Consider the following 72,089-nt stretch of genomic DNA (forward strand, 5'->3'; position numbering starts at 1 on the left):
TTCGGGCCTCAATCTTCAGGGACCCATTCCAGACATGCCATCCACTTTGCAGCAGGAACCAGCATGCACACAATTCCACCTCACTTATAATTTGAATCCTCTAATTTTAGCTGACTTGTGAACTCTGCCTGTTATCTGTTATGGTCCATGTATGGAACTGTTAAACCAATCAAAGCAGGAAGTCAGGTGTCCGTGATCAAGGTTAATCTATTGTGGAGGCTTGTACTCAAATCAATCATGGCTCTGTGCTTTTCACAAATCGTGCTTCATAACACTGAGGAGAAAGAATGCTCTGAAAATCATTTTTTGCAGATGTTCCTTGATGCAAATTGTGCCAGCTGCAGAAACCATTCAGTATTCAAAAGGTTGATGAATTTGCTCTCATCTACCACCAAGGGACACACTTATTCACATCATTACTGGCTTGATTTAGAAAGCAACAAACATGCACAGTATGCATGACAAATATGTACTACACATTAATGTATGTGGACACAAAATTAAATCAGTTCTAATTGAGTATTCAAGATGACTAAACAATTCACATTCAGTTTCAACTGTTACATTCAAACTTCAAGAGATTTGTATAATTCTTAAATAAAATAACCTACTGAAAACTTTATATCAACGGCAATGAAAACCATCAGCAATCAGAGCATTCATGGATGTCATATCCTATTTCTTTCCCAAAAATCTGGGTAAGCAAATATTGACTGCTTTTAAGACTTACTGTTGATTTCAATAAAGAGTCATAGAGTTATACAGTACAGAAACAGGCCCTTCGACCCATCGTGTGTGTGCTGGCCATCAAGCACCTATCTATTCTAATCTCATTTTCCAGCACTTGGCCCAGAGCCACTTATGCGATGGTGTTTCACGTGCTCATCTAAAAGCTTCTTAAATGTTGTGAGGGTTCTTGCCTCAACCACCCCTTCAGGCAGTGTTCCAGATTCCAACCACCCTCTGGGTGAAAAAATACTTCCTCAAATCCTCTCTAAACCTTACCATAAATCTATGCCCCCTGGTTATTGGTTATTAAGGGAAAAAGTTTCTTCCTATCTACCCCATTTATGCCCCCCATAATTTTGTATACCTCAATCAGATTCCCCCCTCAGTCTTCTCTGAATAAAAGTAAATAAAAGCAAATCTAAAAAAAACTTGTGTAAAGCATGCACATTAAATGGGCTGAACTTTACGCCGCCCCGGCGGGCCGGATGGTGGCGTGGGGGCAGCGTAAAGTTGAGCGGGAGGCTGCAGGAGGGCCGCCCGCCCTGGGACAATCGAGGCCCTTAAGTGGCCACTTAATGGCCTTTGCCCGCCTCCACGGTTATTTTATCTGTGGCAAGCGGGCATGCTGGGGATAGCTGCTGGCCCAGTGATAGCATGGAAAGGCCAGCAGCTTCGGTGGGGAGGGGGGGGGGGGTGTGGTGGCATGGCAGTCGGGCACAGGGTGCCCGGTTGAGGGCCACCCCCGCCCCCAACCCATCCCCGGGACCCGACGCACCCCTCCCCCCAAATGACCACCCTTGTCTCGCTGGCACGACCAATCACCCACCCCCGGCAAGGCAACCCCGACTTACCCCCAGTCCTGGTTCCATGGCATCCTCCTTGGTCGGCTGGGCTGCAGTCCCGGTGGCACTGCTGGGACTAAGAGCTGCTGGCCCGATGATTGGCCAGCACCTCACTGAGGTGGGATTTCCTCCCTTAAGCGGGTGGAAGTCCCGCCTCGGGACAATAAAAGCCCGGGGACCCATAAAATGTAGGTCTAAAATGAATCCCTGGACTAGGCAGAAGCGGGTTCACCACTGACTTTTACGTCGGTGGCCAGCTCCCGTCTGCCTAAGTTAAAATTCAGCCCAATGTGTGTATAATACTTTTAAATGTACCTGCAGCATTAAAAAAGTCATACTTTACAATTGTTTCAGATAGTGATGAACTGATTCACCCAAACATATGCAGGTACAAAAAGTTAACAATCAGAAAACAGGAACCCACATAAAACCAAACCACTCCATTTTCTTTTCTCGGCAGTTATCAATCTGCAAGCAGCAACTACCACAATATGAAACAATAACATCTCTCAATTTAATTTTCCCCAGCTGATTTCAGTTGTCTTCTTAATTTCTGATCTAGATGCAGAGCTATATTAATTATAATATAAAAATATATTTCACACTAAAATCATTAAATGTACAATTGGATGTATAATGATTCAGTTTCCAAAAATAAAGTTCCTTTCCAGAGGCCTACCCTTCTCTCAGAAGCCAGGGAATTGGTTTGTATACTCACCACCATCTTCAATATCTCAGTTGATCTTAACTAACTGACAGCTTATTTTCCTTACAAAATGTAGGCACATAATTTGCATGCAGGGTCTTTTTTTCCCCATTTTTTCATATTTTCCTTTTTTGCTTTATTGTCAATTGATTTATCTTTTTTTAGTTTTAAAATGGTTTAATTTAAAATTGGGGCCGAACTTGTAAGCATAGTTCAACCTCATTGCGCTGACCTTCCACAAGTATGCTCCAATTAATTTTAAAAATTTCCCTTTCCATTTTTAGTTTATTGCCACTTTTTACTGTTAATTAACTTTCTCTTGTAAATTATAATAGCAGTGGTGGACCTTTCACTATTTATATGAAATTATGCCCTATCTTTAAGTCTATTGTTCTTCTCCATCCCTCTGTTCTGATGGCAGCCACAAGCTCAAGGACCATGAAATAGTTGAGAAGAACAACTGAAGTTTCCCTTCCTGAATGGCTTCAAATTGTCCCCTGCAAGTCCCTTCTTAAGCTTTGCGCTACTGATGTTGAGTGTGCAATTCAAACACGACAGGATTTCTGAGATGTGAATCATGTGATAACCTTGAAAATCTTCAACAAATGCTCTGTGGTTGATGGTTGATGCTTCTCATCCACATGAATAAAATGATTTATGCCAAGTAACAGTTTCTTCTCCAGGTAAATAAGCTTTCAGAGACCTCCACTCAGTCCCCCAAACTCTTTTATTTATTCTCCCCTACCAATGCTCTCAGGCCGAGCCTCCTTCCCTCCAAATGCTACCAAGCCCCAAATCCCACCACCAGCACTACCAGGTCCCAGACCATCTTCTGCACACCAAATTCTGTCTGAGCTCCAAGACTTCCACTCCTTCCCATTTTTCCAGCCTTAGTTCACCCCATTTATTTGCCAATTCCAAGCCTCACACTGGCTCCCGGCCTTAGCACCCAATGTAACAGTCCAGTTTCTGATCTACATATACTACATCAGCTGCCAGACCTCAGTACTGTCTCTGATTCCGGTACATGTTAATTGCCTTTTTGCCTGCCCAGGCTTTAATAATTTAATGAATCAATAAAGGAACATTTGTGAAAGCCACAGAGAGACATTGGGAAACATACATAAATCAGAGGGGGAGAGGCTTACAGAATAATGACCAGAGAAAGAATGCCAGACACAAATGAGAAAAATTATTGAGAGTCACTGTGAAAGGCAAAATAGTTGGAATAAGCAAAGAAGGACAGAGACAGAGTGGCACAGAAAAAGTTAGAAAGTAGAATAGAAGCATGGAAATACTTAGAGAGAGAGAGAAAGAGGACCAACTTTTATTCATCCATGAATAACACATTAGTGACCAACTGATCAGATAACACCTTGTCATCACAAAACAGTATCCTCTGACTCACTGTGAGCAATGCAACAGGAGCAACCAGTATGATAAACTGGATATTATTATAATAGAACTGGACAATGCAATGTTTGAAAGGCACCTGCACATGAAAAGAGAGTCAAGTTTATATAATGATGTCTAAAAATGCAAACTGACAAAGGTCTTGAACATTTAAATTGCTCCTTACATTGCTTTGAGACCCTGTGAGAAGGTGTTTTTCACTTTTTCAGAATTTTGATCTTGGTTTTTGCTTCACAGAAAATATTTTGTATTTTGTTTAAGTGTTTGTGTTTTAAATTTGCACAGGTTTAAGAATATTGACCACAGACAGCGATTTTTTTTTATTCTTTCACAGGATACGAGCATCACTGGCTAGGCCAGCATTTATTGCCCATCCCTAATTGCCCTTAAGAAGGTGGTGATGAGCCACCTGCTTGAACCACTGCCGTCCGTATGGTGTAGGTGCTGTTAGGAAGGGAGTTCCAGGATTTTGACCCAGCAACAGTGAAGGAATGGTGATATAGTTCCAAGACAGGATGGTGTGTGGCTTGGAGGAGAACTTGCACGTGGTGGTATTCCCATGCATCTGCTGCCCTTGTTCCTCTAGGTGGTAGAGGTCGCAGGTTTGGAAGGTGCTGTCGAAGGAGCCTTGGTGAGTTGCTGCCGTGCATCAATGGTGAAAGGAGTGAATGTTGAAGGTGGTGGATGGGGGACTAATCAAGTGGGCTGCTTTGTCCTGGATGGTGTCAAAGTTGAGTGTTGTTGGAGCTGCAATCATCCAGGCAAGTGGAGAGTATTCCAGCACACTCCTGACTTGTGCTTTGAAGATGGTGAGCAAGCTTTGGGAAGGCCTCTGACCTGCTCTTGTAGCCACAGTATATTGCTAGTCCAGTTCAATAGTAACCCGCTCGATGTTGATAGTGGGGGTTTCAGCGCTGGTAATGCCATTGAATATCATGGGGAGGTGGTTAGATTCTCTCTTTTTTAAAAATTATTTATTTAGAGATACAGCACTGAAACAGGCCCTTTGGCCCACTGAGTCTATGCCGACCATCAACCACCCATTTATACTAATCCTACATTAATCCCATATTCCTACCACATCCCCTCAATTCCCCGACCTACACTAGGGGCAATTTACAATGACCAATTTACCTATCAACCTGCAAGTCTTCGGCTGTGGGAGGAAACCAGAGCACCCAGCGGAAACCCACGCAGTCATAGAGAGAACTTGCAAACTCCACACAGGCAATACCCAGAATCGAACCCGGGTTGCTGGGGCTATGAGGCTGCGGTGCTAACCACCACGCCAATGTGCCACACTTGTTGGAAATGGACATTGCCTGGCACTTGTGTGGCGCGAATGTTACTTGCCACTTATCAGACCAAGCCTGGATGTTGTCCTGGTCTTGCTACATCCGGTCACAGGCTGCTTCAGTATCTGAGGAGTCGCGAATAGTGCTGAACATTGTGCAATCATCAGCGAACATCCCCACTTCTGACCTATGATGGAGGAAGGTCGTTGATGAAGCAGCTGAAGATGGCTGGGCCAAGGACACTACCCTGAGGAAGTCCTGCAGTGATGTCCTGGGACTGAGATGATTGACCTCCAACACGCACAACCATCTTCCTTTATGCTCAGTATGACTCCAACCACCAGAGAGCTTTTCCCCCTGATTCCCATTGACTCTAGTTTTGCTAGGGCTCTTTGATCCACACTCGGTCAAGTGCTGCCTTGATGTCAAGGGCAGTCACTCTCACCTCATCTCTTGAGTTCAGCTCTTTTGTCCATGATTAGACCAAGGCTGTAATGAAAGAATAAACTTGCATTTATATAGCACCTTACATGACTTCAGGATGTTCCAAACCATGTTACACCCTATTAAGTACTTTTTGAAAATATGCTCACAGGTTCTGACCACACTGCAGATATCTCCTCAGAAGCACACCAAAGTCTCATTAGAATGCATTGGCATGGAGAGCTCAGAGTAATAAAGATACATCAATAAATCTAATACAGGATGAAATCACATTTGGATTTTCACATCCGTTATATCAGCTATTTAATAGTTGGGCATGCAGTTAATTGGGATATCAATCAGAAATATTTCAGAATATGGCTAGCAAAAATACTCTGAGAAAGATAACATTTTCTCACCTAACATAAAATGACCCTGTTAAAGTTCCGGTTAGTACCAAAAATTATTGACTGGAATTTAAAGCACAGAAAAATATGTCTCAGATGGCGCTACGGGTGGAATCTTATTCAGGGCTGCAGTGTTCCCGACAGCAGGCCAGAAGTTGTGGTAACTTCCACTTCTGCTGCAAATCCCGTTTCCCATGCGAATTTCTATTTAAATTAGCCATGCGGCCATGGGCACGGGGAATATGTGCGGCCATGCGGCAGGGGCGGCCTTTCATTGGTGGAAGCTGCCGTCACTGCCCCAAGTACCATGATCACCACAGATATAGAACATTCTGTGCTTGCAATTTCAAGAATCAGCAGTCTGCCTTTCATGTAAGTATCTAGCTTAAATTGAAGCTTTTACTTAAATCAAAATGTTTTTGCCTCCCTTATCTTGTGAAAGTTACCACCAACTTCATATCATTTATTTTCCCGACAGCCAAAGTGAATCAACTGGCAGCCAGCAGGCAGTGTCCTGCCCCACGGTTCAGTGATGCCTCCCTGCAGGTTCTCCTCCAGGCCGTCAGGGAAAGGCGGGAGGTCCTCTTCCCTGCAGATGGAGTCAGAAGACACTCCTGCCTCACCATGGCGGCCTGGATGGAGTTGGAGGAGGCGATCTCAAACCGTGGGGTCACTCGTGGAACATGAGTGCAGTGCCGCAAGGGAATCAATGACTTGCTCAGATCAGTGAGGGTTAGTGGTCTTGGCAAGGCTGCTCCATTGTTTTCCTCCATGGCTCTGTGTCTTCAAGGTAGAAGGTATGTAAGGAATACTATGGAATGCAAGAGCATCCTTGGTGCCATTCATTAAATGATACATACGAACATACGAATTAGGAGAAGGGGTAGGCCATTCGGCCCTTCGAGCCTGCTCCACCATTCAGTAAGTTCATGGCTGAACTGATTACTCCACATTTCCACCTACCTCCGATAACCTTTCACCTCCTTGCTTATCAAGAATCTATCCACCTCTACCTTAAAAATATTCAAAGACTCTGCTTCCACTGCCATTTGAGGAAGAGAATTCCAAAGACTCACGACCCTCTGAGAGAAAGCATTTCTCATCTCGGACTTAAATAGGTGACCCCTTATTTTTAAACAGTGACGCCTAGTTCTAGATTCTCCCACAAGGGGAAACATACTTTCCACATCCACCCTGTCAAGACCCCTCAGGATCTCATATGTTTCAATCAAGTCGCCTCTTACTCTTCAAAATTCCACCAGTTACAAGCCTAGCCTGTCCAATCTTTCCTTGAAAGACAGCCCGCCCATTCCAGTATTAGTCTAGTAAACCTTCTCTGTACTGCCTCCAACGCATTTACATCCTTTCTTAAATAAGGAGACCAGTACTGTACACAGTCCTCCTGAGGTGGTCTCTCCAATGCCCTGTATAACTGAAACTGTATAACCTCCCTACTTTTGTATTCAATTCCCCTCGCAATAAACGATAACGTTCTATTAGCTTTCCTAATTACATGCTGTACCTGCATACTAACCTTTTGTGATGCATACACTAGGACACCCAGATCCCTCTGCATCTCAGAGCTCTGCAATCTATCACTATTTAGATAATATGCTGCTTTTTTATTCTTCCTGCGAAAGTGGACAATTTCACATTTTCGCACATTATACTCCATTTGCCAGGTCTTTGCCCACTCACTTAACCTATCTATATCCCTTTGTAGCCCCCTTATGTCCTCTTCACAACTTACTTTCCTACCTATCTTTGTGTCATCAGCAAATTTAGCAACCATACCTTCGGTCCCTTCATCTAAGTCATTTATATAAATTGTAAAAAGTTGAGGTCCCAGCACAGATCCCTATGGCACACCACTCGTTACATCTTGCCAACCAGAAAATGACCCATTTATGCTGACTCTCTGTTTCCTGTCATCTAGCCAATCTTCTATCCATGCCAATATGTTACCCCCAACACCATGAGCTTTTATTTTCTGCAATAACCTTTGATGTGACACCTTATCAAATGCTTCTGGAAATCTAAGTACAATACATCCACCCCTTTATCCACAGCACATGTAACTCTCTCAAAGAACTCCAATAAATTGGTTAAACATGATTTCCCTTTCACAAAACCATGTTGACTCTGCCTGATTACCTTTAATTTTTCTAAATGCCCTGCTATAATGTCTTTAATAATAGCTCTGACATCTTCCCTAAGACAGATGTTACGCTAACTGGCCTATAGTTTCCTGCTTTCGGTCTCCCTTTTTGGATAAAGGAGTTACATTCGCCATTTTCCAATCTAAAGGAACCCGAATCTAGGGAATTTGGGAAAATTAAAACCAACGCATCAACTATCTCACTAGCCACTTGTTTTAACACCCGAGGATGAAGTCCATCAGGACCCGGGGACTTGTCAGCCCGCAGCTCCAACAATTTGTTCAGTACCATTTCCCTGGTGATTGTAATTTTCTTGAGTTCCTCTCTCCCTTCCATTTCCTGACTTACAACTAACACTGGGATGTTATTTGTATCCTCAATAGTGAAGACCGATGCAAAGTATCTGTTCAGTTCATCTGCCATCTCCTTATTATCCATTATTAATTTCCCAGACTCACTTTCTATAGAAACAACATTCACTTTGTTAACTCTTCTTTTTTAAATATCTATAGAAACTCTTACTATCTGTCTTTATATTTCTAGCTAGCTTTCTCTCGTACTCTAATTTTACCTTCCTTATCTATCTTTTAGTCATTCTTTGCTGTTTTTTATATTCTGTCAAATCTTCTGACCTGCCTCCAATCTTTGCGGAATTATCGGCTTTTTCTTTAAGTTTGATACTATCTTTAACTGTCTTAGTTAACCACGGATGGCGGGTCCCACCTTCGGAATTTTTCTTTCTCGTTGAAATGTATCTGTTCTGTGTGTTCTGAAATATCCCCTTAAATGTCTGCCACTGCATCTCTAGTGACCTATCCCTTAACCTAATTTGCCAGTTCACTTTAGCTTGCTCTGCTTTCATGCCCTCAAAATTGCCCTTATTTAAGTTTGAAGTGCTAGTCTTGGACCCACTCTTTTCTCGCTCAAACTGAAAGATTGGCATTGTTTATGTGATTGAATGTGTCGTATGAAAGCCAATGCAGAATTATTGATGTTGATGCATGTATAAAATGGTGGTGATGCATCATTTGCCATGTCATTAAATCTCCACTGTCTGTTGCAGGATAAATAAAAGGGAGGAAGTATTAGCTGTTTTAGCAGGCTTAAAAGTGGATAAATCCCTAGGCACAGATGAGATGTATCCCAGGCTGTTTTGTGAGGCAAGGGAGGAGATAACAGGGGCTCTGACACAAATTTTCAAATTCTCTCTGGCCACAGGAGGACTGGAGGACAGCGAATGTGGTACCATTATTCAAGAAGGGTAGTAGGGATAAACCAGGTAATTACAGGCCAGTGAGTCTAACATCAGTGGTAGGGAAACTATTGGAAAAAGTTCTGAGGGACAGGATTAATCTCCACTCGCAGAGGCAGGGATTAATCAAGGATAGTCAGCATGGCTTTGTCAGGGGGAGCTCGTGTGCAACAAATTTGATTGAATGTTTCAAGGAGGTGACTAGATGTGTAGATGAGGGTAAAGCAGTTGATGTAGTCTACATGGACTTCAGTAAGGCTTTTGATAAGGTCCCACATGGGAGATTGTACAAGAAGGTAAGAGCCAATGGGATCCAGGGCAATTTGGCAAATTGGATCCAAAATTGGCTGAGTGGAAGGAGGTAGAGGGTGAGGGTCAAGGGTTGTTTTTGCGATTGGAAGCCTGTGACCATTGGTGTACCGCAAGGATTAGTGCTGGGACCCTTGCTGTTTGTCGTGTACATTAATGATTTAGACGTGAGTATAGGAGGTATGATCAGTAAGTTCGCAGATAACGAAAATTGGTGGTGTCATAAATGGTGCGGAAGAAAGCCTTAGATTACTGGACGATATAGATGGGCTGGTATTATGGGCAGAGTAAGTGGCAAATGGAATTTAATCCTGAGAAGTGTGTAGGTGATGCATTTTGGGAGGACGAACAAGGCAAGGGAATATACAAGGAATGGTAGGACCTTGGGAAGTATGGAGGGTCAGAGGGACCTTGGTGTACAGGTAGATAAGGTGGTTAGGAAGGCATATGGGATACTAGCCTTTATTAGCCGAGGCATAGAATATAAGAGTAGGGAGGTTATGATGGAGCCGTATAAAATGCTCGTTAGGCCACAGCTGGAGTACTGTGTACAGTTCTGGTCGCCGCACTACAGGAAGGATGTGATTACACTGGAGAGGGTGCAGAGGAAATTCACCAGGATGTTGCCTGGGCTGGAGCATTTCAGCTATGAAGAGAGATTGGATAGGCTAGGATTGTTTTCCTTAGAGCAGAGAAGGCTGAGCGGGGGCCTGATTGAGGTATACAAAATTATGAGGTGCATAGATAGAGTAGATAGGAAGAAACTTTTTCCCTTAGCGGAGGCGTCAATAACCAGGGGGCATAGATTTAGGTTAAGGGGCAGGATGTTTAGAGGGGATTTGAAGAAATATTTTTTCACCCAGAGTGTGGTTGGAATCTGGAACACACTGCCTGAAGGGGTGGTAGAGGCAGGTACCCTCATAACATTTAAGAAGTATTTAGATGAGCACTTGAAATGCCATAGCATACAAGGCTATGGGCCAAGTGCTGGAAAATAGGATTAGAATAGATAGGTTCCTGATGGCCGTCACGGACATGATGGGCCGTAAGGCCTGTTTCTATGCTGTATAACTCTATGACTTTATAAAGCCACAATCAGCGCAAGCATGCTAAGATGGGAGGAGGGATCCCTGACATCAGGCTGCTGACCACAGCTGAGGAGGAGACTTTGGAGATTGTGAGAGAGGAGGGTGGCAGGGTGAGTGCGGATGGCGAAGCAGGAGCCACAAGGCATAAGGATGAAGTGCCATCTCTGCTTTTGTGGCCATAAATGGAAACTGAAGGAAATTATTTGAACTCTTGTGAAGCACATGCTTAAAGTGCCTCTGTTTGTTTCCACTGCAGGTGCCCGCACTCGAGTAGCCGAACGCCGCATGGCCCAAGAATCCTCCTCTGGGGAGGAAGACGCCAATGCCCAGAGGGTGCACCGTCACCTGTCTCTTCTTCCACCTCTGCTAGCGCAGATACATCCACATGGCGATGAGGGGTTTAAGATTAGAATCTGGGTCACAAGTTGATGGTCATGACACAGACATGTCCCAGGAGCTGAGGGAGCATATGCCAGCCTGATAATTGGAGGACTGCTGGGGACCAGGCCCCTGCTCAGCCCAACGCTCCTGATGATCCTCTGTTTGTCGCTACGAGAAGTCTGCTGGATGTGTAGCAACACCACGTGGAAAATATGTCGGAGATGCCTGCAGTCATGCATGGCCTTGCGTGCGCCTTGGAGGAGTCCATGCAAACCATGACATCTGCCATGTCCCAGGCATTTGAGTATATGGCTTCGAGAGTCTGGTGAGTTCCATGGCGAGTTAGGTTGAACACTCAAGCCACATGCAATCTGACCTGCACTCCATCACTGTAGATGCTATCGTGCACACAGATGGAGGAGGAGTGCATACCAGCTGCCCTGAGGCGGTCCTCTCAGGACACCCCCAGTATCTCGTGCTCCCCCCCGAAATTGATCCCATTACCTCCAGCAGGCGAAAATACGGGAGATACTCAAACAGTATTGCTGCAGACCTCCAGTAGGATGGAGCCATCAAGGTCCCGTTCCTCCAGAGGATGCCTGTCACAGTCATCCACAGCAACGGAGCAGCGCACTGAGCAAACTGCTTCAACCTCAGCTGCTAATGTTAGGATAGCAACTAGATGTAGTGGGAGAAAAAATAAATTGAAAGAGTTTGGATCATGAAGTTGGCATGGATGCTGTACAATTGTGATGATTGAAAAGATATATTTAAAATTGTTAATTCATGCAAACTTTGATCCACTCTCGGTAATGTTTTGCTTGGTTACAGATGGATACAAAGAGGTTTTTTTTGAGACCTTTTGCAGGAATGCAATGATGTTTGCAAAGCATCTCAGGAAATGTCCAGCGTCCATATCTCATTGGAATTTGAACCTTCACTCTTCAATGATGGCTGTTTTCCTATTGATGATTAATAACGTTTTCCAATACTGTTATGCCTTACTCTTGTTTTCTATGGTCATAACTTAACGCTGCTTGCGGTGGTGTGTAGTCATATTCAGTGTAGCCCACAGATAATTTCAAATGCCAATCACATGAAAGTGCAGCAATGCTTCCTTAAGATTGCAGAGATGAATAAGACCTCATGTAAAAGGGAATTTCTGTGGGGAATTGTTATGCTTCTCCTCCCAACGTTTCTTGATGATGTGACTTATTATTGGCTGAAACGTACATAAATGAGGTTCTCCCTGATGTCCCTTGCATGTCTCTCCATGGCCCTCATATTGATGATGGCAACATTGTCATTCTTGTCCTCCTTCTCACCCTTTTCATAGTCATCCTCATCTGAGGAGGTCTGGTATTCCTCTGCCTGTAGAACATTGCCGCGTCTAATTGCAAGGTTGTGCAAAACACAGTGGTCAGCAATTACTCTTGACACCCTCTGTGGCGCATACTGAAAAGTCCCTCCAGACCGGTCAAGGCAACAGAATCGCATTTTCAGCATGCCAATGGTGTGTTCAGCGATGGCTCTGGTGGATGCGTGTGCAGCATTCTACCTCTCTTCGGTAGCGCGCTGGGGATGACGTACTGGTGTCATCAACCATGTACAAAGGGGGTAACCCTTGTTACTCAGGATCCATCCATCCACTTCGGCTGGTTCCTCAAAAAGCTCTGGCAGCTGGGAGTTCCTCAAAATGTAGGAGTCATGACAGCTCCCTGCAAAACATGCGCAAACATGCATGATTCTTCTCCTGCGGTCGTAAACCAGTTGCACATTTAAAGAGTGGAAGCCTTTGCGATTGACAAAGACAGCAGGCTGGTCCCAGGGAGCTCTAATGGCCACTTGAGTACAGTGCATCACCCCTTGCACTCTAGGGAAGGCAGCAATGGTGCAGTAGGCTGCAGACCTTGCTGATTGGTTGTCTTCATCTCCAGGTAAGTAGATGAAATTATTGGCATGTTGAAAAAGGGCATTGGTCACCACTTTGATGCACCTGTGGGTCACAGACTGTGAAGTGTCACATATGTTGCCCATGGATACCTGGAAGGAGCTGCTGGAGAAAAAATTGAGCGCAGCAGTCATCTTGAGGGCAACTGGCATGGGATTCCCACTGAAGCTGAGCGGCTGAGGTCATAGGATCCAACAAATTTCAGTGACCATTTCACGTGATATCCTTTGGCATCTCTGGCATTGCCTCTCTGACATTTGAAGGTAATTTGTCCTTGCCTGAAGTTGTGATGACGTGCCAGTGCCCGTCTTCGATAATGCCATTCCTGGATGTTATCATTCGGAGCATCCTCAACTTACTGTTACTTAACTTACATGTTGTTGGTGCTCAGGCATCATGAGTTGAGGGAAAAGATCTTAGTCTCTCTCTTTCTTCTTCTTTTCATGGTACTAGACAAATTGGGTGTATGATCCATGTTGCTGTGTCTTTTCTGAACAATAAATAAGATAAGCATGGTGATTCAGCCCTCTGTTGCTAGTGAATTGAAACATCGAGGTAATGAACAGCTCCCTTATATCTGCCTTCAAATTACAGCTGGGTAGAAGACACACCCACTGTCATTTGCCACTCTTCATGCAATCCTTGAGTGTCCATGTGGTTTCCATTGTCTTTGGTGAAAATGGTGCGCGTGGAATTCAGGGCAAGTCTTCCCACCTTCCAACCTCCTCCTGCAACCTTCCAGCTTGAACCCATCACCTTTGACCCACCCAATGTTACCATTACCCTTCCCTCCATTACCATTGAACCTCCCCCCGTTACTGTGCACAGTACATAAATGTATTCATGCCATCCCTCTCCACTGTTCCTACTACAATTACTATCGACATGCTGACTCTTATCCTTGAACATCAAACTGACCGTTGTTGCCGAGTCCTGTTCCCCACCTTATGAAGCTGTCGAATACCCACCCATTAGTCTTGACCTTCCCCGCTACAGAATCCATTTGTTTCCATTGACTGTGATTGGCCCCTCTGCTAGCCTGTTTCCTCAATTTGCCCCAGAGCTCCGTGATGTTGACAGCACTCATCCCTCCCTTTAGGCCCTTGCCAAATATCTTCATACAGTATTGATCTAATCCACCCACCATCCCTGCAGCCGACAAAATGCACCTTCACCATCAACATCAATCATTTAACAACCTGGATGCTCCACTCCACCCTCCCCTGCTCCTCCATGCACCTGATCAACCCCATACTTCCCTCCCCGACTACCCTCCCCTGCTCCTCCATGTTGCCGATCACCCCAGCCATCCCTCCCCGACTACCCTCCCCTGATCCTCCATGTAGCCCCTGCCCATGCCAACACCGCCATGCCCTGAGATGATTTACCCTTGCTGGTGCCGAGCCTGGAGGCAAACATCCATTGCAATGCTGGCATGTATGTAAACATCCATTGCAATGCTGGCTTGGAGGCAAACATCTATTCCAATGCTGGTGTCTGTTTAGCATTTGAGTTAAGGAGAGAAGAGCACAGACCCGAGGCTCAACTGCACAAATTCGACTGTTGCACGCCACGTTGAAGCATCCGTGAACGGGGTGGCATGGGAATATTGCTTGCTGTTCACTTCATCTAGCAGATAGGACTAAATTGTAACTATGCTTAGGGTAATGAGTATTCATGTGATTTTAATGAATGCAAAGATGCAATCCGCCAGCCTGCTGAGGGATCCCTGGAATGCCACAAACCCGCGGCCGACTTAATTGCTGTAAAGTATCCTGTCATCGGGAATCTGATAAAACACCTCCCGCCTAATTATATCACTCCGCACACCACCAAATCTGCCGTGGAGGGCTGCATAAAATTTTCATGTTTCTTGTGTAGTCAACTTTATGAATTAATTTAAAAATTAATTTGTGCCTGCACATTTAGGGAAGACAAGTGTTTAAGGTTTCCCTGCACTGCCTTCAAAAAATACTGACACTGTAAAGAAATAGTATTTATTTTTATTTCCATTCCCACCCTAGAAAGGTTGCCGGACTCATCAATGCCTCTCACCTAATTACAACTTCAGATAGAAATGTTTCAAGCCAAGTATATTTCTGTTATTACCACTACTGCCCCTCCAGCTTTTCCCTACACTCATTATTACAACTATTGCCCAAACCATAAACTGGCAAAACTTACTTCATCGGGGTAGATGATCTTTAGTTCTGAGAGTGGAACTAATTACTATCTAATCAAGAAGAGCTAACAGAGTTTACTGGGACCACCTTTTAACAAGGCAATATCTTTGCAAAAATTGCTTCGCAAAGCTTTTTTAGTTTTGTTTGCAGGCATGTCGCATAGTGAACTTAACTGCATTTATGTGTGATGTCACTATCAACAATAATACATGGTTGTTCTCCCTCCCTAAACATGAAAAGTTTTTGCAAGTAGTTTTTCATGAAGGTGACGCTTCTCTAAACAAGCTATTATGGAGGACTTCTGAAACCAAACTGACAGATAAAGTACTCAAGCCATTGTAAGAGGTGTATATAATTTCATACTGTTTCACAAACTTGTAAGTAAGGTCAGCAGGCATCATAGTAAAAGACTCTTTGGGGAAGAATTTGTTCACGTAGTGCTGCTTCTTGCAGTGCTACGCAGACTTACACCAATTCACTGGGTAGGCAGCACCTTGGGGCATTACCTACGCAGCCCACGCAGTGTTTGTCATTGATATCATTGGGCCCACAGTACTGCCTGCCCCAGTGAATTGACATGAGTCTGCTTAGCACCACTTGCAAAAAAAATTCTCCCCTTAAAGTACAAGCAACTGTCATCCCTGTAGTGTAATAAGTCTGTAAGAGGATGATATGAGGAAACACAAAACTGGAACAAGGTTACAGTCATGCCTGTGGAAGGACTTCTTTTTCTTCTCTTGGTCCCTCAGGTCCTTTATTCCTGGCTTCTCCCCTTCCCGTCACCCAGTCACCTTTCATTTCTCCCTTCTCAGGTACTTTGCCCCCATCAATATCTAACCTTGCCTATCACTACTCTTCTGCATTCCTACTCTCAGGCTGTCATCCCAGGCTTTATTCCCCTTGGGATAAGCTGACATCAACCTTCAGTGCCTCTCTCAGCATTCTTCAAAGGGTCCATCAGGGCACGAGTCACTGCATCCTTACAAGCAGCAACCCCAAATGCGCCATCCTCTTCTCTCGCCAACCTTCCTACCCAGTACACCCACTATGGGCTAATCTCCCCCACTGTCCTTCCTATCCCACTCACCCCATCTACTAAGGCCCTCTTGGACACTGTGGCAGATCAACAATCACCATCCCTCTCCGCATTTACCTTTAAAATTTCCATGCACGCATGGATAAGGTCCTTTCCAAAAATTAAATTTATTGTGGAGGATTGCATTCATATCATGGCTTTAACAGAAACTTGACTCACAGGTGGTATCATCTATTAACATCCTGGGGGTTACCATTGACCAGAAACTGAATTAGACCAGCCGCATAAATACTGTGGCTACAAGAGCAGGTCAGAGGCTGGGAATTCTGCAGTGAGCAACTCACCTGACTCTCCAAAGCCTGTCCACCAACTACAAGTCACAAGTCAGGAGTGTGATGGAATACGCTCCACTTGCCTGAACGGGTGCAGCTCCAACAACACTCAAGAAGCTTGACACCATCCAGGAAAAAGCAGCCCACTTGATTGGCACCCCATCCACCATCTTCAACATTCACTCCCTTCACCACCGATGCACAGTGGCAGCAGTGTGTACCAACTACAAGATGCACTGCAGCAACTCACCAAGGCTTCTTTGACAGCACCTTTCAAACACGCGCCCTCTACTACCTAGAAGGACAAGGGTCGCAGATGCATGGGAGCATCACCACCTGCAAGTTACCCTCCAAGCCACACATCACCTTGACTTGGAACTATATCGCCATTCCTTCACTGTCGCTCGGTCAAAATCCTGGAACTCCCTTCCTAATAGTACTGTTGGTGTACCTACACCCCAAGGACTGCAGTGGTTCAAAAAGGCAGCTCACCACCACCTTCTCAAGGGCAATGAGGGATGGGCAATAAATGTTGGCCTAGCCAGCGATGTCCACATCCCATGAACGAAGAAAAAAAATCACTCTACCTCACTATATTTTTAATCATCTGCCATGCCCAACTTAGCATGGTGTCAATGTGGCCTTAAATACCAAATCATATCTTACTTGCTCCCCCTACCCCTCTGGTACAAATTCTCTTTTGAGTGTGTCAACTTATTCCATCCTTTTTGCCACTTCTTTAAAATCTTTGTTCTCTACCATCCCCCAAGTCCAGCCTGAATTCCTGGATAAGCCAGAATTTCCTCTAGTTAAATATTGGGAAGACTGAAGCCATCAACTTTGGCCCCAGATTAAACCAGAGTATCTGTGTCCTATTTGACACCCATCTGAGCTTCACAACTCATATCCTCTCCATTACAAAGAACGTCCACTTCCACTTTCATAACAGCTCTCCCAATGGCTCACTGGTCATTGCACTAATAGTTATGGTGATTGGTCACAGGAATTAAGATGATCTCAACTTTGATTCTCAGTCTGTGCTGAATAACTAATTTCTGGAAAAGCATAGGTCAGTGTGCAGCAATTAATTAGCTCCAGCTCGCCTGGGTCAGGGACGGTGGAAAAAAATCAGATGTAGTTCCTATTTCTGAGCACTATACAATGACCCATACTGGAAAGTATGGATGTCCATAGGGATCAAACAATAAAGTTTAAGTATGCCAAATAGCCTGTCATTACTGTCTATCTAAGTTCACACATGGCCACTTGGTAAGCAGTCTTAGAATTATTCCAAGCATGAGCGAGCACCTTCCAGAAAGAAGAAAATTGGGGAGTGGGATCTGGATACCTGGACTCCAAGAATTAAATTATGAGGAGAGATTACACAAACTAGGGTTGTATTCCCTGGAATTTAGAAAGTTAAGGGGTGATTTGATTGAAATTTTCCAGATATTAAGGGGAACAGATAGGTTAGATAAACTCATTTCCACTGTTGGGGAGTCTAGGACTAGGCAGCATTGTCTAAAAATTAGAATCAGACCTATCAGGTGTGAAATCAGGAAACACTTCTGCGCTCAAAGGGCAGTAGAAGTTTGGAACTCTCCTTCACAAATGGCAATTGATGCTAGATAAATTGAAAATTTTAAATTTGAGATTGATAGACTTTTGTCAACCAAAGGTCTTAAAGCATATCATCAAAGGCAGGTATATGGAGTTGGGTCAGTCATGATCTCATTGAATGGGACTAAATGGCCTCCTCCTGTTCCTATATTCCTATAGAGGGGTGAGAAGTGGGAGATTCTTCTGTATCCTAATGTGATTAGATCCAGAAGTAAGCTGTATTCCCCCCACCAGAACAATCAATTGTTTCTTAAATGATTCAAGAGTTTTCCCTCCTACTGAAAGATGTGAAGCTATATGCAGCAAAGGCAGGTACAAGGAGTTGGGACACAGATCAACCATGGTCTCACTGAATAGCAGAAAAGGCACGAGGGGCTAAATGGCCCACACCTGTTCCTATGTTCCTACTACCCAACCCAGAAGTCTATTCCACATTCATCATCCTTCACCTACCTAACATCTGTCCAAAATTGCTCTTTCACTAGTTTAAACATGTACCTCCTTTATCTACTGTCACAGTTTAATTTGAAGTAGTGTTTGAGATTTACTGTTTCCAAGCTGCTCATTACTGTATATACCTCTAGAAAGTCAATTGTTAGTCACCTCCTTTCAAGACTGAAAAGCCCAAGTTTCTCTAAGCTTTCCAATAATCCTTTGATGCTGGGGATCAGTCTCATGGCTCTTCTCTGTACTGCCTCCAGGGCTTGAATGTTCCCTTTGTGCCTCCACTAGATATACTGTAGCATTGTTCATCCCAATGTAAAATTCCCTACAATTTTTACTTTTGTGACAAATGCTGATAAATCTATGAGGAAAATGTAAATCTAATTTGTTACAAGTATATACCGAAACATGTTTCAAGCAATCATCTCAAATCTTGTAAGAATTGCTGAATTAATTGTACCTTCATTAACAGTTTTATTTCTCAATAAATATTAATGAAACAGAATACTTTTCACAAGAACAGCTAGACCTGATGACTGTGTTAAACAGTACACATTAAATAAGCATGCATGGGCACCAACATCCCAACACTGGAAAGTAAGTATGCATGAGTAGGTGGGAGATATTCAATTACAGAATGACTTAAAGCATCAATATAAATAAAGATGCACTTATTATCCAGCTTCATTGGTCAAATTATTACAACTAATACAAGGTTAACTTGGAAAGAGCTTAGTTTCTAGCAAATATCACAACATATTTTGTGACCTAAAGTCCAAGAAATAACAATGTGCAGAAAAGCAAGCATAACATAGATTATGCAGAAGATAGAAAATAGAGCAAATTCTGCACAGAAATCACAAATCACATTTGAAACCGGGAAAGCGACTTTAATGTATAGAGAAAAGCACAGCTAAGGACTTATTTTAAAACAATACAAGATTAGCTGTTTCTTTTGCTCGTTAACCGATTGCTTTCCAGTTTTATTTGTTCCCATATGCAGTGAAATTATGGCATTTTAAATATCTGTTACAGTGTTGGTGGAAGTAATTTGGATGCTGCAATGTTCCCAGTGAGATTGCTCTGCATTTTATTCTATACATTTGTCTTATCACACTGTCCTATGTGATCAACATGCTAGTTGTAGAGATAAAATAATGAGATCTGTGGTGATACAAGGGCAGGAAATCATAAATCAGTTTGTGTTAGCTAGCAACCATCCTCATCATCAGGCAAGGAACAATAATAGAAAGGAAAATATAAAAGAGAAAAATGTATAGGAAAGTGGAGTCTGGGATTTCAAGACTAATAAAGAAAAAACTTTTAATGCATTTTACGCTGACTGCCATGCCATGATACATAATAAAGAATGGATTAAAAATGTCAATTTCTGTGAGTGTTCGATAACTTGGTTCTTTGTTGTTCAAGTCAAAGCCTGTCTGAGTGATGGATCAAAATGATAAAGAAAAAATGTAAGATGCACAAGCAAAAAAGAGTGAAACAGAGTCATCGAAAGCCAAGTCCATAATGTAATACTTTACAGTAAAGACCTGTAGGGTAGGAGCCAATACTATTAGGATGTATCCAAGCAGCACTAAAAGCTAATGTCTTGTCCAATCAAAGCTATTTCTATGGCTGCTTGGGCTTCTGCAACACTGTCTTTACACTAGACTGAAAACTCTTTGTACTAATTGCCAGATTGTACCAGGTTTTCTGGTTCAGTTCCATTCTATAATTGGTTGACAAAAATGGTCAAAAAAGGAGAAAAATTCAGGCTCACTACTGCAGGCAGAGGGTCAGATAGTGTTTCACAGAGAGGCCATCATCTTATGGCACTCTGTGCAGGATTAATCAAGCACCATCTGCAGATCTGCTGCTCATCTTGCTCCCTCAGCCAGGGGCCTAAACTTGGGAGGTACATGAAAAGAGCTCCAAATCATTTTAAGTAATTTGTCCATTTTCTTCAACAATGTTCTTATTAAAAGCTTGAGGAATGCTGTTGGCTGTTTTGCCTCAAATGTATTGGCAGGAGCTTGTCATCACTGTCATCCCCGAAAGGGATTCTCCTGTTCTGAAGATTTATGGAAACCCTATTAAATATCTGTATTTTCCAATACCCAAATAAAAGGCTCAAAATAAAATCAACTGTTGCAAGTGTAAAACCAGAAAGAATGAAAAAACTATATCACACGTTACTGATTATAAATTACTTTTGAATTGATAATTATTCAAAAACCCAGTATATTTGAACTAATTTGTTCACACTTGCTTTACAGATGGATGATTTAGCCAAAATAATGGCAAGAACATCATGCATGGTTTAAAGTGTAACATTTTAAGTTACAATGAAGCTCCTGACAGCTTCCATTAAATAAAATCTGGAGAACACTTGCTAGCTAATTTGAAGAAACCAGGAGCCAGTTCAAGTCTATTAAGGCTAGACAGAGCTTTATAGGGAAATTGAAAAGTGGTCTGCATGCCCACAGACTTGCATGTTTAATATTAAAACATATTTATTACTTCAGGTGCAGACACATATGTTGCATGTTACATTGGAAATATGTGATATGAAAGCAACTTAAATAGAATTTTTATAATTGCTTTCAAACATTATAGATACAAAATAATGATAGACCTACAGAAATTTTGTAGTAGCATGTAAAAGAAACTTGTTGAGATTTTAAGTCTGATTTAAGCAAGTTTCCCCCAAGTTTCAATATGTTCCAATTTCAGGTACTGTGCAGCTATTCCTAATATACTCCAATTTGGTTACAAGCAACATGAACTAGAGCCTTCTAGAGTCGCTCCTTATAATGAAATTCTTTACTTCATCCAGATGTATATTGGAATTGGCATTTATGCAATTTGGATCAATAAATCAATCAAGGATATACAATTCTAATTTACAGGGTCCAATATTGCTTTATGCGCAGTTAATCTTTTTATTTATAAGTCTGGTTTTGATTTTGTAGTAAATTTATCATAGCAATTTAATAAGATTATTTTGCAATATTGGACATGACCATTAAAAATATCAAGGAACAAAATAAGATCATCCTTCATCTTCCTTTAATTTCACCATCAATACAAAAACCATTCTTAGGAAAACTGTGCCTTATGTTTGCTGATAAAGTTATCCACCCATTTATTGCTAGTGGAAGCATCCACTCCCCTCCCCCTCAAAATCAAAAGCAGCCCATGGTTAGGAAAACCATCATCTCTAGTACTAGGAACACTCATTGCTTTGCAACAACCAAATCCAAGAAAAATAGTTCAGCTTGAAAATGGAACTTTATAGACAAAAATAAGTTTGGTAAAAATGGCTGCAATATTAGCTTCCCATTTGGGTACAAGTCTATTAATTGTTCAATAAAGTCAAAACATAAGAATTGTGCAAGGTAGTGACCACTGACATTGGTTGGACCTGTAAATAGACATGTTTTGTTCCTGTGCTATTTGGCTTTTGATACTCAACTCCTCAGTAACTTCTATGTAACACAGAACAACGGTGAAATTATGAATTTGTCTAAATATGCAGATAGAGTTTTAGAATTTGGAAGCTTCAGCTGGAGTCAGCAAAACAGTTTATAGGGCTTACCTTCACACAAAACACAGACATCTGTATGAGGCCTAAATCCGCAGATAGATCCAGAGGTTTTCCCCGCACACGCAACTCTAACAGGTGCAACACTACATAGGTAAAAAAACAATACCTAATATTAACAAAATAAAAAAGCTTTGAAACAGAAGAGAGTAAGAGAGTAAAATGTCTTCCCACAGCCACAACCAGCTCTAGTGCAGGGGGAGTTAGGAATGCACTGGCTATAGACTTTTTCCAAAGCTGTAGGTCTTTTTTAGTGAAGCAAGATTAGTTCATACAAAACTCAACAATACAGCACTGAAACCCATTGTTGATATTCAACATTTTTCACATAGCGGAACAGAATAGACAATATGGTAGCTAGGAAACCATGGGCTGGATTATAAGTAGATCATATCTCATTCATGCACTGTTCAGTAATCCTTTTTTCTTAACCAATCCAAATGACTAAGGGGAGAATAAACCAAAATCAATATCAGTCTGCTTAAAATGAAAAACAAAATCAATGGAATAAGATGATCCATAGACAAGAGTTTCTTGATCAAGTAAAGTATTATGATGATATTTAAAAACTGAAATTTTAATGACAAAGAGGTCCAGAGAAAAATAAGGAAATATGTAACTTCAGAATTACAATCTGTACTGCTTTTATTGAGCAGGAAAATGTTACTCCTTGAAACGTACTTTTGAATAGAGCATCTGACTGGATAACCTTCAGCAATGGACAGTTTGAAACATTTAAATGGAAAAAAAAAGCTATGAATGCTGGTTGAAAGAGTTTAACCAAAAGATTAGCCTGTCTTTTCTTCCCACAGATCCAGACCAATCTGCTCTGCATTCCCAGAATTTAAGATTTTTGTTTCAATTTGAAACATTTGCTCAGTTCACTTTTCCTTCATTTTTTTTAACAAAATAATTTTTATCCAAATTTAAAAGCTTAAATCTGCAAAATATTTCTTATCACAACATAGCCTAAAAAGATCAGCGCCAACATGAAACCACACAAATCTAATTAAATCATTGTTACAAAGAGGCACTAATTTCTTTTATCATGTAAAATAATTTAGGTTGTGTTTATGTGCCTTTTTCTTTTCCTGTCCTTTCCTTTTCCCATTTATTCATTTCTAAATTCCATGTTCCTTTTTAAAACAAAAATCCAGTTCCCAGTTTTCCTTCAGACCACTGAATACTCTAGGTAGCCATAGAAGTGATTGTTCCTACCAGCTTCTTTTCATCAGTTCAGCAATTGACCAATTGACAACTGATTGATGGTTATCTTTTCAGTCTTACAATAGGAGAAATTACCATTACTAAAGCTATGTACAGTAAATGCCTCCAGAGTAAATTACATGATTCTAAAATTCTCCTTCACTCACTTAGTACAATAGCAACACAACAAAAAGTTTCCTTTTTTGTTCCTTTTCTTATACTGTAGATTTGGCCTTTCCTGCCAACCAGAGAAAGGAACTTGACAGCTTCTTTAAAAAGAGGAGCATAAAGGAACTTGAATGAGGGATGGCACTGGGCCGGACTTAGGCTCCTATTCAACGCAAGAGCTATTCTTTGCAGAGAAAAATTAGGCATGTGAGTGTAAGATAAGATGTGTCTGTAGAGACCATGGAATACTCAATATGACCTTGAACTTTTTCCACATTTTGTTAACTATTAATGCTCTGTACAGCTTTATACAGTTAATGTGGTACTCAATGGAAAAATACATTTTTATTGGCAAGGAAGCAATCAAATCTTGATTGATGTCTTATGACTAGTATAGAGTTGTTGTGAAGCTGTTTTACTTTGCACCAACACTAAAGTTATATGAAAAATCTCAATCGAGCAAAGTGAATAGAGGCGATACCTTGGAGGATGGCATCTCACTCCAGTTTGTTACAGAGTCAAGTTGGACCCAGATTTTTAAAAAATTAATTCATGGGTTTTGGGTGTGGCTGACTAGGCCAGCATTTAATGCCCATCCCTAATTGCCCTTGAGAAGGTGGTGGTGAGCTGCCTTCTTGAACCGCTGCAATCCATGTGGGGTAGGGACACCCACAGTGCTATTAGGAAGGGAGTTCCAGGATTTTGACCCAGCGACAGTGAAGGAATGGCGATATAGTTCCAAATCAAGATGGTGTGTGGCTTGGAGGGGAACTTGCAGGTGGTGGTGTTCCCATACATTTGCTGCCCTTGTCCTTCTAGGTGGTAGAGGTCGAGGGTTTGGAAGGTGCTGTCTAAGGAACCTTGGTGCATTGCTGAAGTGCATCTTGTAGATGGTACACACTGCTGCCACTGTGCGTCAGTGGTGGAAAGAGTGAATGTTTGTGGATGGGGTGCCAATCAAGCAGGCAAGTTTGTCCTCGATGGTGTCGAGCTTGTTGAGTGTTGTTGGAGCTCCACCCATCCAGGCAAGTGGAGAGTATTCCATCACACTCCTGACTTGTGCCTTGTAGATGATGGAAAGGCTTTGGGGAGTCAGGAGGTGAGTTACCCGCTGTAGGATTCCTAGCCTCTGACCTGCTCTTGTAGCCACGGTATTTATATGGCTACTCCAGTTCAGTTTCTGGTTGTTGGTAACCCCTAGGATGTTGATAGTGGGGGATTCAGCGATCGTAATGCCATTGAATATCAAGGGGAGATAGTTAGATTCTCTCTTGTTGGAAATGCTCATTGCCTGGCACTTGTGTGACGCGAATGTTACTTGCCACTTATCAGCTCAAGCCTGGATATTGTCCAGGTCTTGCTGCATTTCTACACGGACTGCTTCAGCATCTGAGGAGTCACGAATGGTGCTGAACATTGTGCAATCATCAGCGAACATCCCCACTTCTGACCTTATGATTGAAGGAAGGTCATTGATGAAGCAGCTGAAGATGATTGGACCTAGGACACTACCCTGAGGAACTCCTGCAGTGATGTCCTGGAGCTGAGATCATTTACCTCCAACAACCACAGCCATCTTCCTTTGCACTAGGTATGACTCCAAGCAGCGGAGAGTTTTCCCCCTGATTCCCATTGACTTCAGTTTTGCTAGGGCTCCTTGATGACATACTGGGTCAAATCCTGACTTGATGTCAAGGGCAATCACTCTCACCTCACCTCTTGAGTTCAGCTCTTTTGTCCATGTTTGAACCAAGGTTGTAATGAGGTCAGGAGCTGAGTGGCCCTGGCGGAACTCAAACTGAGCATCACCGAGAGCAGGTTATTGCTAAGCAAGTGCCACTTGATAGCAGTGTCGATGACACCTTCCATCATTTTACTGATGATTGAAAGTAGACTGATGGGGCTGTAATTGGCCGGGTTGGACTTATCCTACTTTTTGTATATAGGACATACCTGGGTAACTTTCCACATTGCTGGGTAGATGCCAGTGTTGTAGCTGTACTGGAACAGTTTGTCTAGGGGCGCGGCAAGTTCTGGAGCAGAGATCTTCAGTACTATTGCCGGAATATTGTCAGGGCCCCTAGACTTTGCACTATGCAGTGCTTTCAGTCGTTTCTTGATATCATGCGGAGTGAATCGAATTGGCTGAAGTCTGGCATCTGTGATGCTGGGGACTACAGGAGGAGGCCGAGATGGATCTTCAAGTCGGCACTTTTGGCTGAAGATTGTTGCAAATGCTTCAGCCTTATCTTTTGCACTGATGTGCTGGGCTCCCCCATCATTGAGGATGGGGATATTTGTGGAGTCACCTCCTCCAGTTAGTTGTTTAATTATCCACCACCATACACGGCTGGATGTGGCAGGACTGCAGAGCTTAGATCTGAACCGTTGCTTATGGGATAGCTTAGCTCAATTTACAATACAGCGCCCTTAATATCCATGCAAAGCAAAATGTAAGCCTTCAATGCAGAGTTGTTGCATCAATCAGGCAATTAAAATCTGTGTCAGACTGTTCACTTCCTTCTGTAAATGTATTATCAAAACTACAGTCGTTAATTAGAACGCTGATCAACTTTATTAAGCTCAGTTGAATTACAAAGGTTTTATTTTGCGCCAAGATGCTGTAAATTCATATTAGATAATCACCAAACATTAAATTGTGACAGTTAACCTACATCGAAGACCTACATTGGCTCCTGGTCAAACAATGTCTTGATTTTAAAATTCTCAACCTTGTTTTGAAATCTTTCCACAGCCTTGCCCCTCTCTATCTCTGTAATCTTCTCCAGTCCCACAACCCTCCAAGATATCTGCACTCATCTAATTCTGGATTCTTGAGCATCCCCATTTTTAATTGCTTCACTATTGGTGGCCACACCTCCAGTTGCCTAGGCCTTAAGCTCTGGAATTCCCTCCTCACAGCTCTCCATCTCTCTATCTCACTTTCCTCCTTTAAGAAACCCCTTAAACCTCTTTGACCAAGCTTTTGGGCAGCTCCTGATATCCCCCTATGTGACACACTGTAATATTTTGTTTTATAATGCTTCTGTGAAGTGCCTTGGGATGCTTTATTACATTAAAGGTACTATATAAGTATACGTTGTTGTTGCTGTTGTTCTCTCATGAGTGTGAAAGACATAACACAATTCCTGCATGCCGGAATGAGTTGGGATGGCCTTTTGCATAACTGAAAGAATTCCTGGCCCTCAGAGGCACTGGGTAGAAATGCTACTGTATTTAATAGACAAACTGTCAAAATAAAATTGCATAAAACTAAAAAGCATATTGCTGAAAACCCACTGCTATCCTGAATGGAAAACAAAAATTTGCCAGAGTTTGAAATGTAAAATTAATCAGTTACTGTACCCACAGCAAACCCTTCCTCCATACCAGAAACGACCATTTTGTGAGAATTGCATTAGTTATAAATAGTCCCTCATGGTCCGCCAACTTAGGTCAAGTAAGAGTCTTTACTCACCTATAATAAATAATGGCAATCCAAATCATTCAGTCATTAACCTGTTCAGATTTTGGGGAAATTCAGAAAATTAGCCCGCAGAAGATGGTATATTTTCACTCTAATTTGGTTGATGCTTATGGATACATTTCAATATTTCATCTTTAAACCTAAGAAAACCTGTTTGTGCTGGTTTCTTTGCCTTATAATCGAAAAGCAGTGAACAAGAATTCACCAAGGGGGAGATTTCATGATTTCTCTGGAAACCTCTTTCACAGAACATTGATGGTCCTTTCAAAACTGGCTACCCCGGGGATTTCACATATTTCTAATAGCATTTATTATAAGATAATGCTATGCTCACAATATTTTCTATTGTATTGTCAGAACAAAACAGCAGCAGACAACATAATGTGCAATGTATGCCCATCAGAAAACAGGAAGCTGTGCTTCAAATCACATCAAAGCTACGTAAATACCCCAGCACCATAGTTAACTTTGCTTTCTAGCACCACGCTATCCAACTAGATTGTCCTGTTAGTTGCACAGATGTAATCTTAACTAGACACTGTGCTATTTAGGCACGTGATGCAAACAATAGTCACTGGCTGTGTTTACATAAAGTAGTACCTGAAACAGGGTATTCTTATTTACTATCATTATCATATGTTAGGAAAAAGCCATCAAAATACAGCCCCAGACAGAAACCCGAGTATTTGGAATCAACTTCTGGCATTAACAAATTTGCACAGTTGAGAAGAACACAAGCTTGCAACATTATGTAATGTAAGACCACTTGTGCCAAATAACAGAGAGGGGCTGCTTCAGATCAAGAACAAAATTGTATAGTCAAAAGTAGCAGTAGCAAACAGCTCACTTTCTTCCTGTTATGATCAGGGTCTAGGGGTTCCTCTCAGCCTTCACCTGGTCTTACCGTAACAGGGTTTAATTTTAAACACACCATGTTTTTAGCTCCCCCTTGGTGAATTCTTCTTCACCGCTTTTCAATTACAAGGCAAAGAAACCAGCACAAACAGGTTTTCTTAGGTTTAAAGACAAAATATTGAAATTTATTAAACTTAAACTCTATTTGGTTGATGCTTAAGGATACACGACGCACCCACACTAGCATGCATACGCAATTCACACATGCAAAAAGAGACAGAAAAGAGCAGAAGAAAAAATAAAGTGAAAAGTTTGAGGCAATATCTGAAGAGTTTCTGTTACGGTTCTTCGAGCTCACTGTAGAGTCCTTGATTGTAGGTAGTTCTTGCTTTTCATTGGGGCCCAGTATTCCTTTTAAACCTTGTTCACTGTAGGAGACTTTTCTCTCTTGGGCTTCATTTGTTTTCAGTGGATTAAGAGGCTTGTGAGAAAGAATCGGGAGCAGACAGGAGAGATCTTCTCAGTCCAGGAGCAAACAGACATTCTGAGTCCAAACTCTCTGTGGCTAGTTCAAAAGGCCCTGCAACAGCCAGTTAGTCATGTGATCAGCTGGTCTACCAGTTCTGGATTTTACCTCCTTAGCAGTCTTTGGAATGCCACTCTTACACACAATACCTGGTGATCAAGGTCCATTGTGGGTTCAATGTGTCAGGGATTGGTCCTTTGTCCTTCCAATCACTGTCTGTTAATATGCAAATATCTTTTCCAGATCTGTTTAAATAGTAATTTCCTTGCTTCAGCAACAGTTTAAAATCAATGTTCATGACACAATTAATGTGCCTCATTCTTGGCACATGGAGGCCTAGCAAGACAATCCCCAAATGTATCACCAAAGCCTACTATCTAAGAATGCTGACCAACTTTATTTAGCTCAATTGTTTACTTGTTATCAATACAAAATAACTCCCCGCTTGAATACCTTATTTAGCAATACTATAGTCCTAATCCCATACAACTAGATACAAAGCCACATATTTCTATTGCTGCAGTTAAACCTCAGCCTTAATTGCTCTGTAGTGCTTCTCAGAAGGTTTTTGTCCAATGCAAGCACATTGCTAACAGGGTGAAGATCAGCTTATAAAATAACAGTTATTCTGCCTGCTGTGTTCCACAATAACAAAAGAATTTTCTTTATGCATCCTGGGCACATCCATGGTCTCCTTAGAGGTTGCTGCTGTTGCCTGGTCACCGTATGTTAATGCCTTTGGATTGCTGATTTCACTCAGGTGTTGCATGTGCAAGAGGAAAAAGCCAGAAGAAAAGGAGTTGTCTGCATTGCCCTTTGAAGTAAATCAATACAAGCACCCTGCTGCTTTTTATGGAATATCTCCATTACTAGGCCTACTTCTGGAAGGGAGTCAGGCAGGCACATATGTGACTGCCTTACCACATCTGGCTATTGCTTTAGATAATAATGGGGTGCTGTTGTTCTTATTTTTAAATTAGTGTGCGCTGGAAGAGTCTATTCACTGCAAGACCTCTTAGATCTTTCTGCTGGCATTTCATTCTCTCCTTCCCCCTCAAGTCTTTCCTCAGCTCTCCTCAAGGTGATGACTCACTTGCTACATTTAGAATCAAAGGGCATGGATAGCCCTCCAGTATGTCACCTCGGTGTAAGTCTGCATGATGAATGCCAATAGCCTGTTCAACTAAGGAAGCTATCAATACTGAACTTGATGCTGTCTCACCTAATGTTCACAAATGAACATTACAGCAGAGATCAATGGATGCACCATCAAGAACAGGAACTGTCATCATTCCTTCCCCAGTCTTACATTAGCTCCATGGAGCTCAGCTAACACGGCACAGACCTAACTCAAGACCTTCTGGTCTGTATGACACAGTACTCCTTCAGGCAATGGCTTTATCCACGAGGCAGTAGGGTGCCTCCTTTCAGTATTTCATTGTTTTTAAAGCATAGGCCATTCTGCATACACTGTTCTAATGGATTATGGGATGAAATTTGGAAGGCATGTCCATGCCGCAATCATATTGGAGAGTTTTCTTGATTTTCTCCTCAGCTCTCAAGATGATAACTCTGGATGAAAGTTCATTGCTAGCTAGCCCTCCAGATGGAAGCCTGCCTGATAATTGCTCATTTCATAGACTAGAGTATTTGGAGTTGGGGTCAGGTAGCAGAATGTATTGAAAGATGGCTACAAAACAGAACACAGAGGGTAAGAATTAAGAGAAGTTTCTCGGACTGTCAGAAAGTGGGAAGAGGTTTCCTGCAGTGTTCATATTACTGTTTTCCACTATGTAAATGACTTGGATTCAGAAATTGGAGGTATGGTGTCAAAATCTGTAGATAATACCAAATTGGGGTGTATGACTAATAATATGGAGGGGCTAAAAAACTAGAACTGTGAAGGAATATAGGTATAATAGGCTTGATTAAGTAGAATTTGGAAATAGTTAGTGTAATATGCCTTTAGCGTTAAAAATTGAATAAATGGTTCGTTTTCAGAGCTCACTGAAGTTCCCCTTTAAGATGGTAGAGTTAAACATTTCAAGGTCTCTGTTAGAATAGAATCTCTGTTACCAGGGGTCTCTGTTAGAATAGAATTGCTGTTATCAGGGACTTGGGAGATAAACACAAACATTGAAATATCCTGTGTGACCTCAGTAAGAGGTAGCAATAAAACGTAATTGGTTTATGGGGTTGTTGTTCAGACAGGTCGGCTCCGGAGGTTGCTTTGGGTACCGTGCGAAGGGTAATTAACAATAAATGGAATGTACTTACAGGAACAAGCAAGGTCAGGTAAACACAATTATGAACATTTTGACAAGATAAAAGCTCACAAACTGCAAATTCCAGTAAAACATTAAATTAAATTATAGATTTTAAAAGGGAACACAAAAAGGTCACATCTAATGCAAAAGTCATATGACACCTTAGAAATAGTATAAAAATACAAGGCTAGAAGCAGACACTAGGAGTGTTGGATCCTCAAACAACACTTCTCATCCCATGTCTTATGCGGGGATTTAAGGTACAAGTTTACTTTATATTTTGATGGATATTCTAAGATAATTTTGCTGTTATATTAGCAAGGTTAAACTTTTGGATTCTATGTTAGAAATAAGAATATGTGTTACCTCTCTCAGTAATGTTTGATATTGTTATATTTATCCACTTAAAAAGTTTATTGCATGTTAAATTCTTTAATAAATATATAAAAGTTAATAAATCGTCTCATGTAGTATTCTGTATATAACTACAAGAACCCCCTCTTTATGTCTCTTTAAGTGGAGAGCTACGTATTGAATAGAGTTTCCCAGACCCTTATAATATCTGGGATATTTATGACTTAGCCATAAAAATATTAAACGTTGGCCAACTGAAAGATGGTAAAATTCTCTGTTGCTTTTCTTTCTTTGAGGGAAAGTAGTGCAATTCCTTGGACCCAAATAAGTGTCTGAGAATTTGTCTGGTTTGAACTTGATTGAAGGAAGTTCATGGGGATGTACTCATGATTTGGTTTAGTCCCTACAAGGAGTTAAAGTCATAAATCACTTCACAACAACTTGCCTTCATATAGCGCTGGTAATGCTGGAATACATCCCAAGATACCTCACAGGAGCATAGAAGAAAAAACTGACATCGAGCCAAAGGAGATATTAAGACAGGTGTGATGGAAACCCCACCTGCCAAGAATGAGGCATATTAATTTTATCATATGGAACATTAATTTTTAAATTCTTACTGGACTGAAATATGGCTGTACCTACATTTTAAAAGGACAGTGGCTGGAAACATTTGCATTCTAAGAGACAGTTGTCTGGAGAAGACAATGGAACTGCTCCCTGCTTCAATTAACCCAAATAGATTTTGATCACCAGACACTGAATGTGCAAAAAGCCAGCATTCCATTCCACCCCCACCCCCCCCCCCCCACCGAGGGTGTCTGCTAAGACACACAATCCACAAACCGCAGCAGCGGTTGTTCCAAATAAGGGGTTAGTCACATAATTAACCTGCTGGCCAACTTGGAGTTTTGAATTGTGCTCACAGAACAGTTTGAGTCAGACTGCAACTGAATTTGAAGAAAGAAAGCATCTCCCTGTCTCTCTCTCACTCTCATGCAAAGACAGGGACCCACGGAGGAAACTAAGCCAAGACAGAAAACCATTGAAACAAGTTTGAAAGAGTGCACTGGGCGCCAATGAGATGGCAAGATTTAACTGCAATCAAAGATTTTACATCAAACTCAAAAGATAGTAAATGAACTCCAGCTATTGCTTCAAACCTTTCCCCTTGATTCTTTCTCCTTTTCTGTCTCTACCTGTGTGTGTATTTATCGCGTATGCATGTTAGCATGGCTGCGATGCGTACTTTTAGTAGCTTTAACGAATTAGAGTTTTAAGGTTCATAAACTTAACACCTTTCTTGTTTAAATCTAAGAAAACTTGATTGGTTGATTTCTTTGCCATTACAATTGGGGAGCAGTGAACAAGGATTCACTGAAGGGAAGCTAAAAACACGGTGGTGTTTTAAAAATGAAACCCTGTTACGGTGAAACCAGGAAAAGGCTGAGAGGGAACCCCTAGACCCCTTACTCACCTGGTCATAAACACAGGTGACTAAAAGTTTGGTCAAAGAAGTGCATTTTAAGGAGGTTCTTAAAGTAGGAGGGAGAGATGGAGCAATTTTGGGAGGGAATTCCAGTTCTTGATGGGTTATAGGGTGAAAGGAGCTCATAGAGATAGAGATGTTGGTGGTTATAAGGAGAGTTGAACACAAGGATGTTTTAAAATTGAGGTGGTGGACTGGGAGCAATGTAGGTAAGTGAGCACAAGGATGTTGTATGAGCAAGATTTGGCATGGGATAGTCGATGAGTTGCAGAGATTTGGATGAGCTCATGTTTATGGAGGGGGGAAGGTGGGAGGCCAGGTAGTAGAACACTGGAATAATCGCATCTAGAGGTAAGGGGAGGGGGTGGCGTAGTGGTATTGCCACGAGACTAGTAACCCAGAGACCCTGGGTATTGCCTCTGGGATATGGGTTCGAATACCACCACAGCAGAAAGTGGAATTTGAAATCAATTAATATAACTGGAAGTAAAAGCTAGTCCAATGATGGCCATGAACCCATTGTCAATTGTTGTAAAAACCCATCTAGTTCATTAATGTCCTTTAGCTACAACAGTGGCATCTATTCGGCAATGTGGAAAATTGCCCAGGTATGTCCTGTACACAAAAAGCAGGACAAGTCCAACCCGGCCAATTACTGCCCCATCAGTCTACCCTCAATCATCAGTAAAGTGATGGAAGGTGTCAACAACAGTGCTATCAAGTGGCACTTGCTTAGCAATAACCTGCTCAGTTCGGGTTCCGCCAGGGCCACTCAGCTCCTGACCTCAGTACAGCCTTGGTTGAAACATGGACAAAAGAGCTGAACTCAAGAGGTGAGGTCAGAGTGATTGCCCTTGATATCAAGGCAGCATTTGGTCAAGTATGGCATCCAGGAGCCTTAGCAAAACTGAAGTCAATGGGAATCAGGGGGAAGACTCTCCGCTGCTTGGAGTCATACGTAGCGCAAAGGAAGATGGTTGTGGTTGTTGGAGGTCAACCTTCTCAGCTCCAGGACATCACTGCAGGACTTCCTCAGGGTAGTGTCCTAGGCCCAACCAACTTCAGCTGCTTCATCAATGACCTTCCTTCAATCATAAGGTCAGAAGTGGGGATGTTTGCTGAAGATTGCACAATGTTCAGCACCATTCGCAACTCCTCAGCTGACTGAAGCAGTTCATGTAGAAATGCAGCAAGACCTTGACAATATCCAGGCTTGGGCTGATAAGTGGCAAGTAACATTCGCACTAGGCAATGATCATCTCCAACAAGAGAGAATCTAACCATCTCCCCTTGATATTCAATGGCATTATGATCACTGAATCCCCCACTATCTACATCCTAGGGGTTACCAACGACCAGAAACTGAACTGGAGTAGCCACATAGATGCCATGGCTGCAAGAGTAGGTCAGAGGCTAGGAGTCCTGCGGCGGGTAACTCACCTCCTGACTCCCCAAAGCCTGTCCATCATCTACAAGGTACAAGTCAGGAGTGTGATGGAATACTCTCCACTTGCCTGGATGGGTGGAGCTCCAACAACACTCAAGCAGCTCAACACCATCCAGGACAAAGCAGCTCGCTTAATTGGCACCCCATCTACAAACATTCACTCCCTCCACCACCGACACACAGTGGCAGCAGTGTGTACCATCTACAAGATGCACTGCATCAAGGCTTCTTAGACAGCACCTTCCAAACCCGTGACCTCGACCATCTAGAAGGACAAGGGCTGCAAATGCATGGGAACACCACCACCTGGAAGTTCCCCTCCAAGCCACACACCATCCTGACTTGGAACTATATCGCTGTTCCTTCACTGTCGCTGGGTCATAATCCTGGAACTCCCTTCCTAACAGCACTGTGGGTGTCCCTACCTTACATGGACTGCAGTGGTTCAAGAAGGCAGCTCACCACTACATTCTCGAGGGCAATTAGCTATGGGCAACAAATGCTGGCCTAGCCATAGACGCCAACATCCCATGAATGAATAAGATAAAACAAAGGCATGGATGAAGGTTTCAGCAGGAGATGGGCTACGGCAAGGGAGGCATACAAAGATCTGGAGGTGGAAATAAATGGTCTTTGTGATGGAGAGGATGTAGGATTGGAAGCTCAGCTCAGTGTCAAATGGGATGCTGACGTTGTGAGCAGGCTAGATGAGCCCAAGACAATGGCAGAGAGTGGGATGAATTTGGTGGCTGGGAAATAGAGTTTGTAGCAGGAGCTGAAGACAATGACTTTACTCTTTCCAATGTTCAATTGAAGGAATTTGAGTCTCATCGAGGATTGGATGTTGGACAAGCAATCTGACAACAGAGCGGCAGCAGAGGTATTGAGAAAGGTGGTGGTGAAGTAGAGCTGGGTGTTGTCAGCATAAAAGTAGAAACCAGCTTCATAGGGGGATTTTATGGAGGCGACAGGGATCTCAGCCAGTGGCTGGAGTGCCAGCGAGAGACCTGTATTGCCTCCTTCAGGGAAGGCATGCCATATTAGGCACCAATCAGGCATTTGAGAGGCCACTGGTGGGCCTTTCCCAGGATCAGAACCCCGAGTATGGGAAGACCCGCCCTCTGAGAGCTACTGGCCAATCAGAGGCTGGAAGCTCTTTTGCTCAGCAGCTCCACCGGGGAGGTGGTGGCTGCTGCAGGAATGGCACCCACTGGAGGCCCAGGATCGTGCAACGACCCAGGCTAGAGGTAAGTGATGGTAGGAGAGGTTTTGTGGGGTAGGGGTTGCGGCGGAGGGGTGTTAAGGGGTTCGACAGCAAGGGCAGAGGGGTGGCTCTCAGCAGGCCCTACCCTTCTCAATGCCAGGTATCTCGATCAGGCACTGAGTGCCTTTGAACGAGGGACCCCCGAGGGAGACTGGGGAGGCGGTGGCATAGTGGTGATGTCACTGGACTAGCAATCCAGAGGTCCAGGTTAATGCTTTGGGGACATGGGTTCAAATCCCACCATGGCAGCTGGTGGAATTTACATTCAATGAATAAATCTGGAATTTAAAAAAAGCTCATCTCAGCAATGGTGACCATTGTTGATTGTTGTAAAAATCCATCTGGTTCACTAATGTCCTTTAGGGAAGGAAATCAGCTGTTTTACCTGGTCTGACCTACATGTGACTCCAGACCCACAGCAATGTGGTTGACTCTTAAATGCCCTCTGAAATAGCCTAGCAAGCCACTCAGTTGTCCCAAACTGCTTGAAAAAAGTCTAAAAGGAATGAAACTGGACAGACCACCCAGCATTGACCTAGGCACTGGAAATGACAATGGCACACCCAGCCCGATCAACCCTGCAAAGTCCTCCTTGGTAGCATCTGGGGGCTTGTGCCAAAGTTTGGGAGAGCTGTCCCACAGACTAGTCAAGCAATAGCTTGACATAGTCATACTCACCGAATCATACCTTACAGAAAATGCCCCAGACACTGCCATCACCATCCCACCAGCAGGACAGACCCACCAGAGGTGGGGGCACAGTGGTATACAGTTGGGAGGGAATTGCCCTGGGAGTCCTCAACATTGACTCAGAACCCCATGAAGTCTCATGGCATCAATTCAAACATGGGCAAGGAAACCTCCTGCTGATTACCACCTTTCGCCCTCCCTCAGCTGATGAGTCAGTACTCCTCCATGTTGAACACCACTTGGAGGAAGCACTGAGAGTGGCGAGGGCACAAAATGTACTCTGGGTGGGGGACTTCAATGTCCATCACCAAGAATGGTTCAGTAGCACCAAGCTGGCCGAGTCCTAAAGGACGTAGCCACTAGACTGGGTATGCGGCAGGTATTGAGGGAGCCAACAAGAGGGAAATACCTACTTGACCTCATCCTCACAAATCTACCTGTTGCAGATGCATCTGTCCATGACAGCATTGGTAGGAGCGACCACGCACAGTCCATGTGGAGACGAATCCTGTCTTCACACTGAGGATACCCTCCATCGTGTTGTGTGGCACTACCACCATGCTAAATGGGATAGATTTCGAACAAATTTAGCAATGCAAAGCTGGGCATCCATGAGGTGCTGTCGGCCATCAGCAGCAGCAGAATTGCACTCAACCACAATCTGTAACCTCATAGCCTGGCATATTCCCCACTCTACCGTTAACATCAAGCCAGGAGACCAACCCTGGTTCAATAAAGAGTTCAGGAGGGCATACCAGGAGCAGCATCAGGCACACCTCAAAATGAGGTGTCAACCTGGTGAAGCTACAACCTAGGATTACTTGCATGCCAAACTGCATAAGCAACATGCGATAGACAGAGCTAAGCAATCCCATAAGCAACGGATCAGATCTAAGCTCTGCAGTCCTGTCACATCCAGTTGTGAATGGCGGTGGACAATTAAACAACTAACTGGAGGAGGTGGCTCCACAAATATCCCCATCCTCAATGATGGGGGAGCCCAGCACATCAGTGCGAAAGATAAGCCTGAAGCATTTGCAACAATCTTCAGCCAGAAGTGCTGAGTTGATGATCCATCTCGGCCTCGTCCTGAGGTCCCCAGCATCACAGATGCCAGACTTTAGCCAATTCGATTCACTCCGCGTGATATTAAGAAATGACTGAAGGCACTGGATACTGCAAAGGCTGTGGGCCCTGACAATATTCCAGCAATAGTTCTGAAATCATGTGCTCCAGAACTTGCCATGCCCCTAGCCAAGCTATTCCAGCACAGCTGCAACACTGGCATCTATCCCAGAATGTGGAAAATTGACCGGGTATGTCCTGTCCACAAAAAGTAGGACAAATCCAAACCGGTCAATTACCGTCCCATCTATCTACTCTCAATCATCAGCAAAGTGATGGAAGGTGTCATCAACAGTGCTATCAAGCTGCACTTACTCAGCAATAATCTGCTCACTGACGCTCAGTTTGGGTTCCGCCAGGGCCACTCTGCTCCTGACCTCATTACAGCCTTAGTCCAAACGTGCACAACAGTGCTGAACTCAAGAGGTGAGGTACAAGAACACAAGAAATAGGAGCAGGAGTAGATCATGTGGCCCATTGAGCCTGCTCCGCCATTCAATATGATGATGGTTGATCTTAGGCTTCAACTCCACTTTCCCGCCCGCTCGGCATATCCCTTGATTTCCCCAAGAGACCAAAAATCTGTCTATCTTCGTCTTATAATGTATTCAATGATGGAGCATCCACAACCCTCTGGGGTACAGAATTCTAAAGATTCAGAACCCTTTGAATTAAGTATTTTCTCCTCATCTCAATCCTAAATGATGGGCCCCTTATCCTGAGACTGTATACAAAAAGATGGTACCTCCAACAGTGCAACACTGCCTCAGTACTACACTGGTTTCTGAGCCTAGATTGTGCTCAAGTCCTAGACTGAGACTTGAACCCACAACCTTCTAACTCAAAAGTGTGAGTGCTACCCACTAAGCTGTGGGCCTCATGAGAGTGACTGCCCATGACCTCAAGGCAGCATTTGACCAAGTGTGGGATCAAGGAGCCTGAGCAAAACTGGAGTCAATGGGAATCGGGGAAAACTCTCCACTGGTTGGATCATACCTAGAACAAAGGAAGGTGGTTTTGGTTGTTGGAGGTCAATTATTCAATCTCACGACATCACTGCAGGAGTTCCTCAGCGTCGTATCCACGGTCCAACCATCTTCAGCTGTTTCATCAATGACCTTCCCTCCATCATAAAGTCAGAAGTGGGGATGTTCACTGATGATTGCACAATGTTCAGCACCATTTACGACTCCTCAGATACTGAAGCAGTCCATGTCCATATGCAGCAACACCTGGACAACATTCAGGTTTGGGCTGATAAGTGGCAAGTTACATTCGTGCCACACAAGTGCCAGGCAATGACCATCTCCAACAACAGAGAGAATCCAACCATCTCCCCATGAGATTCAATGGCATTACCATCACTGAATCCCCAATATCAACATCCTGGGGGTTACCATTGACCAGAAACTGAATTGGACCAGACATATAAATACTGTGGCTACAAGAGTAAGTCAGAGGCTGGGAAATCTGTGGCAAGTAACTCATCTCCTGACCGCTCCCCCCAATGCCTGTCCACCATCTACAAGGCACAAGTCTGGAGTATGATGGAATACTCTCCAATTGCGTGAATGTGTGCAGCTCCAACAAAACTAGAAGCTCGACACCATCCAGGACAAAGCAGCCCACTTGATTGGCACTCCATTAACCACCTTCAACATTCACTCCCTCCACCACGTATGCACAGTGGCAACAGTGTGTACCATCTACAAGATGCACCGCAGTAACTCACCAAAGCTCCTTCGACTGCATCTTCCAAACCCGCGACCTCTACCACCAAGAAGGACTAGGGCAGCAGATGCATGGAAACACCACCACCTGCAAGTTCCCCTCCAAGCCACACATCATCTGGACTTGGAACTATATAGCTGTTTCTTCACTGTCGCTGGGTCAAATTCCTGGAACTCCCTAACAGCACTGTGGGTGTACTGCAGTGATTCAAGAAGGCAGCTCACCACCACCTTCTCAAGGGCAATTAGGGATAGGCAATAAATGCTGGCCTAGCCTGTGATGCCCACATACTGTGAAAGAATAAAAAAAAACAAGCAACCCCGCACAGGTTTGCATGTCGTGCTTCTCGTATGGCGACGGGCCCTGGTGCTGCTGGGTTAATACCAGTGATGGTGGTAAGAGGCCCTTAATTGGCGGTGGTGCGGGAAGGCCGTCCATGAGGTGGAGAAGGATGAGGATGTGACCATGGTCACAGACATTTAGGATGTCATTTGTGACTTTGATTCGGGTTATTTCAGTGCTATGGCATGATTTGGAAAGCTAACTGGAAAGGTTCAAACATGGAGTTGCGGGGAAAATGGACATAGATTAGGGAGGAAACAGCATGACAAGAACTTTGGAAATAAAGGAACGTAGCATAGGGAGATGGAGGTTAAGGGAGGACAAGGGGGCCATGAATTCAGAGGAGCAAGGGAAGGTGAGTTGAGATGGAGTAGTGGGTATAGTTAATAATGTGGAGGAATGCACCAAAATCCAAGAAGACATATAGCTTTGTAGAGTAGCCATATTAAATTCACTATAGTGTTACGGTCAACTGAGGAGGGGTCGAAGGGCTTCCCTCTTTTCCCTCTCCTTGTTTGCCCATAACAGATTTAATTCTATTTAAAGTGGATGTACTAGCCAATTCAGTAGGTGTTTGATTACTTACTTGCTATGATCATAACAAGAACCAATCGGACAGGTTTTCTTGAGTTTAACAAAGAGGTTACCGTTATTGTACTTAAACCAAACTAAAAAAAAAAAACCACATGCCAACTTTCAATCACACACACACTAGAGGTTTACACACACACACAAATAGGTTACAGAGTGGGGAAAGTTAGATTGGTTGAGTTAGAGTACATAAAAAAGGGGGTATACAGTCTGTGTGGTTTGGTGATTTGGCTGGCTTCTAGCTGAGTTCAGTGGTCCTGAAGCTTTTAGTTTGAAGATGTAGATGACTGGTTCGGTGGCTCTCTTGACAGCAATGTGGTTGATTTCCACCAACAGTGTTTCTGATTGTAGCCGGAGTATGCAAAGGTGGTCGGTCAACAGGCAGGATTTGAAGCTTGTAATCTGGAATGGAAATAGATAGAGAGCGAGAAACAGAGAGAGGGGGACCCCCACTTAGGGTCTGCACGTGTCAGAGTCCAGATGCTTCTCCTTGCTGCTGCAGAGAAAACACCAGCCTAAAACTGGGGAGGAGCTTGTCACATGACAGTCACTCAGTGATTCAAGCACAGTAGTTAGCAGTATTTTTTCTTGCTAAAAGAAAAAGAACAAGCAGTTCCCTTAAACTTACTGGGTCTTGGTTCTTGCTGGGATGAGCAGACATTTTGTCTCCCGCCTCCCAGACCTTGCAATGTAGATACAGTGTTGCAAATTAGATGGCCATCTTAAGCTGCTAGCAAAGTAATCTTTTATCTGTTCTTTTTAAAATTTCTTTGAAACAATATAAATTCAGATCTTCAGTCAGTGGATTAGAGAAAATTATCATTCAACAAAGCAAGTTGGTGTGACAATGACGATATGTGAGGTGGTTCATTTTGAAAGACGAATAAGAAAACCACTTATTCCTTGAAAGATGAGAAATTAAATGTGGTAGAGGAGCAAAGATCTTTGAGAATACGGATATATAAATCATTAAAGGTAGCAACACAAGTTAATAAGACCATAAATTAATGTAAACAAAGAACTGAAGTTCATTTCTAGAGTAATAGAATACAAAAGCAGCATAAATTTATATAGAACCTAGTTCTGCACAGTTAGAGTACTGTGTGCACTTCTGAACTCCATACTGCAAAATGAATATTGAAGGATTGGAGAAAGCACAGATAAGAATTACAAGGATAATACAAGAATGAGAAGATGCAACAATCAGGAAAAATTGAGTAGGCCAGGGCTTGTTCATCTGAAAAAGAGATTAAGAGGAGACCTGAGATATATAAAATTATGAAGGAGTTCAATAGAGTGGCTGTGGATAAACTGGTGTAGAAATTCATCTTGGGTGATAGCACAAAGCAGGCGGCCTCACATCAGTCTATCATTATGCATCCCACCCGATATTCAGCTTCATTGACCTCAATGGTAACAAACGGCCCATGCATTACTATCCATTTTACTGCAAAAAATGTTTCTACTCCACTTTTGCCACTTGTGGCTGAATCCAAAACCAGGAGACATAAAAATATGATAGCCACTAATGGAGTAAAGAAAGAATTTAGGAGGAATTTCTTTACACAGAGAGTAATATGGAACTCTCTGCCACATAGAGTGGTCAAAGCACTGATGTATTTAAGGGATGGTTTGATGCATTCATGAGAGACAATGGAATAGAAGGATATGGAGGCAAGGTATGAAGAAGTAATTAGAGTGGAAGGAGGCTTGTGTGTGGAATGTAAGCACCAGCATTGACCAATCGTGCTGAATGGCTTGTTTCTATGCTGTAGATTCCATGTAATTCTATGTAATGATTCCTAAACTAACTTGCCATTTTTAAAAGTCCATTGTAGTTCATTCTGTTGGAATGAATGAATGGAAACATAGAACTAATGGCAAATAATGGCTGCTACTTTTGAATGATATATGTAATTATAACTCCATACTGTTCTTTTACTTCTCCCAGTGAGACTCATTCTGGGATACTGTCCCATGAGTGTTGGCAATCCTCTGGGACTTTGTCATGGTGGCCATTCTTCATATCTGAGTTTAGAGGGTGAGTATTGGCAGAATGTTCAAACAATCAATTAACAGAACTGGTTGTAATAGAGTCAGAAAGAAAACAGTTTAGATTTCCATTTCTATTCACTGAACATAATGGGGCATTAGTTAGACTTGTTCCTGCACATTTAGGTTTTAAAAATGTTGTCCCACAAAGTTGCTGAAAGTGTGAGCTGATGATGGTGCAGCAAGGACAGCAGGACATCTGGGATCTTTGTGAATAATGGGGAAAATTGTATATCTCTTTAACCACCGTGATTTACAGATTGAGGAAAAAAGAGGGGTGAATTTTAACTTTCAAAGCTGCTCACAGTGGGGAAGGCTGGCAGCCCATTGGGAACCCATAAGTTTCAGTTGTGCATTTGTCAGTGGCTTCTTAATGCAACCACTGCATTTACATCTGACTTTCGGGTTTCTCAACCAATTAGAACGAATGGGCATGATGACGAGCCATGGCAGTCTCTTTCAGCTGAACTATTCAAAGGAACCCTACAAGGATCAGAGTTGAAGGAGATCTGTAGACAGAGCCAGAACCTGCAGAAATGGAAGCTCAACGTGGCAAAGCAGCATCACACTTGAGCGATGTATCTCTGAATGTGATGCTGCAAGCTGTAAGGGACTCCAGGGAGATTCTGTTCCCCATGGATGGGAGGAAGAAGGCGGCCTTCAAAAACAAGCAGACGTGGCTGGAAGTGACAGAGGAGGTCAGCAGCAGGAATGTGGTGCCCTGCTCCTGGTTTCAGTGTCGCAAGAGGTTCAATGGCCTAATCAGAGCAGGAAAGGTGAGTGGTGTAGCATATTCAAGTACAAGCCCCTCACTCTGCCTTCCCAAACCTTCTCCTGCACATCACTCTTGCAGGTGCACCCATCCTTCTCTGTCAGAGCATCTCCTCACATCCCCAACTGGCCAGCTACCACTGACACTCACCCTCGACTTATTGCTATGTCACACTTATCCCTCACAGTGACCCTCCACAAATATTGTCCTTTCATCCTCTCAAAACATTCCACTTCTCAAACTCATAGCTCTCTTCTTTCTCTCCTTACAAGAGAAGAGAGTATGGAACACCAGGGACAATTGAAGAACCAGAGGTGGCCCTCCAGTCATCTCCACTTTGACAACTGCAGAGGCGGATGGGTTGGAGATAAGCCAGGTCTCAGAATACCTGGCCATTAGAGATGGAGAAATGAGGGTCTCCCAGCTAACTGGTGACAGAATTAAATATCACACAACTACATGGCATACAGGACTCACTCATGTTGACTCGATATTAGCAGGTAATGAAAAATGATAATGTGCACAATGATGATTTAGAACCCTCTAACCTTGTCAATTCTAATTCATGTCTTTATCACTCACACGTCCTTCAAGCGTCCCTCAGGAGGTGGTGTAGGAGTAAAATGAAGACTCTTCGCAGGAGGTCACCCACTCTGAGAATGCACCATCACAGGACTCAAGTGCACCCTCCACCAGCTCAGATACGCACACATCAGTGGGGCCACCAAGACAGGTAGTTGGGTTTTGACATGGTGAATCACATATCACAAGTGAGCAGGAACAGGTGGTGGACATACGTACAGCAGTGGAGAGCTCCCATCGGAGGGTGCAGGACCCTCTAAGCTCTGCTTAGCTGGATGCAGTTAAGAACAAGTACTGTGAGCAAAAGTCTTTCACTAAGGCAAGGAAGCAGGTGTCAAATCTTAGTATTTAAAGCATTTCTCGCCTGTCAACTGCTCAGCCATGTCAAATCCTATTCTCCTATCATCTTGTTTTCCCTATGAGTTCCACGAAGCCCAGGAAATCATGCACCCACAGTTAAATTCAGAACTCAGGGTTAAAGAAGAAGCTAACGAGCAGTTTACATATTTAAATAGCAGACCTGCCTGTCCCACAGGGATTTCCCACATGCTGCAGATCGTGCTCAGGTTAAAGGTAGAAGCCAGTGGGTTCCTGCCTGCTTCCCAACACTCTATCAGTTTCAGCTGTTTTAACCTGCCGCTCATGTTGTCAGATTAAAATTCCCCAAACAGTGCAAGCACTGAAAAGGACAGTGAATTAGAGTGGGTGGATTCAATACCAAATCAAGTACAGGAACAGAGGGACAGAAAAACTGGATTGTGAGAGAGAAAGAGAGAGAACAACAGAAAGGAAAAGTAAGATTTAAAAAAAAATCTCTGAAGACAAATCACAACCTGAAGGACTGAGACTCTACACTTATAATTGTTCATTTTCTGGGCATTAGAGGAGGATTGATAGTCATTGGCAATTATCATGCCGTTAAAAGGGTACCTACCCTGTTAATTACAAGACGTAACTTCCTGTGGCAAGTTCAATGGGCAATTAATATGCAAATACAGCATCTTCATGAACATCACGGGGAGGTTAAGGGTGTGATTCAGTTTTCGTGAAGCTAACAGTGGAGAAGCGCAAATCGGTCAGTGACTTGTGGCGATTTATAGTTTGCAGAGTATCTCTTCCTCATTACAAGCTACTGGACACATTAATAATAACGTACAAAAACAAGAAATGCTGGATTCACTCAGCAGGTCTGGCAGCATCTGTGGAAAGAGAAGCAGAGTTAATGTTTCGGGTCAGTGACCCTTCTTCGGAACTCAATAATAACGTATATCATTTAGACACTGTTATTTCTTCAGCAAAATCTAGCCCATTATTTATTGGATGTGCCTTTATGCATGTTCAACTGAACAATAAAAAACCTTGAGTCACATATTTAATGATGCATTAACTGAATCAAGCTTCAAAGTGAATTCACATGAATGTAAGCAGTTTAGTTTTGTTATATATGCAACAATGGACTATTTTAATCCAAGTATATGACTATGGAGTGTAATCATCCAACGTTAATGTTACTGCCTGTTCAGCAGTCAAAGTGGAGAATTATTCTGGCACCAACACTATTTTTGGTGTAATTACTGCAATGTTGAATTTTGCTCAGCTAATTAATCATGGGTGTAATGCACTAAATCACCAAATAAACTAATTATTAAGGGGCTGACATAACGAAAGTAGGCAAACAAGTGATTCTGCATCATTTTTCAAGCACTAATTGAGATACATGTGAAGCAGACGTCAATTAATTTCAACTGAGAGAGAGATTTAAGGGCAGACATTACTGTCAGTGATGATATCTGATCATTTCGAGTCTCTAGTTGTAAAACTGCTGAATACATGCAAAAGTCATAGACTATGATACATTACCTGAAGCTGAAACTTGGGAGATAGATTCTCTGCAGAGCCAGCTACTGGGGAGAGCAACATTTCAGCCATTGTAGTAACCCAAGAGTCCCACTGAACTGGATGTTACAGGACATAAATAATATCAGTGAGTATTAGTCCCTGAGCTAAGTGGAGGAAGGTGGCAGGTGGCAAATTAGTGTAGACTGCTGAGAGAATCATCATGCCTGGCAAAGATTCCAACTTGCATTGTGTGAAACAAGGATATGGTGTTATTTTGCTGTTGGTTGAAGCTCATCAGCACAGCATTAAAATATCTTCAATGTCTGATGATCAGAACACTTCCTGCTGTCTCAACCTGTGTGGTCGGGCAGATGCGGGGGTTGTTAAGGGAACATCTTCCTTTATGGCTGAACTGCCCATTCAGGTTTACATGTCGCAAACAAGGATTTTCCAATTGTTATGCAAGAAGATTTTTTTTTAAAGTTCTTGAAAATGAGGCACTGGCCTCACATTTTCTCTTCTGTTGACTCTGTTGTCATGAAGACCCCACCTGCCAAAATGAGGCATATTAATTTCATCATATGAACATTAATTTTAAACTGTTGCTGGAAGGAAGAGATGACTTGTTTAAAGAGATCAGCAGTGGCTGGAAAACATTTGCATACTAATAGACAGTGCCTGGAGACAATAGAACAGCTCCCTGATCTAATTAACCCAAAATGGATTTTGATCATAAGACATCGAATGTATACGAAAACCAGCATTCCAGGGTGTCTGCTAAGATGGAGAATCCACAAATGCAGGAGTTTGTTAAAACAGCTAGTCACATTACTAACCTGCTGGCCCAGGTTTTTTGTTTGAACTGCTCACAGCATAGTTTGGGTCAGATTGCAACTGAACTCGGAAGAAGAAAGCCTCTCTCCTGGCTAGCTCTCTCTCTCTCTCTCTCTCTCACGAATCTCTGGATCCACTGAAATCACTTAAACCTCAAGAGAGAAAAGACTCCTACAGCCAAACAAGTTTTAAAGCATGCACTGGGCCCCAATGAAACAGCAAGACTTACTGGCAATCAAAGACTCTGCATCGAACTCAAAGATCTGTAAATAAATCCCAGCTATCGCCTCAAACTTTTCCCCCTTATTCTTTCTACTTTTCTGTCTCTATCTGCATGTGTGTTTACCGTGTATGCATGCTAGCATGATCATGTTGCATATTCGTAGTCGTTAACCGAATTAGAGTTTAGGGTTAATAAACTTGCACCTTTCTTGTTTAAATCTAAGGAAACCTGTCTGGTTGATTGCTTTACCTTACAATTGGAGAGCAGTGAACAAGAATTCACTTCTTCTCCTTCTTTGGCCTCCTTGTCTCGGGAGACAATGGGTAAGCACCTGGAGATGGTCAGTGGTTTGTGGAGCAGCGCCTGGAGTGGCTATAAAGGCCAATTCTAGAGTGACAGACTCTTCCACAGGTGCTGCAGAATAAATTGGTTGTCGGGGCTGTTACACAGCTGGCTCTCCCCTTGCGTTTCTGTCTTTTTTCCTGCCAACTGCTAAGTCTCTTCGACTCGCCACACTTTAGCCCCGCCTTTATGGCTGCCCGCCAGCTCTGGTGATCGCTGGCAACTGACTCCCACGACTTGTGATCAATGTCACAGGTCTTCATGTTGCGTTAGCAGACGTCTTTAAAGCGGAGACATGGACGGCCGGTAGGTCTGATACCAGTGGCGAGCTCCCTGTACAATGTGTCCTTGGGGATCCTGCCATCTTCCAATCCTTGGCATCACATGGCCAAGCCATCTCAAGCGCCGCTGACTCAGTAGTGTGTATAAGCTGGGGATGTTGGCCGCCTCGAGGACTTCTGTGTTGGAGATGCGGTCCTGCCACCTGATGCCAAGGATTCTCCGGAGGCAGCGAAGATGGAATGAATTGAGACATCGCTCTTGGCTGACATACGTTGTCCAGGCCTCACTGCCGTAGAGCTAGGTACTGAGAACACAGGCTTGATACACTCGGACTTTTGTGTTCCGTGTCAGTGCGCCATTTTCCCACACTCTCTTGGCCAGTCTGGACATAGCAGTGGAAGCCTTTCCCATGCGCTTGTTGATTTCTGCATCGAGAGACAGGTTACTGGTGATAGTTGAGCCTAGGTACGTGAACTCTTGAACCACTTCCAGAGCGTGGTCGCCGATATTGATGGATGGAGCATTTCTGACGTCTTGTCCCATGGTGTACGTTTTCTTGAGGCTGATGTTTAGGCCAAATTCGTTGCAGGCAGCTGCAAACCTGTCGATGAGACTCTGCAGACACTCTTCAGTGTGAGATGTTAATGCAGCATCGTCAGCAAAGAGGAGTTCCCTGATGAGGACTTTCCGTACTTTGGTCTTCGCTCTTAGGCGGGCAAGGTTGATCAACCTGCCACCTAATCTTGTGTGGAGGAAAGTTCCTTCTTCTGAAGACTTGAACGCGTGTGAGAGCAGCAGGGAGAAGAAAATCCCAAACAGTGAACAAGGATTCACTGAGGGGGAGCTAAAAGCATGTTTTTAAAATTAACCCTGTTACGGTCAAACCAGGCAAAGGCTGAGAGGGAACGCCTAGACCCCTTTCTCACCTGGTCGGAACACAGTGCTTCAATGAAGGAAGAAGGGTAATTTGCAAGTCTTCACTCCTGATATGGACAGCAAGTGGGAACACTGGTCAGAGATGGGAACAATTCTGTGATCTGCACCTCGATTCCCATTCTGATCTTTCTGTCTTTGGTCATCTTCAGGGTTGCTACTGCCCTAGTGAGGCAGAAACACCCTGAAGATTAGATCAAGGCTTCAACTGGAGTTGAGACCAAGGTCTTCAGCAGGTAGAAGTTTGGGATTGATTGAAAGTAGAGTAAAAGGTCATATCCCTCTATGGAGGCGATCCCAAGGCCTTTACCATCATTTCCCAGTGGCTGCAGGCATCTTACACATGGCAGGCGGGATTACGGAGGAAAGTTCCGTCCAATATTTCAAAGCAGATGTTTACTATGAGTTTGGTCTAATAGAGTTCTTGGAATCTACAGTTCAAATAAGATCTTGCTGCATTTGCACTCTGCACAATTAAATTAGCCAGTGGTCTTGAAATTAAATTATAATGCATTGATATGATTAACTCAAACCATGAAGGACACAGATTGCAACCAGTGAAAGATGTAACTGTTGCCACAGCTCACCTCCAATTTTAAAAATATGGCTTCCTGCAATTAATATATTTTCTTCTTTTTCCTTGCAGAAATGATCTTGAACTATGTTTTATGTCTGATTATTGGTTTAGAACATAAATTGTGGCAATAAAAGATGTAGTGAAATTATACAATAAGCCATCTCAAAAATCACATTTGAAAACTTTAAAAAAAATATGCTTTTAATTATTATATTTAATAGCCTCAGTGAGTAGTATTTCAAAGTCATGAAAGAAAGGATCAATTGTTGAGCAAATTAGTTAAAAGTTTCAGATATGAATATTCACCATTCAACTATTCATGATTTTCTGGCTCACCATTTATAAAACAACTGCACTATTGTTGAATCTTTGCTGAAAATCCAATGACCGTTTAGTCACTGCACAACATCTGCAAAGTCTCAGGACGGGATTTAATGTTGGCGACAAGGGTCTTGGCATGCGGGACAAGCGACGCCGAGAGCCCCACGTTGCCTCTTCTCTGGAAGGCCTGCCAAATCTAGTGCCAATCAGGCACTTAAGTGGACAGTGATGAACCTTCCACAGGATCAAGGATCCTGGCACTCAGAAAGCTGCCAGCCAGTGGGCAGGAAAGTGGAACTGAAGCCCAAGATCAGCCATGATCGTATTGAATAGCAGAGCAAGCTCGATGGGCCATATGGTCTACTTCTGCTCCTATTTCTCATGTTCTTGTGTTTCCACTGTCCGCAACCAACCAAAATTTATTATCACAGTTTACTGAGCTACAAATTGAGCCCTCTCTGTAGTCCATCCAATGCCTGTGATTAAGAACATTTAGGGGCGAATTTTATGCTCCCCCCATGGAGGCGGTGGCTGCTGCTGGTGGAGCAACTACCCGAGGCCCAGGACACAGGTAGATCAGGGTGGGGGCTCTCGTGGGGTGGGGGTCACGAGGGAGGGTGATGTAGGGGGTCACTTGCAAGGGTGTGGTTCTCAGTGCGATCGCTGCTTCCCGATGCCGAGTCCTTCGTTCAGGTACTAAGTGCCTTTTAACGAGTGACCCCCACCCACCGGAGGCAGGAAGCAACCCGCACGTTTTCTTTGTGCTGTGCTTCCCATGCGGCAACATGGGTGCCGGCCGCACGTCTAATTGCGGTGGTGGGGCCCTTAATTGGAGATTAATTGCCCAGTTAAGGCCTCAATTGGTGGCGGGGCAGGAAGGCAGAGACAGGAAGGTGGCAGAAACCTTTTTTTTATTTCCAAAATATACTTTATTCGTAAAAAGCTGGAAAAAAAATACATTACAAAACAGTTCAAAACAGCACCAAGTCAATAATACAAAGGGTGCAAAGGAGATCAGTTTCCTTCAATACAGGAGTGAGTTGCCTCACAACCCTTCTATTTCATTTTACCTGCCATGTACTTTTTGCAGCAAACAAATATTTTCTGGATACAGCCCGAGGGGTTTTCCATGGATCCAGCCCCTCAGTTCACCTTGGTGGGGGTACCTTACACAGTGGTCTTTCCCCATTGAGCCTTTGCCGCGGCTGCCCCAAGCTTTAGTGCGTCCCTCAGCATGTAGTCCTGGACCTTGGAATGTGCCAGTCTGCAACATTCGGTCGTGGACAACTCTTTGCGCTTGAAGACCAGCAAGTTTCGGGCAGACCAAAGAGTGTCTTTCACCGAAGTTTTAGTCCTGCAACAGCAGTTGATGTTTATCTCAGTGTGCGTCTCTGGGAACAGCCCGTAGAGCACAGACTCCTGTGTTACAGAGCTGCTTGGGGTGAACCTCGACAAAAACCACTGCATCTCTTTCCACACCTGCTTTGCAAAGACACATTCCAGAAGGAGGTGGGCAACCGGAGGTGGGAAGGTGTCAGAAACCTCCCCCCCCCTCCCAGAAAGTTAAGGCTGGTACGTAACAGCATATGGATCCTTTTTATGTTGGGATTTATGTTCCTGCAATGCCACTCGTTCAGAAAGGAAACAACTGAAACTGGAGTTGGAATTTTTTAAAGTTCTAAATTTTAACTAATTTTCCTTTCTGCATCTTTTTTCTCTCTCTCAATCCAATCTTTCTTTCCCTCTCTATTTCTCTTTCTTTACCTGATCTGACTATAATTTACCCCTATTTCTCAATCCTTAAATGCCATTGGTTCAGGAGGTAGATTGTTAGTTCGGTCATTTACCAAGGTCCCAAATGTCCCATTGCCCTCGCTGCTCACACTTCCAGCAATTTGCAGTGAAAAAAATGTTTGAACTGAAGGATGAAGGGAAATACCCCGCTCCAGGAATTTCTGGCCATTAAAATTTTGCAAATAGCATATTTGCATCAAACACACTTGCAAATTTCCCTGCCCATATTTGTACCTCATTGGTTAAAAATTTCATGATCATAAAGCAGCAAAAAGAAATACAAACCAGACAGACTTTCCTACTTCAGGCACAGGCCCAGCTCAGTCTCTCCTTGGAAAGCCCCAGAAATCATAGGACATAGTAAAAGGGCTGCAGACCTAGTGATTCTGGCCTGCATTCTTTTTCCTGACCATTACATCCAGAGAACTAGCTATACTCTAAGGACAAAGGACAGGAAAAGCCACAATCTTTTGTTCAATGCAGTCTGCAATTTCTAAGTTGCCTCCAAATCCACTGCTGTTTCTTTTGTGTATCATCTTCAAATTTAGGCAATTTGCATTAAGTTTCTGGATTTAAGTCACTGATGTAAATTAGAAACAATAGTTGTCTCACCACTGATCACTAGGCACCCACTCAACACTTTGGCCATCAATTTTGCTTCTCGCTGGGAAAATTACTGCTGGAGATAATGTCTGTAACAGTAAAGATAACAATTGCAAAGTTTATAAGCAAAGGATTGAACTTCTCCATATGTTGCCTCTTGTGTATTTGAAATGTCTCAAATAATACAATCAGTTGGGGGTCTGTTCTTCTCTCAGAAACCTGAAGCTCGAGTTCAAGAGGCTACCCAGAACTTTGTTGATAATTAAGATCTTGGCAGAATCACCAGTAAGACCATTTTCCTGCTGCCTCAAAATTTGACAGGTTTACAACTGATTCTGCAATCAAATGACAGTATATTTTGGGTGTCTCTCAATGGTACAGTTGAATCTTGATATACTTTACCAAGAAATACTTCACTTGGATCAGCAATTTTATAAGCATTGAATTATAGTGGTTGGCATAAAATCTTTGTGCCACTTCCTATTCAGGCAGCAAATCAGTCTGCACAAAAATAGCAGAAAACAAATTATTGGAACTTTAAAATGCGCTACTGTTGTGTCATGTGGTGGAATTTGGCAATGATTGCCTATATTTGGGATGCTATTTTGTGTATTTACTTAAAGGGACAATAATTAAAAGACAAATTTGAATCAGGAACCCTACATAATAAGAGTGAATTGGGCATGGTTCAATACAATGGAATTCTGCATCTGGATCAAAGTGATGCTTACAGGATATATGCAGTTTCACTGAACTCAATGTACTTAGAGAGGTGGAGAGCTCAGTTCAACACTCGACAATCAATGGGGAAGCTAAGCACCAGTTTTGACATTTATGTTAGTCTTGGCCAAGTTATCTGAAGTGAAAGATCCTGTCGGATGGTTCCCCGAGCAGACCGTCAAAGTCATTTGGCGGAATGCCTCATCACCAGAACTTTCAAACAAGCACCAAGACGTAGCTTGGCTGGTGGTGAGAAGGGCCCTCCCCGTCAGATCCTTCATGCACACCCGAAGTCTCGCCCCCTCCGCACAGTGCCCCCGCGTTGGCTGTGGTGGGGAAGAGACGGTCGCCCACCTCCTCCTGGAATGTGCCTTTGCAAAGCAGGTGTGGAAAGAGATGCAGTGGTTTTTGTCAAGGTTCATCCCAAGCAGCTCTGTAACACAGGAGTCTGTGCTCTACGGGCTGTTCCCAGGGACGCACACCGAGACAAACATCAACTGCTGCTGGAGGACTATCAATTCGGTGAAAGACGCCCTTTGGTCTGCCCGAAACTTGCTGGTCTTCCAGCGCAAAGAGTTGTCCACCACCGAATGTTGCAGACTGGCACATTCCAAGGTCCAGGACTACGTGCTGAGGGACGCACTAAAGCTTGGGGCAGCCGCAGCAAAGGCTCAATGGGGAAAGACCACAGTGTAAGGTTCCCCCACCAAGCTGGACTGAGGGGCTGGAACCATGGGAAGCCCCTCGAACTGTATCGTTAATATTCTCAATTGCTGTAAATATAAAACTGTAATTGACATGACAATTGTGAAACGGAAGGGTTGGGAAGAAACTCATGACATTATTGAAAGAAACTGATCTCTTTTGCAATGTTTGTATTTTTTCGTGCTGTTTGGAAACTGTTTGGCAATGTAATTTTTACAGAGTTTTATGAATAAAGTATATTTTGGAAAAAAAAAAATCTGAAGTGAAAGAAGGTGAACTTGCCAGAAAGCAGGGCACTGTTCTTAGATTACTCAAGCATACTCCTGGCAAGTTGACAAAGCGGAACTGATAATATCTGTAGATTGGAGGCACTTATATTAAACTAGTTGCTAAACTCATGGCTCCTGCCCTGGGAAATGTCCCAATTTTCAAATGCTTGCTTCTTGCCAACAATAACTTGCTTTTATATGCCAATTTAATGCAAGAAACATCCCAAGGTGCTTTACAAGTAAGGGTAAGGAAAAAGACAGTGTCAGGAAGGTTAGAATTAGGAAGGATAACTGAAATCCTGAGCAAATGTTTTGAGACGTTTTGAAAAGATAGGTGGAGAGACTGCATGGATAAGGAAGGAAATTCCAAAGAGCAGGATAAAGACAGTTGAAAGCACTTCACCAGGAGAGAGAGATTCAAAGGTGCTGAGAAGCAGAGGAATACAGTGATTGTGAGGGGATGTAGGGCAGGAGTAGAATGCAGAGAACAAGTAGGGCAAGGCCATTTGGGGAATTATAAATTAAGTGAATGATTTTGAATTGGATGTGTTAGGCAATCTGGAGCCAGTGTAGTTTGGTGAAGACTGAGTGATATGCAAGCAGGACCAAGAGCAAGACAAGACGAGGCAACAGAGTTTAGGATGAGTTGAAGTTTATTAAAAATGAAGAGGATGGGAGGTCAGCAATGAGGTATTGGGCTGAATTTTCCCAGCCCTTAGGAGATGGGCTAGGAGGCGTGAGGGCTGGCAGTATGGTGGGGGAAGGCACTGGGAAGCCAATTGCAGCAATTAATTGCTCAATTAAGGGCCACCTCCTGCTCCCGACGGGAGTTTACTGGCATCGGAAGGAGCTGCCATGGCATGGGGAGACGGCCAGGTAAATCGGTCTCCCAGGGAAGGGGGCCTCCTTGACGAGGGCTCCGTGGCCCATGGAGGGCCGCCCAGTGGCAATGGCCGCCCCTGTGCCCAAGGCACTGCTGCTGGAACAACACCACCTCCCATCCCCCTGATTGCTTGGGCCTGCCTAGCTGGCCCAGCCATCCTCCAAAAAACTCACCTCTCCTTCATGATGCAGCTTCAGCTAGCGGTGGCGCTGCTGAGGCTGCTGAGCTGCCAGCCCTCTGATTGAGCCGTTAATTGGCTGCCGCTGGCAAAATGCCACCCCAGGTTCCCGTCGCCTGCCAGAGCACGGTCAGCTCCCACTTTCAATCCTGGAGGCGGGACTTGACCCTCTCTGACAAAATTCAGCCCATTGTATAATCCAGTCTGCAGGTGACAAAGATGCACTTGTTTCAGTGCCAGAGGGGCTGAGCTAGAGGCAAAGGCAGGATTTGTTGCAGAAATGGAAGTCAGCAGTTTAGGTGATCAACAGGACTAGAACTTTAAAGCTCAGCTGAGGGCTGAATAGGACGTCAAAATTGCAATGGTCTGATTCAGCCTGTTGGCGTAGCCAGGGTGTAGATTGAAAGAGTGGAGTTTTTGGTGGAATTGAGACCTGCCACTACTGAGTTGGAGAAAGTGTTGTCTCTTCCAGGATGATGGTGCACAATCAGTCTGAGGCAGGTGAAGGATTGAGAGAAGTGGTGGAGAAGTAGAGACGGGTATTATCAGCAAACCCATGGAAGCTCACAATGTGTCTGTGGATATGTCACCAAGGGACGGTGTATAGATAAGGAGGAGGAGGAACTGAGGATAGATCCTTGCGACAATGCAAGGAGAGAAGAGAAGCCATTGCTGGAGATCTAGAGACTGCATTCAGAATGATAGGGATGGAAGTTCGTCAGGAGCATCACTGTGGTTGTATAACTATGCATTAAGGTATTCAGCACTGTCAATTGATTGAGATTTTGTTTCACAGTACGATTTATTGCACATAATTCATTGAAGTCATACTACCTCTTTTGTCATCATATTAGAAATTTGACTTAAAGTCTTGCTATATCAGAGAATTATAGAATGGTTAAAGCACAGAAGGAGGCCATTTGGCCCATTGTGTCCCTGCCAGCTCTTTGTAAGAGCTACTCAGCTAGTCCCACTCCCCTGCTCTTTCCCCACAACCCTGCAAGTATTTCTCTTCACATAATTATCCAATTCCCTTTTGAACGCCACGATTGAATCTGCCTCCACCATACTCTCAGGTGTGCATTCCAGATCCTAACCACTTATGCACAAAAAAGCTTTTCCTCATGTCACCTCTGGTTCTTTTGCCAATCACCCTAAATCAGAGTCCTCTGGTTCTTGACCTTTCTGCCTATGGGAACAGTTTCTCCCTACCTATTCTGTCCAGGCTCCTTATGATTTTGAACACCTCTATCAGATCTCCTCGTAACTTCCTCTTTTTCAAGAAAAACAGCGCCAGCTTTGCCAATCTATCCACGTAACTGAAGACTCTCATCATTGGAATGATTCTCGTAAATCTTTTCTGGGCCTTTTCCAATGTCTTCACATTCTTCCTAAAGTGTGGTACCCAGAATGGGGCAGAATGGCCAGGATTTTACCGACCCCAGGGCGATGGGCCGGGAGGTGGATGGGCCGGTAGAATGCTGGGCAGCCATGTGGGGATGGCCCCCTGATGTAGTCACGCCACTGCAGTAGCAGGCTGCATGCCAGAACGACGCCCCCCCATCCCCCACCCACAGAGGCGAGCAGCCAATTTAAATAATTAAAGGCCCAATAAGGGCTTCCAGGCCGCTGGCATTTTGATGGCTCAGAGCGGCCCCCCGGTTCACTAATGTCCTTTTAGGGAAAGAAATCTGCCATCCTTACCTGGTCTGGCCTACATGTGACTCCAGACCCACAGCAATGTGGTTGACTGCCCTCTGAAGTGGCCCCACATGCCACTCAGTTGTACAAAACCGCTATACAAAACTTGAAACGGAATGAAACTGGACGGAACACCCGGCATTGACCTAAGCACCGGAAACGACAACGCCAACGGCAAACGCAGTCCTGTTGCCCTGCAAAATCCTCCTTACTCACATCTGAGGCTTGTGCCAAAATTGGGAGAGCTGTCCCACAGACTAGTCAATCAACAGTCGGACACAGTCATACTCACAGAATCATACCTTACAATGTCCCAGACACTACCATCACCATCCCTGAGTATGTCCTGTCCTACCAGAAGGACAGACTCACCAGAGGTGGAGGCACAGTGGTATACAGTCAGGAGGGCGTTGCCCTCTGAACCACCATGAAGTCTTAGGCATCAGGTCAAACTTGGGCAAGGAAACCTCCTGCTGATTACCATCTACTCCCCTCCCTCGGCTGATGGATCAGTACTCCTCCATGTTGAACACCACTTGGAAGAAGCACGGGGGGTAACAAGGACACAGAATGTACTCTGGGTGGGGGACTTCAATGTCCATCACCAACAGTGGCTTGATGTCACCACTACTAACTGAGCTGGCCGAGTCCTGAAGGACATCTCTGCCAGACTGGGCCTGTGGCAGGTGGTGAGGGAACCAACAAGAGGGAAAAACCTACTAGACCTGTCCTCACCAATCTACCTGTTGCAGATGCATCAGCCCATGGCAGGATTGGTAGGAGTGATCACTGCACAATCTTTGTGAAAACGAAGTCCCGTCTTGACACTGAGGATACCCTCCATTGTGTTGCATGATACTACCACCATGCTTAATGGAATAGATTTAGAACAGATCTGGCAGCTCAAGGCAGGACATCCATGAGGCACAGTGGAAAATCAGCAGCAGCAGAATTGTATTCAAGCACAATCTGTAACCTCATGGCCTGGCATATCCTCCACTCTACCATTACCATCAAGCCAAGAGATCAACTCTGGTAAAATAAAGAGTGCAGGAGAGCTGCCAGGAGCAGCACCAGGCATACCTAAAAATGAGGTGTCAACCTGGTGAAGCTACAACACAGCACTACTTGCATGCCAAACAGTGGAAGCAGCATGCAACAGACAGAACTAAGTGATCTCACAACCAACAGATCAGATCAAAGCTCTGCATTCCTGCCATATGGTGGACAATTAAACAACTAACCGGAGGCGGAGGCTCCACAAATATCCCCATCCTCAATGATGGAGGAGCGCAGCACATCAGTAAAAAGAAAAGGCTGAAGCATTTGCAACCATCTTCAGCCAAAAGTACCTAGTGGATGATCCATCTCGGCCTCCTCCTGAGATCCCCAGCATCACAGATGCCAGTCTTTAGCCAATTCGGTTCACTCCACATGATATCAAGAAACGGCTGAAGGCACTGGATACTGCAAAGGCTATGGGTACTGACAACATCCCGGCTGCAGTACTGAAGACTTGTGCTGCAGAACTAGCCGCAACCCTAGCCAAGCTGTTCCAGTACAGCTACAACAGTGGCATCTACCCGACAATGTGGAAAATTGCCCAGGTATTTCCTGTCCACAAAAAGCAGGACAAACCGAATCGAGTCAATTACCACCCCATCAGTCTACTCTCGATCATCAGCAAAGTGATAGAAGGTGTCATCGACAGTGCTATCAAGCGCCACTTTTAAATAGCAACAAACTGCTCTCTGAAGCTCAGTTTGGTTCCACCAGGGCCACTCAGCTCCTGACCTCATTACAGCTTTGGTACAAACATGCTCAAAAGAGCTGCACTCAAGAGCTGAGGCGAGAGTGATTGCCCTTGATATCAAGGCAGCATTTGACCGAGTGTGGCATCAAGGATCCCGAGCCAAATTGAAGTCAAGGGGAATCAGGGGAAAAACTTTCCACTGGTTGGAGTCATACCTAGCACAAAGAAAGATGACTGTGGTTGTTGGAGGCCAATCCCCAAGACATAACTGCAGAAGTTCATCAGGGTCGTGTCCAAAGCCCAACCATCTTCAGCGCTTCATCAGTGACCTTCCCTCGATCATAAGGTCAGAAGTGGGAATGTTCGCTGATGATTGTATGATGTTCAGTACCATTCGCAACTCCTTGGATACTGAAGCAGTCCCTGTTCATTTGCAGCAAGACTTGGACAACATTCAGGCTTTGGCTGCTAAGTGGCATGTAACATTCACCTCACTCAAGTGCCAGGCGATGACCATCTCCAACAAGAGAGAATGTAACCATCTCCCTTTGACATTCAACAGCTTTACCATCTCTGAATCCCCCACTATCAACATCCTGGGGGGGATACCATTGACCGGAAACTGAACTGGAGTGTGATGTGTGGCACTGCCACCGTGCTTAATGGGATAGATTTCAAACATACGAATTAGGAGCAGGAGTAGGCCACTCGACCCCTCGAGCCTGCTCCGCCATTCAATAAGTTCATGGCTGAACTGATTACTCCACATTTCCACCTACCCCCGATAACCTTCCACCCCCTTGCTTATCAAGAATCTATCCACCTCCGCCTTAAAAATATTCAAAGACTCTGCTTCCACTGCCTTCTGAGGAAGAGAATTCCAAAGACTCATGACCCTCTGAGAGAAAACATTTCTCCTCATCTCTGTCTTAATTGGGCGATCCCTTATTTTTAAACAGTGACCCCTAGTTCTAGATTCTCTCACAAGGGGAAACATACTTTCCACATCCACCCTGTCAAGGCCCCTCAGGATCTCATATGTTTTAATCAAGTTGTCTCTTACTCTTCTAAATTCCAGCAATACAAGCCTAGCCTGTCCCATCTTTCCTCAGAACACAGCCTACCCATTCCGGGTATTAGTCAAGTAAACCTTCTCTGTCCTGCCTCGAATGCATTTACATCCTTCCTTAAATAAAGATACCAGAAATGTACACAGTACTCCAGATGTGGTCTCATCAATGCCCTGCATAGCTGAAACATAACCTCCCTACTTTTGTATTCAATTCCCCTCGCGATAAATTATAACATTCTATTAGCTTTCCTAATTATGTGCTGTACCTGCATACTAGCCTTTTGCGATTCATGCACTAGGACACCCAGATCCCTCTGCAGCTCAGAGCTCTGCAGTCTCTCACCATTTAGAAAATATGCTTCTTTTTTATTCCTCCTGCCAAAGTGGACAATTTCCCACATTCCCACATTATACTCCATTTGCCAGGTCTTTGCTCACTCACTAACCTATCTATATCCCTTTGTAGCCTCATGTCCTCTTCACAAGTTACTTTCCTACCTATCTTTGAGTCATCAGCAAATTTAACAACCATACCTTCGGTCCCTTCATCTAAGCCATTTATATAAATTGTAAAAACAGATCTAGCAAAGCAAAACTGGACATCCACGAGGTGCTGTGGGCCATCAGCAGCAGCACAATTGTACTCAACCACAATCTATAACCTCATGGCCAGGCATATCCCCCAAAGAAAGAACAAAGAACAAAGAAAATTACAGCACAGGAACAGGCCCTTCAGCCCTCCAAGCCTGCGCCGATCCAGATCCTTTATCTAAACATGACGCCTATTTTCTAAGGGTCTGTATCTCTTTACTTCCTGCCCATTCATGTATCTGTCTAGATACATCTTAAAAGACGCTATCGTGCCCGCGTCTACCACCTCCGCTGGCAACGCGCTCCAGGCACCCACCACCCTCTGCGTAAAGAATTTTCCACGCATATCCCCCCTAAACTTTTCCCCTTTCACTTTGAACTCGTGACTCCTAGTAATTGAATCCCCCACTCTGGGAAAAAGCTTCTTGCTATCCAACCTGTCTATACCTCTCATGATTTTGTACACCTCAATCAGGTCCCCCCTCAACCTCCGTCTTTCTAATGCAAATAATCCTAATCTACTCAACCTCTCTTCATAGCTAGCGCCCTCCATACCAGGCAACATACTGGTGAACCTCCTCTGCACCCTCTCCAAAGCATCCACATCCTTTTGGTAATGTGGCGACCAGAACTGCACGCAGTATTCCAAATGTGGCCGAACCAAAGTCCTATACAACTGTAACATGACCTGCCAACTCTTGTACTCAATACCCCGTCTGATGAAGGAAAGCATGCCGTATGCCTTCTTGACCACTCTATTGACCTGCGTTGCCACCTTCAGGGAACAATGGACCTGAACACCCAAATCTCTCTGTACATCTATTTTCCCCAGGACTTTTCCATTTACTGTATAGTTCACTCTTGAATTGGATCTTCCAAAATGCATCACCTCGCATTTGCCCTGATTGAACTCCATGTGCCATTTCTCTGCGCAACTCTCCAGTCTATCTATATTCTGCTGTATTCTCTGACAGTCCCCTTCACTATCTGCTACTCCACCAATCTTAGTGTCGTCTGCAACCTTGCTAATCAGACCACCTATACTTTCCTCCAAATCATTTATGTATATCACAAACAACAGTGGTCCCAGCACGGATCCCTGTGGAACACCACTGGTCACACGTCTCCATTTTGAGAAATTCCCTTCCACTGCTACTCTCTGTCTCCTGTTGCCCAGCCAGTTCTTTATCCATCTAGCTAGTACACCTTGGACCCCATGCGCCTTCACTTTCTCCATCAGCCTACCATGGGGAACCTTATCAAACGCCTTACTGAAGTCCATGTATATGACATCTACAGCCCTTCCTTCATCAATCTACTTCCTCAAAGAATTCTATTAAGTTGGTAAGACATGACCTTCCCTGCACAAAACCATGTTGCCTATCACTGATAAGCCCATTTTCTTCCAAATGGGTATAGATCCTATCCCTCAGTATCTTCTCCAGCAGCTTCCCTACCACTGACGTCAGGCTCACCGGTCTATAATTACCTGGATTATCCCTGCTACCCTTCTTAACTCTAACATTACCATCAAGCCGGGGGATCAACCCTGGTGTGATGAACAGTGCAGAAGGGCATACCAGGAGCAGCACCAGGCATACATAAAAATGAGGTGTTAACCTGGTGAAGCTACAACCCAGGACTACTTGCATGCCAAACAGTGGAAGCAGCATGCGATAAATGGAGCTAAGCGATCCCACAACCAACGGATCAGATCTAAGCTCTGCAGTCCTGCCACATTCAGTCATGAATGGTGCTGGACAATTAAGCAACTAACTGGAGGAGGTGGCTCCACTGATATCTCCATCCTCAATGATGGGGAGGCCCAGCCAGAAATGCCGAGTGCATGATCCATCTTGGCCACCACTTGAAGTTCCCAGCATCACGGATGCCAGTCTTCAGCCAATTTGATTCTTTCCACGTGATATCAAGAAACGACTGAAGGCACTGGAGACGGCAAAGGCTATGGGCCCTGACAACATTCTGGCAATAGTACTGAAGATCTGTGCTCCAGAACTAGCCTGCCCCTAGCCAAGCTGTTCCAGTACAACTACAACACTGGTATCTACCTGGCAATATGGACATATCGCCCAGATATGTCCTGTACACAAAAAGCAGGACAAATCCAACCCAGCCAATTACCGCCCCATCAGTCAACTCTCGATCATCAGTAAAGTGATGGAAGGTGTCATCAATAGTGCTATCAAGTGGCACTTGCTTAGCAATAACCTGCTCAGTGATGTTCAGTTTAGGTTCTGCCAGGACCACTCAGCTCCTGAACTCATTACAGTCTTTGTTCAAACATGGACAAAAGAGCTGAGCTCAAGAGGTGAGGTGAGAATGACTGCCCTTGATATCAAGGGAGCATTTGACTGGATATGACATTAAGGAGCCCTAGCAAAACTGGAGTCAATGGAATCAGGGGGAAAACTCGCTGCTGGCTGGAGTCATACCTAGCACAAAGGAAGATGGCTGTGGTTGTTGGAGATCAATCATCTCAGCTCTAGGACATCACTGCAGGAGTCCCTCAGGGTAGTGTCCTAGGCCCAACCATCTTCAACTGCTTCATCAATGACCTTGTTCCAATCATAAGAGAAGTGTGCGGTTATGCACTTTGGGAGGATTAACAAGGAAAGAGAATATACAATGGATGGTAAGACCCTAGGGAGTACAGAGGGTCAGAGGGACGTTGGGGTGCTTGTCCATAGATCACTGAAGACAGCAGCACAGGTCGATAAGGTGGTTAGGAAGGCATACGGGATATATGCCTTTATTAGCCGAGGCATAGAATATTAGAGCAGGGAGGTTATGATGGAGCTGTATAAAATGCTGGTTAGGCCACAGCTGGAGTACTGTGTACAGTTCTGGTCACCACACTATAGGAAGGATGTGATTGGACTGGAGAGGGTGCAGAGGGGATTCACCAGGGCTGGAGCATTTCAGTTATGAAGAGAGACTGGATAGGCTGGGGTTGCTTTCCTTGGAGCGGAGAAGGCTGAGGGGGGACCTGATTGAGGTATACAAAATTATGAGGGGCATTGATAGGATAGATAGGAAGAAACATTTTCCCTTAGCAGAGAGGTCAATAACTAGGGGGCATAGATTTAAGTTAAAGGGCAGGAGGCTTAGAGGGGAGTTGAGGAAAAACGTTTTCACCCAGAGTGTGGTTGAAATCTGGAACACACTGCCTGAAGGGGAGGTGGAGGCAGAACACATGACATTTAAGAAGTATTTAGATGAGCACTTGAAATTCCATAACATACAAGGCTATGGGCCAAGTGTGGGGAAGTGGGATTAGTTTTGGACGGGTGCTTGATGGTCGGCGCAGGCGTGTTGGGCCGAAGGGCCTGTTTCTGTGCTGTAAAACTCTATGACTCTATGACTATATAAGGTCAGAAGTAGGGATGTTTGCTGATGATTGCACAATGTTCATCTCCATTCATTACTCCTCAGATATTGAAGCAGTAAGTGTAAAAATGCAACAAGACCAGGACAATATGCAGGCTTGGGCTGATAAGTGGCAAGTTACACTTGCGCCACACAAGTCCCAGGCAATGACTATCTCAAACAAGAGAGAATCTAACCATCTCCCCTTGACATTCAATGGCATTACGATCGCTGAATCCCCCACTATCAACATCCTGGGGGTTCCCATTGACCGGAAACTAAACTAGCCATATAAATACCATGGCTACAAGAGCAGGTCAGAGGCTAGGAATCCTGCGATGAGTAACTCACCTCCTGACTCCCCAAAGCCTGCCCACCATCTCCAAGGCACAAGTCAGCAGTGTAATGGAATACTCTCCACTTTCCTGGATGAGTGCAGCTCCAACAACACTCAAGTAGCTCAACACCATCCAGGACAAAGCAGCCCACTTGATGGGCACCCTATTCACAAACATTCTCTCCCTCCACCATCGACGCACAGTGGCAGCAGTGTGTACTACCTACAACTTGCACTGCAGCAGTGCGCCAAGGCTCCTTTGACAGCACCTTCCAAACCCACGACCTCTACCAACCAGAAGGACTAGGGCAGCAGATGCAGGGAAACACCACCACCTGCAGGTTCCCCTCCAAGCCACACACCATCCTGACTTGGAACTATATCGCTATTACTTCACTGTCGCTGGGTCAAAATTCTGGAACTTCCTTTCTAACAGCACTGTTGACATATCTACCCCACATGGACCGCAGTGGTTCAAGGAAGCAGCTCACCACCACCTTCTGAAGGGCAATTAGGGATGGGCAATAAATGCTGTCGAGGCCAGTGATGCCCACATCCCAAGAATGAATACAAAAAAAACATACAGTGGTCATAAGCTAGGAATTCTGCGGTGAGTAACCCATCTCCTGACTCCCCAAAGCCTCTCCACCATCTACAAGGTGTGACTCCAACCAGTGGAAAGTTTTCCCCCGATTCCCATTCCCTTCAATTTGGCTAGGACTCATTGATGCCTCACTTGCCTGGATGAGTGTCGCTCCAACAACACTCAGGAAGCTTGACACCATCCAGGACAAAGCAACAACTTGATTGGCACCCCATCCACCACTTTAAATGTTCCATCACCAACGCACAGTGGCAGCAGTGTGTACCATATACAAGATGCACTGCAGCAACTCACCATGCCTGCTTCAAAAACACCTTCCAAACACACGACCTCTACCACCTAGAAGGACAAGGGCAGCAGTGCGTGGGAACACTGCCATCTGCAAGATCCCCTCCAAGACACACACGTTCCTGGCTTGGAAATATATTACCGTTCCTTCACTGTTGCTGGATCAAAATCCTGGAACTCCCAGCACCAGATGGACGGCAGCAGTTCAAGAAGGCAGCTTACCACCACTTTCTCAAAGGCAATTAGGGGTGGGCAACAAATGCTGACCTTGCCAGCAAGGCCCACATCCCATGAAATTACTTTAAAAAAATTTATAAAGCCCAGGATCCCGTTAGCCTTATTAACTGCTTTCTCAACCCGCCCTGCCACCTTCAACAATCTTTGCACATATACCCCAAGGCCCCTCTGCTTCTGCACACCCTTTGCAATTGTATCCTTTATTTTATGTTGCCTTTCCTTGATATAAATGCATACTTTACCAGCAACAACAGATATTAAGCATTGTGGATGTTAAAATATCACTTTAGTTTGGATATCTAATATAGAAAACTATAGTTATTTACTGCAGTATTTCTATTAATAAAAATATATATTTCAATGGTAAGGGAATCAAAATAATATAAATCTAAAAGCAAGAAAATTATTTCAATAATTTGACTTCTTAATCTACAATTTAACAGATTATCAAAAAATGTACTATGTTACACTGAAATCAAAGTAATTATCACCAATTATATATTTATGTGCTAACATTCAACGAAACAAAATTCTTTCAAAAGAAATCAACTGCTTTACTGAACCATGATAACCTACAGAAGTGTGGTGCCACAATTAATCCTGGATTTTATCCCATTCTCTGCATTTTTGTCTGAGCTTTTTCACATTATTCACTCTATCAAATAATAGATCATGCTACCGATCTGCTATGTTTTTATATGACTTAGACACACATACTGTACCCTTATATAGACACACTAACCCATCATTACAATTTCACAGGCTTTCTGCAGTCCATTTCCTTGTCTGTCAGCCATTCATTTTCTATAAATTGCTGAGAGAACCAGTAATCAAACCCTAATCATTGGCCTGCATTACCAGAAAAGCTCCCAAGAGACAATAATATGACCTGCCAGCCATTAGGTAAGCTTCTAATTTTTTTTCAGTATTTCCCAAATGTTACACAACAGTTTGGACAACTTTTGGTTGCCTGCGATTGAGAACAGCTGCCTGTACATCTCTGTAGCCAGACTTAGCTTGACGGTTTCTACAGTAATAAGATTGTTCTGGTATTTTATACTTGGTACTTTACTTCACTAAAGACAGTCACAAGCTGAGCATCCCAAAATAATGTCACATGCACGAGGATTTTAAGTTCCAAACAATGGCATAAAGATTGCTAAAAAACTTCTAGTGTTATACTGTCTGGATTGGACAAAACCTAACACCTGGTAACAGCATGGGGCCTACAAGCGTTTGAAGACCATGATTTTAACCAATGCATGCTCAGGCAAGTGAAGTGTTGAGCTATAGTTGCTGAGCTGCTTAGCTGCATACTTTGTCTTATCCCTGTAGGAATCTTTTGCTTACTGCTAGCTTCACTGTGGGGGATTAACAGCTTCTTTGTAACTAAAATTTCTAGATCTATTTGGGGTAGCCCCCAAACTGGCAAGCGGGTCTTCTTACCTTGGGTGCAGCCAATCAAAATCGCAGCCGCAGGAATGGGAATCATGACTGAAAAGTCATACTGTGACTCCACAGGGTACTGAATGTCATCTTCTGCTTTATAGTTGTGCAGGCTTTTTATTCTCTGACTTCATGGATTAGGAATGAAGCTTGCTTCCAAACAATTGAAACATCTGTTTTCTTTTCCCTCTCGTAAGCAACTTGAACAAACTTTCCCCTCAACCTCGACCCCCCCACTCCAGAACAAAAAAATCCTTACATTGACGAGGTTTGTCTTCTGTATTTGCAGTTGTTTTACTTTGTAAATTCAGAGAAATCCCTTATTTTCAGAGTTGAGCTATAATGTGGTAGAAAGGAAGAAACTGCAAATGAGTATTTTCTCTGGAAGCTCAGGCGACTTTGTAAGCTTGAGTGAATTATACACATTACGTGAACCCTGAAATTCAATAAATTTCTGATTTTTATCATTGAAGTTATACAATTCCAGTGATTTACTGCTCTCTAATATGTCACAGTACCAGCAGAGTTCAGAACTGTTTCACTTTTTAAGAGACGAGAGATTTTGCAAGCCTGTATCACGTAAGAAAGTGAACAATATGAATAATATGACAAGTTGATGCTACAATGTTTAATGTTAGTCTTATTTTAGATTTTTTCTGATAATGCTGAACAGCAAGATCGCGATACAGGCTTGGATGAAGGCAGCCTTTCAGTCTATTTAATCTCACCCTTCCAGAATATCAGCCCTATCATCATTAAGTGACAACATCAATCTGCTTCCTGAATGAGTCCAGTGTCCTGACTCAATTGCTGCATGAATAATGGTCTAAGATATTCGTAAATGCTCGAAATGAAGTTTGGCCTCACATTAGCAAAACTGCCTTAGTGTTCAGTGGAGGGATGGAACCCAAAACTAATGTGCAGCATAACAGTATTGGCAATCCAGGTGTTGCACTTAATGCTTTTGCTCACTCCAAATTTTTCTGTGAATTGCTGTAGTTAGAAAACTCTACCAGGGTTATTATTCAACTGAAATTAATTAATTTATAATAGTTACAAAGGGAAAGGATTGTCAATTAAACATGAAGGTTTAAACAAAATCGAGTCTCTGGGAGAGGGATGTGGTTGCATCAATGCACCATCTGACATGGTGTGGTCCTGAGCCACATAAAATGTGAAAGACCCAAGCTTGACCCCTGGATTTGTACTGAATTGGCCAGTCTCAGTCATAAGAGCCATGCAGGTGCTACACTTATCCTTAGATTCAGGAATGAGAAAATCAGCCAGAACACCACCTCTTGATAGGTATTCGGTGACCCTTGTTGTCAAATATTCATGTAAGGCTGTCAGGTAAGAACGGTATTAGTCACATCTACAATGCCCTCAGGAGTCGGCAGTGTTTTCAATACTCACTCTCCTGATTCATGGATGAACAGGAACCACCATGGTATTGTATTGAGGGCTACTGTCATCTGTGCATAAACTACAGCTTTTACAAGAGGAAGGAAAAAGAATCCCAGAAGTGTGATAGCCAAAATCTCCTTAAGAATCAAAACCCGGCACTTCTCAAGCTTCCTGTATCTTCTGAAGCAGGAGTGGGGTAACAGCTGACCTTGGTTGATGCAGGTGGCCTGTTTAATGGAGGATTTTTAGTTGACCCTCCTGGAACCTATTGTTTATACACAGTATGTAAACTGATACATTAATATTCAGCAACTCCTGATTTTCTCAAAGTCACAAGCCGTTCAAGCAAGGCTAAAAGCTCATTGTATTCATAAAAGAAGCAACAATGCAAAAAAACAAATTCAATTTAACATTTGTCAGTTTGGTGAATGATAATTCTCCAAAACTTTCAAAAATCTAAACTACTTTACTCAAACTCTTTCTGTAATACATTAGTTTTAAAAATGGCAATCATTGCCATACACAAATGGGTGGAGGAAGGGAAATGATTAATACTTTTTTAGGTCCAATAAATCAAAGTCTCAGAATGGTCCTTTTTCCACTCATTGCCATTATCAAATACTCCCACGAGAAAGAGACTGGCTTGTACATGTGTTTATTTTGAAAGCTATTGGTAGTTCCAGAGATAGAACTACATTTTGAGACCCTCAGCAGGTATTTTATTTCTTCTAATACCTATATTATTAGATAATGCATAAGAGAAAGAAATAATAAACATAAAGCAGCAAATGAAAAATATGAGTTTGAAAGTGTAATTTGGGCGATTATACTAGACCTGTCCCATGACCATCACTTTGTCACCATTATTTGGATGTTATAATTAGGGCTAGTCATTTGTTCCAGCAATATATGCTGAAAATTATTGATTCTATGTTCTCCATGTTCTATGTTCTAATTGAAGGAAAAACTTTGAAAATCACACGAAAAGGTGTGAAAATGACAGATTCCAAGTATGAGGAGGATCAGTTCCATTGCATCTCAAAACAGTAGGGTATTATCAAATCAAGAGATACAATGGCTGAACAGAACTAAAACTGTAATTGAATGGAAAACTATGGAGGAGCTTCTGCAAGACAAAATTATAGAGAGAAGTCAAAGTGCGATCAAGAGAAGTATTTCTCAAAGAAATGGCATGATTAGCCACAGTGCTCTTGTGGAAGATCCCTCAGTCTCTGGCCTCACGACTGAGGTATCTGAGGTCAATGAAAAGCAAAAGATATGAGCCAACACTGCCTTTCCAGAAGAAAAAAGAAAGAAAATTAGGGTTCCAAATTCAACAGATGATGACCATCAATGAGGTGATTTCAGAGCAATAAAATGGGACAATAACATTTGGAAAAGCTTTCTGACCTATAAGAAGTTAAATAGCAAAATCAATAAGAAAGGTTTCAGGAAAGTGGATTTGGACAACAGAACTAGACTTTAAAACTATCGCCATCAGTGTGATAAGATAAAGCAAACACTTCACAGCAGATTGCAAAAATTATGGGCTTTGCCATGTGTTGCAACCGAGGCTGGAGGAGTGCACTATCTTTCTCTAGTTCCACTTCTCCACGGGTCACGACATATATTTAAATGTTTTACCCAGTTATCGATATGGCCAATTACATACTATATTTTTATTTCAGAACAAAATCCACCAATCAGGTTTCTTTAATAAACAACAAAGGTATTAATTTATTATAAAACAAGATTTACTCAATAAAGATGCAAAGCATGAACATACAGGTTGAAATATGAAAGTTCCCTTCTAAATTAACCCAACATACATGCACACACACCGGTTAAAGAAAAAATAAAGATGTTTTCTCTGCTTGGAGCTCTTTACAAAAAAAAAAGACAAAAAAAAATACTTTGGCCAAATACTTGTTAATTCTTGAAGGGAAAGGATAAGATATGGTATGTCCCAGTGATCCCTTATTCTGGCATCCAAATAGATGTAGATAGCTGGCACTGGGATCTTTTTGGAGCAATTCCTTTCAGGCAATCTTAGAGAGAGACACAGCACTGAAACCGGCCCTTTCGCCCACCAAGTCAGTGCTGACCATCAACCACCCATTTATACTAATCCTACATTAATCCACAGAAGTCCTCGAGGTGGCCAACATCCCCAGCATATACACCCTACTGAGCCAGTGGCGCTTGAGGTGGCTTGGCCATGTGAGGCGCATGGAAGATGGCAGGAACACCAAGGTCACATTATACAGCGAGCTCGTCACTGGTATCAGACCCACCGGCAGTCCATGTCTCCGCTTTAAAGACATCTGCAAGTGCGACATGAAGTCCTGTGACATTGATCACAAGTCGTGGGAGTCAGTTGCCAGCGATCGCCAGAGCTGGCAGGCAGCCATACAGGCGGGGCTAAAGTGTGGCGAGTCGAAGAGACCTAGCAGTTGGCAGGAAAAAAGACAGAAGCGCAAGGGGAGAGCCAACTGTGTAACAGCCCTGACAACCAATTTTATCTGTAGCACCTGTAGAAGAGTCTGTCACTCTAGAATTGGCCTTTATAGCCACTCCAGGAGCTGCTTCACAAACCACTGACCACCTCCAGGTGCTTACCCATTGTCTCTTGAGACAAGGTGGCCAAAGAGAAAAGGAGAGACATTAATCCCATATTCCCTACCTTCACTAGGGGCAATTTACAATGGCCAATTTACCTATCAACCTGCAAGTCTTTGGCTGTTGGAGGAAACCAGAGCACCTGGCAGAAACCCATGTGGTCACAGGGAGAACTTGCAAACTCCGCACAGACAGTACTCAGAACTGAACCTGGGTCACTGGAGCTGTAAGGCACCACTGTGCTGCCTGCCATGGTAAGGATTAGTCTGGCAGACTTTTCAGGAGAAATGCGGCATCAGTTTCTCCATTTCTCACACTGGATTTTCAGGGTTTCGCAAAGAGATGGAAAAAGGATGAGCTGGTAGCTTCTCTCTTTGCAGGCTTACCCCCAACCTAAGCAATATCCAAAACCGAAACCAACTCTTGACCACCATAAATCTTGACATGTCACTTCTCTGCAAACCATTCCCCTAGTCACTGAGGCTCCTGCTGTTTACTTAGATTAAGACATGTGACTTCCAATAAGGGTTTGTTTTTAAACAAAGCTCCCAAGTCTTTCCAGTGACCTTCTAAAAAAAAACAAAGTCCAGCATCTGTGGAATCTCTTCAGTCTTTCAAATGAATCAATTTCCACAATTTTTAAACATGAGTCCTCAAAAAATATTTTAAAATGTAAGCACTTTCATAACACTTCCATCCCTGGAGGAATGAAACACTATTTTTACATGCATTTCGTTACAAAGAATGGAAAAAAGATGAAAAAATATTAAAACCCATTTACACACCCATTCACTCTTTACCTGTAACAACTGCAGGTTGTCGTGTTGTGTGGCACTACCACCATGCTAAATGGGATACATTTCGAACAGATCTAGCAATGCAAAACTGGGCATCCATGAGGCGCTGTGGGCCATCAGCAGCAGCAGAATTGTACTCAACCACAATCTGTAACCTCATGGCCTGGCATATCCCTCATTCTACCATTACCATCAAGCCAGGAGACCAAACCCGGTTCAATAAAGAGTGCAGGAGGGCATGCCAGGAGCAGCGCCAGGCATACCTCAAAATGAGGTGTCAACCTGGTGAAGCTACAACACAGGACTATCTGCATGCCAAACTGCGTAACCAGCATGTGATAGACAGAGCTAAGGGATCCCATAACCAACGGATCAGATCTAAGCTCTGCAGTCCTGCTACATCCAGCTGTGAATGGTGGTGAACAATTAAACAACTAACTGGAGGAGGTGGCACCACAAATATCCCCATCCTCAATGATGGGGGAGCCCAGCACATCAGTGCGAAAGATAAGGCTGAAACATTTGCAACAATCTTTAGCCAGATGTGCCGAGTTGATGATCCATCTCGGCCTCCTCCTGAAGTCCCCAGCATCACAGATGCCAGACTTTAGCTAATTCAATTCACTCCGTGTAATATCAAGAAATGACTGAAGGCACTGGATACTGCAAAGGCTATGGGCCCTGACAATATTCCGGCAATAGTACTGAAGACTTGTGCTCCAGAACCTGCCGCGCCCTGAGCCAAACTGTTCCAGTACAGCTACAACACTGGCATCTACCCTGCAATGTGGAAAATTGCCCAGGTATGTCCTGTACACAAAAAGCAGGACACATCCAACCCGTCCAATTACCGCCACATCAGCCGACTCGCAATCATCAGTAAAGTGATGGAAGGTGTCATCAACAGTGCCATCAAGCAGCACTTGCTTAGCAATAACCTGCTCAGTGATGCTCAGTTTGGGTTCCGCCAGGGCCACTCAGCTCCTGACCTCATTACAGCCTTGGTTCAAACATGGACAAAAGAGCTGAACTCAAGAGGTGAGGTCAGAGTGACCGCCCTTGACATCAAGGCAGCATTTGACCGAGTATGGCATCAAGGAGCCCTAGCAAAACTGAGGTCAATGGGAATCAGGGGGAAAACCCTCCACTGGTTGGAGTCATACTTAGAGCAAAGGAAGATGGCTGTGGTTGTTGGAGGTCAATCATCCAAGCTCCAGGCCATCACTGCAGGGGTTCCTCAGGTAGTGTCCCAGGCCCAACCATCTTCAGCTGCTTCATCAATGACCTTCCTTCAATCATAAGGTCAGAAGTGGGGATGTTCGCTGATGATTGCACAATGTTCGGCACCATTCGTGACTCCTCAGATACTGAAGCAGTCCATGTAGAAATGCAGCAAGACCTGGACAATATCCAGGCTTGGGCTGATAAGTGGCAAGTAACATTCACGCCACACAAGTGCCAGTCAATGACCATCTCCAACAAGGTAGAATCTAACCATTTCCCATTGACATTCAAAGGCATTACTATCACTGAATCCCCCACTATCTACATCCGAGGGGCTACCATTGATCAGAAACTGAATTGGAGTAGCCATATAAATACCGTAGCTACAGCAGCAGGTCAGAGGCTAGGAATCCTGAGGCGAGTAACTCACCTCCTGACTCCCAAAGCCTGTTCAGTATTTTCTGTTTTTATGTACTAACTTTTTGCATTTCTTGCACTAGGACACCCAGATCCCTCTGCATCCCAGAGTTCTGCAATCTCTCTCCATTCAAATATGTTGCTTTTCTATTTTTCCAGTAAAGTGGACAAGTTCACACTTTCCCACATTATACTCCATCGGCCAAATCCAAGGCACAAGTCAGGAGTGTGATGGAATACTCTCCATTTGCCTGGATGGGTGCAGCTCCAACAGCACTCAAGAAGCTCGACATCATCCAGAACAAAGCAGCCCGCTTGATTGGCACCCCATGCACAAACATTCACTCCCTCCACCACCGATGCACAGTGGCAGCAGTGTGTACCATCTACAAGATGCACTGCAGTAATGCACCAAGGCTCCTTAGGCAGCACCTTCAAACCCACAACCTCTACCAACTAGAAGCACAAGGGCTGCAGACTCATGGGAGCACCACCACCTGCAAGTTCCCCTCCAAGTCACACACCATCCTGACTTGGAACTATATCGCCGTTGCTTCACTGTCACTGGGTCAAAATCCTGGAACTCA

The sequence above is a fragment of the Heterodontus francisci genome, chromosome 11 (assembly GCF_036365525.1).
Source record: "Heterodontus francisci isolate sHetFra1 chromosome 11, sHetFra1.hap1, whole genome shotgun sequence".
Taxonomy (NCBI): domain Eukaryota; kingdom Metazoa; phylum Chordata; class Chondrichthyes; order Heterodontiformes; family Heterodontidae; genus Heterodontus; species Heterodontus francisci.